This window comes from Muntiacus reevesi, chromosome 9, assembly GCF_963930625.1.
Source record: "Muntiacus reevesi chromosome 9, mMunRee1.1, whole genome shotgun sequence".
In the NCBI taxonomy this organism is placed as follows: domain Eukaryota; kingdom Metazoa; phylum Chordata; class Mammalia; order Artiodactyla; family Cervidae; genus Muntiacus; species Muntiacus reevesi.
The window spans coordinates 12814469-12886557 of NC_089257.1; the positions used below are offsets into that span (position 1 = coordinate 12814469).

The window sequence follows — 72089 nt, forward strand, 5'->3', positions numbered from 1 at the left end:
GGAAATATGCAGTCCACTTATACATATGGACATAGTTATAAGCATAGTTATCTCTAGATACAGATGTAGGTACACGATAGGTAAGAGATAGAGATAGAATAATAGTTCTGTATTAAAGAAGCTGAAACAATGGCTTAGTGGAAGCAAAACATCAGCTTACAATATTATTCATTTTGAATGATCTGGAGGTGTAGATAAAAATCATTTCAATAGTCAGTAATAAAAAATGTACCTTCATATCTCTGATTCCATCTGTTTCAAGTGCAGAAAATGCCCCTCACCAATGGCACTGCACCAAGAGAATTCATTTTCCTGGGGCTCACGGATCGCCCAGGGTTCCAGCCTCTTCCATTTGTGCTGTTTCTGGTCATTTACCTTATCATCCTCCTAGGCAGCCTGGGCATGATGGTGCTAATCAGACTGGACTCTCGCCTTCACACACCCATGTACTTCTTCCTCACAAATCATCCTTTGTAGACTTGTGCTATACCCCTACTGCAGCCCCACCGATGCTGACTAATCTGTTATCACAGAAGAAGACCATCAGCTTTGCTGTCTGCTTTGCAGTTACCTTTTCACAGCACTTCTCCTCACTGAGTTTTACATGCTCTCAGCAATGGTCTATGACCACTACGTGGCCATATGCAACCCTCTGCACTACAGTGTGAAGATGTCCAGGTGTGTCTGCATGCGCTTGGCCACATTCCCTTATGTCTATGGCTTCTCAGACGGTCTCTTCCAGGCCATCCTGACCTTCCACTTGACCTTCTTTAGATCCAACATCATCAACCATTTCTAATGTGCTGACCCGCCACTCATTAAGCTTTCTTTCTCTGATACTTATGTCAAAGAGCATGCCTTGTTGATATCAGCAGGCTTCAACTTCGCCAGCTCCCTCATCATCATCCTGATTTCTTATGCCTGAATTCTCACTGCAATCCTCAGGATCAAATCAGCAGAAGGAAGGTGCAAGGCACTCTCCACCTGTGGTTCCCAGATGATGGCTGGAAACCTGTTTTATGGGACCCTCTTCAGCATGTATGTAAGAGCACCAGCAGACAAGACAGTGGAAGAACCCAAGCTAACAGCTGTTTTCCACACCTTTGTAAGTGCAGTACTTAATCCCTTGATCTACAGTCCGAGGAACAAGGATGTTAAACAAGCACTGAAGAGAGTCCTCAGAAGAAATATAGTCACTGAGATGGCCATGCCTCAATTTCCATTAAACTGTAACTCTTAATCTTTGGCTCAAATGTCTTTACATTAATAAGATCAATTTTCATATTCTTTGTGTCTGTGTTTCAGTTGTTCTTCCCACTGAGAATAAATAAGCTGTACTTAGTCTAGACTGCTGCCCTTTAATATTTACCTGGGTTGGCGGTAATAACATTTCCTTGGATATTGTTAGAAATGAAGCATAAAAAAAAAAAAAAAAAAAGAAAGAAATGAAGCATAGAATTCTGCACCTCAGATCAACTATTTCAAAACTGCTTTTAGAATCAAATTTTAGGCACTTTGAAGTCATTACATTTTGAGGAGCCCCTTCTAAGTGAAAATTCCTACTAGGTGTTCCCTGGAGGGCTGGTATGTTCTTACTGCTTACAGTGGTAAACAGGATACACATGCTCTGAGCTCAGTCCTTCGAATCTATTCTCTTTTTATTACCATCTGTTCTGAGGGGCTAAGAATCTTTAAGAAGACCAACCTTCTGTACTCTTCCCCCAACTTACTAAGTAAAACTGTGAACCATGGGTCACGGTAGTGTTTTTCTGGTTCGTATGAATGCACTTGTTTGATGGTCAGTCTGGAATGAGAAGAGAGAAGAATATAATCATCATTCTTTTCTCAGACGGCTGTTTGTGGATCTCGTTTGAGGCTTCTGATCTGTAGGGACCTACTTTCTCCCTCAGCTCTGCAAGTGTAAATACACATACTCAGGTTTAGGGAAAGAAGAAATGCTTTTTGTGCCATTGATCTGAAAATTTTAGATTCTTTGGGATTAGCTTTTACTTTCTTTTCTAGATTTTTAAACAAAAATTTGAAATATTGATTTGAGTCTTGCTTCTTTTCTGACATAAAATCTTTATATATTTCACATATGTATTGCTTGAGCTGAAAGTCATTCACTTTGCTATATTTTTACCCCTGAGTTTGCAATATATTCTTTTCTTTTTTTCTGTGCCTTTGTTAACTTCTGAACTATTTAGATGACAGTGTTAAATGAACATATATTTGGGATATAAAGAGATATTTCTTTATCATGTATTTTTAATTTATCTCTGTTGCCAGAGATGATATATTTTATGCTTTTAACTTTGAAAATTTATTAGGACTATGTTTGTCCAGCTTTATTGCTTGTATTTGACATAAACTATTGTATAAGCTTAAGAAGTGATATTGTATATATTTTGATATATTGTATTACAAAATGATGATCATAATAATGTTAGTTGTCACATCTATCATCTCACACAAGTACAATTTTTTGTTGTTATTGTTTGGTGGTGAAAACCTTTAACATCTACTCTCTTAGCACTTCTGCATGTACATCATATAGTTAAGTGTTATCACTATGCTGTATATTAGATTCCCAGAATTTGTCTTATAGCTGGAAGTTTGTTCCTTTGGCCAGCTTCTTCCCATTTACCTAACCTCCAGTTCCTGATAATCATAGTTCCATTCTATACTTCTGTGAGTCTGATGTTGTAGATTCCACAAAAAGATCAGAGTAATTAATTCTTTTCATTCTGTTTGTTTGACTTGTTACCCTTAATGTAATATCCTCAAGGATAATTCATGTTGTAGCAAATGGGAGTTACCCTCTTTTATTTTTACTGAATAATATACCATTGTATATGTCTTCATATATATATATATATATATGTATATATATATATATATATTTATGTAATATAACCAATAGTAACAGCTTTGATTTCAATATATCCTTCAGATGATATGTTCTACTGAAAGATTCACCTGTCTCCAAATTTTCCAGTTAGACTAATAACTACTTAAGCACATGGTTTATACCATTTTTATCTTTGTCTTAAATGTCTTGAATGAGATAATAATTGAATACTTGGTAAATTGGAAGAAAATGCAGTCATGCTATCTTCACCTTTATCCTGCATATTTTCTTTTGTAGTCTAATAAATAGCATTGCTAAGTTACATGCTCACCAGGTTTCCATAAAATATTACTTTCCAACACCTGGACCTCACACTTTGCACTGACTTTATTACAACTTATTATGATATCTTGTCCAAGGGATTTTTCTCCCTGTAATTTAATCACTCTTATAATTTAATCACTTTATTCTGGATATGAACGTCTTTTTAACAAGCATTCACTCAGTAGTAGTTTAGGGAAAAGCACTTATAAAAACACCATTCAGACTGAAATGATAACACAGAAACATCATACTGTATGAATTACGTAACCATTTTATATCTTTATTAATTGTTCTGCTGACCCAATTGAAAAAAAGTGGTGATCAATAATGCAAAAATCTCTTGATAATCCAAAGCCATAAGTTCAAAATAACTACAAAATGATGCAATGTCATGGTGAAAATGCCAAGACTCTAATGAGTATAAATCCATATAAATTAAGATTTCTCAGGAGATTTCTCTTGCAATAGCATTGCAATTATTTCTTCAGAGTGTGCTGAAAAATGCTTTAGGGATAAAAGCTCCAAATTATGAGGTGAGTATAAATCATTCTTAGCAAACTCATCACATGGGCTACTAGTATCTCTGAGAGAAGCTTTCCTTGGGTCAGGTAGGAATGAAAATTCTGACTTCTGTACCTACACTTTCACTGTTTCAGCTTTGGATCTTCATCCAGTAGGAGTCAGATGACAATAAAAGCAGTTTTGAAAGCTATCTTAATTTCTTAGCTAGTTAAAATGAGTCACTGTGCATATATTTCTTATTTAGATTGATCTGTGTTTATACTCATCATTTTACAAATAGCACTATTTTTATTCATTCAGTAATTTAACAGACATTGAGTAACCATATTACAATGAGCATCTGACAATCATATAAGCATTTTTAGAATAATAACTGTTGAAAGAATATCCCACCCATCCACCCAAAAAAAAAAAAAAAAAAACTATATGAAGTAATTTAAAAGAAAGACAGATTCAACAGGAATTATACTCATTCTAGCAAAAAATAAAACTCATTTAAAATAATTTAGATAAAGTCTGATATTGAATAGATGAGGAATCTGAAGTCCATGGGAGAAAGTCATCAATGGCAAGATAAAAAGATTATTTTCTAAATGAAGACTCAAGAGAGATTTACTAATATAACATTGGGTAGTCTGAAACCACTATGCGTACTATAATCAGATAATGTACCTTGTCCTTACATTTGTGAGATATTGGACTGGAAAAACAAAGGAGGGAGAAGAGGGGGAGTTTATTATGGCACAGTAGACACGGGCGGCTCTCCTTGGGAAATTTATATTCACTTGAGATGCCTGAGTCCATCAACTACATGACTTATCTGTCTTCTTCATTTACTGTCTTAAAATATCATCACTTTCCAATATATTCTTAGAGACTTATCTATGTCTTTATGACCAGTTGAGATAGTTTCTAGACTGAAACTGAATTTCAATAACTCTTACTTCCATTTTCTGTTGTCCTTTTCTTGGCTTCAGTATACCCTATTCTCCTACTCATTTCATCTTAAAAGACCACAAACTTGTAGCCTTGGGCACTTAAAATTTTTACCAAATGTGACAACAGTTCAAAGTTAGTCTGCTACATTATTTTAAATGTACCCGGAAGGGGGCAAGCTTTACTCCTATAAACATTTCAGTAGTATTCCAGGTAACAGTGTCACTTGAAGAGGTGAACTTTGTACTTTCACTGATTGATTTTTTTTTTGTTGTGGTTTGTTTTTCTTGGTGAGGGAGAAGAGGAAACTTGGAATTCCAAGATACTACCGTATATTTACTATGTTTATCAATTTACCATAAAAGCCACCTCTGGTTTTTGGATCAATAATTCCTGTTAAATTGCAAGTAAAGCTTTTTTCTTACATCTGTACGTAGCAAAGTATAAACACATATGGATATCAATATCCTTGTGAATCAAAATTCATTAGGATAAAAACAAATCTATATTTTCTCTGTTACCAGCTTATTCTGGTTTGTTCCAATCCAGAGGAAAACAGTTTCACATTATTGAACCAGTGAAACCTGATGTGGAATTTTATTTCAGTTATATCTCTCTAGAAAAGAAAAGTAACTTTTCTTTCAAAATATGGTTACTACCTACCTTGACCATTAATGACCCAGAATTTCACACTGGACATTAAAACAAAAAAAATATGGATATCGATGTCCCATGAGAATACCGTTTTTAGAAGGATGTCTAGTTCCTTGCTTTACTGAAATTTGCTTAGTGTCTGTGTGTGATATTTCTCCAACAGAGAGCAAAATATTCATGGTTATTTTAAAACTAGTTCAGCAATGTCTCCAATAATTTCTGTCCAAGCTTTAAACTTTTTGTTTCGTATTGAGGTATAGCTGATTCAATCATTTGATACAAATTACTTAGTATTCCATATCAGAAAAGGAGTTAAAAAAATGAAAGAGTTGTGGAGGATAAATTTAGTTATCACTTTGATAAGTATCAAATAAACAATATTTCTAACCGCAGGAAATACTGGGTGCAGTAAAAATTAAATGGAAAGCTATCAAAGGTCATTTTCATAGGCATTAGACACGAGTCTCTGACATATCTCAAGCTCTATAAGCATTTGCTTATGGAAACAGAACTAATCTTGAACTGAATTTCTATTAAAAGTTCGAATATTTTCAGTGGGTAAAAAAGAAATGGGCTTTAGCTATAAAGCAACAAATGAATTTATCAACACTCTTTAATGCCATTTTTATTTGCAAGATGCAGGTTTAAGTTGTCAAAGAATTTTTAACTGAGATGTTGAGAACTATGTTTTCTAGTTACCACAGGCCGTTAAAGTGTGAGTTAGACAAAAAATGTAATTAGCGCACTCTTGGTAATAGTGTGTGTCATGGATGGGATAATAGAGGTGAAAAAAGGGAGAGGAGGGGAAACTCAGGCAGATATGGTTTTAAAAAGAGCTTAGTATTACTAATTTCCACACAGACAATGTAAAATGTGTGAAAATTATAAATGCTCGAAAGCGCTTAAAACCTTTGCCTTCACAGTCGTTGCCGTGCACAGGCGTGGCCGCCCCGCAGCTCGTGGGGCCGCCCACCAGCGACCGTCTCCAGCCCACCTCGCTGCGTTCACAGGCGGATCCTTTACCACTGAGCCACCCGGGAAGCCCTGCTGAGTAGTTTTGAAAATAGTAATATAAAAGCTCAGGTTAGAGCAAACCATGTTTATCTCTGCCCCATTGTCCTCATTATTAATACATCTTCTTTATCTCAGTTGCAGGATTTTTATAAAGGTAAAATAAAATAGAAAAGCATAATTGCTTTGTAAAATTGAGGCAACCACGTGCATGGAGGAAGTACTACTATCAAAATACAGCTTCCTCCCCCCACCCCCCCAAATTGTGGAGTGCGGCCATTGAACCTATTTAAAGGAAAGAGTGGGAAGTGGTCATATTAAATTCTCTCTTTTATTTTCGATTATATATGTTTTTGTCTTTTGTTGTTCACTTGGTAAGTTCTTGCACAACTCTTTGCAACACCATGAAGTTCAGCATGCCAGTCTTCTCTGTCCATCACTAGCTCAAGTTTGCTCAAACTCATGTCCATTGAGTCAGTGATGCCATTCAGCCGTCTCATCCTCTGTTGCCCCTTTCTCCTCTTGCCTTCAATTTTTCCCAGTATATGGATATTTTCCATTAAGTCAGCTCTTTGCATCAGGTGGCCAAAGTATTGGAGCTTCAGCTTCAGCATCTGTCCTTCCAATGAATGTTCAGGACTGATTTCCTTTAGGATGGACTAATTTCATCTCCTTGCAGTCCAAGGGACTCTCAAGAGTTTCCAGCACAGTAGTTCAAAAGTGTCAATTCTTCCAAGCTCAGCCTTCTTTATGGTCCAACTCATATCCATGCATGATTACTGGAAAACCATAGCTTTGTCTATAGGAACCTTTGCTGTATTTTTATCTTTATTAGTTATTAAATGCAATACAGTGATCAAACAGGTGCTAGTATTTAAGTTATAAGTGTAGAGATTTAAAGATTAGATAAATATCTTTATGCCATTGAAATGGAAGCTTTGTATATTCTAAATGAATACTTTCCAAGTGGACTCGTCATTCTGGTGAGTGAAAGAATTAGTCTTGGTCGTGCCTGACTCTTTGTGCCCCCTTGATTGCGTTGTCCATGGGATTTCCAGGCAAGAATACTGGTGTGGGTTGCCATTTCATACTCCAGGAGATCTTCCCCACCCAGGGACTGAGCCTGGGTCTACCTATATTGCAAGCAGATTCTGTACCAATAAGCCAGAGAAATCCAAGTGCTCTGGAAAGAGTACTCCTGTTATTCACATAAACTCTGATTCTCTAATTATTGTATTTTCCCCCCAAAGACCAAAACTATAGATTTAAACCCTGCAAATTATTTCTTTGACAAATTAACAGAAAATGTTGGATCTAACACATCTCCATAATTTGGGTGTAACACATACATTCCAGAAAAATTCAGATATGCTACCTTGTAGCTTTCCAGGTTTTTCACACTTCTTAGCCTGTTATGGGGACTTTCAGTTTATTTGACTGTTTGCCAATAAAATAAAAGCATTTTATTTAAAATATTTTCTTTTGTACTATAAAAAATTCATCCTTGAAAATATAGGCATGGGTTTATTTGATTTCTCTTGAAAGCCTTTTGTCTCTGCATGGTCACTCTATCTGAAAGTACCCTTTACCCTTGTCCTTGTAGAAAATACTTAGTTTTCCTTCAAGCTCTTGTTAAATGTTATTATTCTTTGATCCATATACTGATTCTAGAACATGATGAATTACTCCATTCAAGTCTTTATTATTGAACTAATCACTTCTAATGTTATTTTTCTCTTCCTTTATCTCCTTTACCGTGAAGACACCAAGCAGAACTTTCAAGGCAAGCACTCTTACCATTCACCTTTATTTCCCTGCAAAGTGACTCGCGTACGTGCAGGGTTGACTGGTGTTTGTGTACAAAGATTGCCTTATTATAGTGACTAACTCATATGCCATCTTGGAAGTATCACAGGATTCAAGTAGCTAATTTCTGAGGGTGCTTCAGTCAACCTCTAGCAATATATTGTAATCTGCATTTCAATAGATCAAGCACACAGATTTCTTTTGTCATGCTCTGGTTAAGAATAGGTTTAAAATTCAGATCATTTGCCAATACTGTATATTGTAAGTTTTATATAGAAAACAATAAATTCTAATATCTTTTTAAATTTGGAAACTCTTAAGATCTTAGCTCGTAAGACGGCCCTGGTGGTTCAGACGGTAAAGCATCTGCCTACAATGTGGGAGACCTGGGTTCCATCCCGGGGTCAGGAAGATCCTCTGGAGAAGGAAATGGCAACCGACTCCAGTACTCTTGCCTGGAAAATCCCATGGATAGAGAAGCATGGTAAGCTACAGTCCATGGGGTCACAAAGATTCAGACATGATTGAGCGACTTCACTTCACTTCAGTTCACTTAAGATCTTAGATGGTTCAGATGATAAATAATCTGTCTGCAGTATGGGAGACTCAGGTTCAATCTCTGAGTCAGAAATACCCCCTGGAGTAGGAAATGGCAACCCACTCCAGTATTCTTGCCCAGAGAATTCCATGGCAGAGGAGGATGGTGGGCTACAGCCCTTGAGGTTGCAAAGAGTGACAAAAATAGAGATTTACACACACACACACACACACACACACACACACACACACACACACACACACACAGGATCTTAGAACACACAACTTGGAGTGACCAGTTAAAATTAGACCATCCTGAGCGGCTGCTGACCATTTATCTTGGGAACCACCACCTAGCTCACTTAAGTTCATTCTTGTAATCACTCTGACGGGCTTCCCAGGTGGCACAAGGGGTAAAGAACCCACCTGCCAATGCAGGAAGTTTAACAGACACGGGTTCCATCCTTGGGTCAGGAAGATCCCCTGGAGGAGGGCGTGGCAACACACTCCAGTATTCTGAACTGGAATATTCCGTGACAGAGGAGCCTGCTGGGCTGGAGTCCAGGGGTTCTGACCACAAAGAGTCAGATATGACTAGAGCGAGTTGGCTCACAGGCACATGCTCACCGTTTTTATCTAAATGGCTCCCACAGGAATTTCAGTTTTTGCTTCTTATCTTATGTAGTATGTAGCTTATAAAAAAAATGACAACATTGAGAATCCACAATCAAAATATATTGAATCTGTAATGAGAAGTCTGGAACAAGAATTCCTCATTTTGTTCTTTCATTATCATCTATATGGTCTGAACTGATAATCTTTTCCTGAAAGTATAATCCTTTCATTATAATTAGTATCATCTAAACTCTGCATTAAGAATGATCCTATCTCTGTTGATTAGGTTTTTTTGTTTGTTTGTTTTTAACTTTTGAACATTGTAAGTCTGTAAAGAAGATAATTGAACTATTTATTATATGAATTGACCTATATTGGACTGATTGAACTATATACTGCTAGGAAGGTTAGGGTCAAATTTCTGTTCCACTGGTAGCACAAAGCTACCAAATTTTGTATGCTATAAACTCCTTATGTGCTATCTTGGGTAAATGAAAAATGAATAAATAAATGGGTAAGCAAACAAAACTATGATCTAAGTTTTTGCCACTTCTCTTTTCCCCTATCCAAGTCTCTCTTGTTTTATTCATATAAGCTCTTCTGAATGACAAACTCTTCCTTTAATTCATACAGGACTTTGTTATTTCCAGATCTGGAGTCTCTGCCTTTGGTCTATTCACATAGGAATGCTGCAACCTCCTGTATTGAAGGGATATGCTAGGAAAATGGGGCATCCCCGGTGGCTGAGACTGTAAAGACTCTGGCTGCAGTGTGGAAGACTCGGGTTTGATTCCTGGGTTTGGAAGACCCCCCGGAGAGGAGAAAGACTACTCAGACTAGTATGCTTGCCTGGAGAATTCCGTGAACAGAGGAGGCTGGCAGACTGTAGTTCATGGGTTAGCAAAGAGTTAGAGATGAGTGATCAGTAAAATGGGCCTCAGTAATTTTTCTTCAGATTCCTATTGTGCGGGACTCTTTAATACTCAGTGGTAAAGAATCCACTGGTCAATGCAGGAGTCACAGTTTCAATCCCTGGGACAGAAATATCCTCTTAAGAAGGAAACGGCAACCCACTCCAGTATTTTAGCCTGGGAAATCCTATGGACAGAGAAGCCTGGTAGGCTATAGCCCATGGGGTCACAGAAGAGTTGAGCATGACTTAGCAGCTAAACAACAGCAACAACAGTACAGTAAGTGGGGATACAATTCTCAAAGTTTGAATTTCTAAGAATGCACATACTAGAAGCTTCCATGGTGGTCCAGTGGTTAAGCCTCTGTGCTTCCACTGCAGGGGCACAGGCCAGGTCCCTGAGCCCTGGTCATGTAACTAAGATCCTGCATGCGGCATGACTAATAAACAAGTAAATACGCACATACTATTAAAGACTGCAAAAGTGTTTCCAAACATGTTCACCATTTTGTCCAGAACCATCCCTGAGACCAATGATGAATCCACAATTTTGTAGCAATCTGTAAGTAACAGTTGGTGATTGAAGCCATTTTAAGGTAAACTTTGGGTCATAATTCCCGCGTTCCGAAATAAGGTGGAGACACAGGAGCCATTCTGTTTGGGAATCATCTGCACATTATATACCCAGCTATTAGGGGTTATGACCTTATTCAAAGTCTTACCTCCTGCAGTCTTAGACTATGTCTGATAATAGCTATGTGTGAGGATGACTGAGGGTAGAAGAAATAGAGAGAAAGGGGATACAAGAAAGAAAGAGGAGAAATGTATGATGGACTTCTCATTCACTTCTTATTTTAATCTATCTAAGGGAACAATGCTGACACCTAAGAAAATGGGCAGAGGAAATTCCACCTTGGTGACTGAATTTGTCCTCTTGGGATTAACAAGGCGTCCAGATCTTCAGCCCGTCCTCTTTGTGCTGTTCCTGGGGATCTATCTGATCACCGTAGGAGGGAACCTTGGGATGTTGCTATTGATCAGGATAGATTCGCGCCTCCACACCCCTATGTACTTCTTTCTTGCCAGTTTGTCCTGCTTGGATTTGTGCTATTCCACTAACGTGACTCCCAAGATGCTGGTGAACTTCTTATCAGAGAAAAAAACCATTTCCTACACTGCTTGTTTAATCCAGTGTTATTTTTTCATTGCCATGGTGATTACTGAATATTACATGCTAGCTGTGATGGCTTATGACAGGTACATGGCCACCTGTAATCCTTTGATTTATAGCAGCAAGATGTCCAAAGGGGTCTGCATTCGCCTGATTGCTGGTTCATATACCTACGGGTTCCTTAGTGGCCTGATGGAAACCATGTGGACATACCGCTTGACCTTCTGTGGCTCCAATGTCATTAATCACTTCTATTGCGCTGACCCACCCCTCATTCGACTCTCTTGCTCTGACACTTACATTAAGGAGACGTCCATGTTTGTGGTGGCCGGATTTAACCTCTCCAACTCTCTTCTCATAATCCTCATCTCCTACATCTTCATTCTCACTGCCATCCTGAGGATGCACTCTGCTGAAGGCAGGCGCAAAGCTTTTTCCACCTGTGGGTCCCATCTGGCGGCAGTGACTGTGTTTTATGGGACCCTATTCTGTATGTATGTTACACCTCCCACAGACCAGTCAGTGGAGCAGTCCAAAATCATTGCTGTTTTCTACACTTTTGTAAGCCCTATGTTGAACCCCATCATTTATAGTTTGAGGAACAAGGATGTGAAACGAGCCTTTCAGAAACTGATCAGAAGAAAGGTACTTTTGAACTAAAATTGCAGTGTCTTTTTCCTTACATATTAAATAAAAGTTATATTTATGGGAACTGGATCCAAGTTTTAGTGCATTCCTGAAATGTCAATTTTAAATCCATGATTAAAAGCTGTAAGCTATGACAGACTAGTTAAAGACTCAGCTTATAATTTCACATTGACACAAGAGTGCATGGTGTGTAAAGTGAGTGAAGTCACTCAGTCATGTCTGACTGTTTGTGACCCATGGACTGTAGCTCCCCAGGCTCCTCCACCCATGGGATTTTTCAGGCAAGAGTACTGGAGCGGGTTGCCATTTCCTTCTCCAGGGGATCTTCCTGACCCAGAGATTGAACCTGGGTCTCCCACATTGCAGGCAGACTCTTGACAGTCTGAGCCACCAGGGAATCGTGTCAAAGGCTGGGCATTATATTTGTAGGTATTTCACTTTTACATTTATATCTGAGTATATATATATGTTAATTTTATATTAAACATTTATACATTCTCATTAAAACGTGTAATATCTAAAAGAATATAAAGTAAAAGATTCCCTTCTCTTTGCCCCACTCTGATCTTCCATTCTCACTTCTTAAATTTACCATTATTAACAATTCCTTATATTTCCAGAATATTTGTCTATATCCACAAATCAATGTATGGCATGGCCATGTATAAAAAACTGCTAATAACACATGCTGACTATGGTGAGCTAAGTTTTAGTAGTTTATAATTTTGTGGTACTTACCATTCAGGTGCTTTGAACACACGGTTGAGAAAATGTGATCACAGCTGCTGATAAGACTTGCTGTTAACTCAGGGGGACAATGCATGATGGCACGCTCTTGTCCATGACTGACATCCATTTATTTTTCGCCACCTGTGACAGTCATTTTCAAAAAGACATTTTCCTCCTTAGGCCATAATGGGAAGTAAAAATTTCCAAACAATTTATTTTTATGTAATAACTCCTGAAACAAAGAATGGTTCATACAAAGATTGAGGGTTTGCCTCTGGAGGAATTGTACCGTCTGTAGAGTTAATCAACGTCATTCCAGCCTCCTATGGTTTTCACGCTTTCTCTCCTCTCTAGTCTATTTTCTCTCCTCTCTAATCGATTTTTTCAGGATGTGGCAGGTATTTTCTGTCGATACCATAGTTCAAGCTTCACCCACAATTGTCCTTTGTCACAATCAATTCTTGTATATCCAATTTGATAATTAATTATGGTGACTTACCTGTAAGTATTTTAATGTTAAAGATGCAAATATTAATACTAGTTGAAGTTCCATGGCCCAGGCAAAGTTGATGAATGTTTAGTGGGTATCTACAATGAGCCAAAACTGCTTCGTGTACCAGTGAAACTGCAAGAAACACTAGTGTTGCACAATTTTATGAAACCATAGAGATACAAGTCAAAAAAATTTTGCTAAGTGCTATAATAAAGAAATAATAAATAAAGAGAATGAAAGGACTGATGCTATAGAGGAAGGAATCGATTTATTCTGAGTAAATTGCAGTGAGTCTTATAATCGCACAAGCAGGAACTTGCTCATCTTCTGCGCACCTGTCAACATGTCCCCATAAGTCCCGGTCCAGTATTATGTCACACCAGGCCGCGTCTGAACAAAGTCAGTGTCGGATGTCGCTTTCAAAGGAAAAGGATGACACAAATTTTATTACCCCCCAACTGACACCTTTTTTTCTCAATTGTATTTCAAAGCATCCTTTTCACTTTAGACCTTATTTTTGCTCAATATTTCTTGCAGAGTAATGTTTTTATAGTCATTAATTCCATGCTATCCTGTACAATTATTTAAATCTTTTCATTACTAGATATTGTTTTGAAATAACTTTAATTTGAAAGTTAGATTGCCTATAAATTCTGTTAAAACATGCATACAAATAAATAATTATTCTTTTAACTTTTAACATTCAATTTCAGTTTATAGCTTGTAGAATTCTACTTAAATATCTAGAGATCTACTGTTTTTAAGCATGCAAACAATTTCAGTTGTGTAAAACTAGTCCCTTTATTATTTCAAGCGTTGTGATTGAAGAATCCATGTCTCTACCTTTACAATCTAGCCAGGCTTGACACTAAATAAAGACTCGGTAATGATTGAAGCATTAAAAAATGCCCATTTTGAAAGTGAACAAAGTGCATGTCTCCATTTTTACATATATAGGAAAGTTTTTGAAAGGACCGAGTGACTCTGAGGAAACATTTTTAAGACAACAGTACTGTTCAGAAATTCAGGTGACCCACATTGCCGTTGATGTTTATAACACTAGCAACATGGTGCTCATATTTATGCCCTCATTCACACAAGTTTAACACAGAAAAGGATTTCACCCACTACTTTCATGAATTGTTGTTCTGCTATCTAATTATCTCATCCTCTGCCACCCTCTTCTCCTTCTGCTGCCCCGTGGACTGCAGCACGCCAGGCTTCCCTGTCCTTTACCGTCTCCCAGAGCTTGCTCAAACTCATGCCACCCGACCATCTCATCCTCTATCGGCCCCTTCTGCTGCCTTCAGTTTTTCCCAGCATCAGGGTCTTTTCCAAAGAGTCTGCTCTTTGCATCAAGTGGCCAAATTTTTGGAGTTTCAGCTTCAGCATCAGTCGTTCCAATGAATATTCAGGACTGATTTCCTTTAGGATGCACTGGTTTGATCTCCTTGCTATCCAAGGAACTCTCAAGAATCTCCTCCAGCACCACAATTCAAAAGCATCAGTTCTTTGACACGCAGCCTTCTCTATGATCCAACTCTCACATCCATACATGACTACTGGAAAAGCCATAGTTTTGACTATATGAACCTTCGTCAGAAAAGTGATGTCCATCTACAGTGATTTTGGATCCCCAAAATATAAAGTCTGTCACTTATTTTCAAATTATATTTGCCATAATTGAGAGGACTGGATGCCGTCATTTTAGTTCTCTGAATGTTGAGTTTCAAGTCAGCTTTTTTTTTTTAAATTTTAATTGGAGGCTAATTACTTCACAATATTGTGGTGGTTTTTGCCATATATTGACATGAATCCTCCATGGGTGTACATGTGTTCCCAATCCTGAACCCCTCCCACCTCCCTCCCCATCCCATCCTTCTGGGTCATCCCAGTGCACCAGCTCTGAGCACCCTGTCTCATGCATCGGACCTGGACAGGTGATCTATTTCACATATGATAATATACATGCTTAAAGGCTATTCTCTCAAATCAAGCGAGCTTTTTCACTCTTCTCTTTCACCCTCATCAAGAGGCTCTTTAGTTCCTCTCCACTTTCTGCCACTAGAGTGGTATTATCTGCATATCTGATTCACTTTCCTAAGGAGCAATGACTATGGTAGCATAGCTATATTTTCCTTCCCACCTATCAGGAAGATCAGTGGCTGTAACTGATAGCTTTCTTTAGTGAAAACCAGTCCTGGTGTATTTAAACAAATAGTTGCATATTCCAGGGAACAATAATGCTATAAGTCGAATATTTTTATTCATACATATTTTCTTCAGAGTAGTGGATATCTGAAGAATATTTAGACTTTCACACTAACACATGTACACATGGAGGAGAGAGAAAGAAATAATCATACTTTTCAAAGATCAGGCACTGTTTCAATATTGGCTTGGCCAAAATGTTCGTTCGAGTTCTTCCATCAGATGTGGCAGAAAACCTGAACGAATCTTTCTGGCCAACTTAATATCTGTTGTTTCACTTAATGTTATCACCGACATATTATTTCAGTATTATAGTCCCTGTTTTAGAGATGAGCGTACAGAGGCGACAGATTACTCATAAAATCGCATAACTTAGAAGAGTATTTCAAATATGTTTCACTTCCAAGTTTATTGCTTTTATTTTTTAATCAACTAAACCATTCTTTTTTCACTATAGTTTCTTGAAGACAAAAACCACGCAATGAATAAAGCTATCATTTTCGGTCTCCCAATAATGTTATTGATCAGGTATTTAACAGTTGCTGGATGCTGAATCATATAGCCTACTATGAGAAGACATTCTATTTATTATCTGTAACAAATTCAACACGTTTAATAAAGTAAGATTGATAATCAGATCCTGACTCCATCATTTGTCAGCTAAATTAACAGTTAAAAGCATGAACTCTGGTATCAGATTCACTGAGCCGGTTCCTCAAACTCTCCCTGCCCCAGTTTTCGCATCTGTGAGATTAATATACAGTGCTTTGTCAGAGGGGAGCTGTGTAGAGGAAATGGAGTAATACCTAAAATATTTAGGACAGTGGTTGTGACATAACTTGCACTCCCTCAATAAAATTAACTCATTTTTTATTATTAAATAGAAAATTGCTCACTTGTTTTAAACCCTTTCTTCTCATAGCTTTCTTTATTTTCCATTATTGCATTTATTACTTTTTAGATATAATACCCTTACAATTTTAGTTATTTAACTAAAACTTATGTTTCCTGTGACACTATAAACTGTTTTTAAAAAAGTGAAAAGTTAACTCCTTCAGTTGTGTCTGACTCTTTGCAACGCCATGGACTGTAAGCTGCCAGGCTCCTCTGTTTATTGGATTTTCCAGGCAAGAATAATAGAGTGGGTTGCCATTTCCTTCTCCAAGGGATCTTCCCAACCCAGGGATCAAACCTGGGTCTCCTGCATTGCAGGCAGACTCCTTACTGTCTGAGCCACCTAGAAACCCTTTTTAAGTAAGTGCCTTAAGGTCAGATATGATGTTCGAAAGCAATTATTTCTCCATTACTTAGTCTGGTACATAGTCAGGGTTTCCTAAAACATAGGTATGTGATAGATAGAAGATAGATAGAAGTATAGAGAACTCTTACAAAGTGGAAACTACAATTTAACTCTTATAATGTGAAAAGAATTAGACATCGTGTTAACATACTGATGGTATCATAAGTGTGTATAATTTATTCATGTGTAATAAATCTGTTTTTATTTTCTTAGAAAATTTCATCTGGAAATGTTCAGAATAAATCAGACAAGAAAGAAGGATTTTAACCTCCTGAAATTGACCGGTTGTTCAATTTTGCAACTTTGCTTCTTCATCTTATTCCTATTTTCCTGTATTCTGTTTCTTGTTGAAAACTTAGACCTCACTTTGAGATTAACACCCTCAACAGCCTGTCACTTTGCCAATCTGCCAATCTCGCACTTTCTGGTTAACATTTTGTTTAAAAAGGTCATTTCTGGAGAGGGTGTGGAGAAAAGGGAACCCTCTTACACTGTTGGTGGGAATGCAAACTAGTACAGCCACTATGGAAAACAGTGTGGAGATTTCTTAAAAAACTGGAAATAGAACTGCCATATGACCCAGCAATACCACTTCTGGGCATACACACTGAGGAATCCAGATCTGAAAGAGACACGTGCACCCCAATGTTCATCGCAGCACTGTTTATAATAGCCAGGACATGGAAGCAACCTAGATGCCCATCAGCAGATGAATGGATAAGGAAGCTGTGGTACATATACACCATGGAATATTACTCAGCCGTTAAAAAGAATTCATTTGAATCAGTTCTAATGAGATGGATGAAACTGGAGCCCATTATACAGAGTGAAGTAAGTCAGAAAGATAAAGAACATTACAGTATACTAACACATATATACGGAATTTAGATAGATGGTGGCGATAACCCTATATGCAAAACAGAAAAAGAGACACAGAAATACAGAACAGACTTTTGAACTCTGGGGGAGAACGTGAGGGTGGGATGTTTTGAAAGAACAGCATGTATATTATCTATGGTGAAACGGACCACCAGCCCAGGTGGGATACATGAGTCAGGTGCTCGGGCCTGGTGCACTGGGAGGACCCTGAGGAGTCGGGTGGGGAGGGAGGTGGGAGGGGGGATCGGGATGGGGAATACATGTAACTATATGGCTGATTCATGTCAATGTATGACAAAACCCACTGAAATGTTGTAAAGTGATTGGCCTCCAACTAATAAAATAATATTTAAAAAAAAAAAAAAAAAAAAGAAAAAAAAAAAAAAAAAAAAAAAAAAGGTCATTTCCTTGCCCAACTTATTTGAAGAGTATAATATGATTACACCCCTGGTAACTCAAGGTTTTGTTCCTACTGCTCTCTGTGACCATTACATCCATATGATTACCTACTTTTCATGTAGTTTCATGTATTTGTCATTAGTTAAGTCCAAAATGCATGCTTATGTGGCTACCTTTGCCTATATATGTGATCTTGCATAGATTTGTGTACAGCATCAGTTGTTTTCTGCAGAGCTGGTGATATGGAGAAACATTATGGTGTCTTGCCACTTTGTAACTACTAAGATGAAATGAAATTTTTAGTTATCATAGATGATATTGGAACTCCAAAATATGAATAAGAATATATGGCAATCTCAAAAATTTACATTTTTTCAAATGAATTTTCCATCTTTTTAATATTTGAAAACCAGAAAAATATCCCTGCTTTTTAATCTTCTTATGAATATGGTACTTCCTGGGAAGAATGAATAGTAAAATTGAACTATTGTCTCTCCTATATGTTTGTGATTCTTCATTTGAACTGCCAAATAAATACAAAGAATATAAAGAATACCAAAGTTTAATTACCGTGTATTTTTCTTTATTCATAAGCATGAAGAATCACTACCTGAAAATTTGAAGGGCTCATATTTAATTATCTTTTTACTATGGGAAATTGTTAACATGATTTTAGTTTGTTTTATTTGAATAATAAAATAAAATATTATAAAATGTTTAAGAATATTCAATCCAGAGTCAAGAGTACTATTTATATCAGTGATTTATTTAAAATCTTTGGATCTGAAGCCTTGATTCCTTACTTTAAGACTCCTCTATCTCACATTCTACAAGTAGATGTTCAAAGGAAATTTAATTGTTGAATAAATTTTCCTGAGTATTAAAGAAATATGACACTCATTATTGAGTTTCAAAAATCAGAATGCATGTAAAAGTAGTCATTGATTTGGAAATTGCATCATAGCCAAAATTATTGTTTCTTTTGATGATCTTGGGTTGAGTAATCTATTACAAAAAATGAATTTTTCCAGAAAAATTCCTCTATTTGATTACCTTAATGGAAGCTTGTTTACCTAGGCAGGACTATTTTGAGAGAAAGTTTCCTCTTATTTCACAGCTCAACTCATTTTTTTTTTCATTTATTTTTATTAGTTGGAGGCTAATTACTTTACAATACTGTAGCGGGTTTTGCCATACATTGACATGAATCAGCCATGGGTTTACGTGTGTTTCCCATTCCAGTCTCCCCTCCCACCTCCCTCCCCACCCCATCCCTCTGGGTCTTCCCAGTGCACCAGCCCTGAGTACTTGTCTCATGCATCCAACCTGGGCAGGCGATCTGTTTCACCCATGATAGTATACTTGTTTCAATGCTATTCTCTCAGAACATCCCACTCCCACCTTCTCCCAGATATTTTTAGAAATTATCTGATAAAATATCTGATAAAAACATATTCACGATCATGTGTTAACTTACTCAACACAAAATTATTAAGGTTTGTCCAAAGGTAGAAACTGTAGGTTTTAAAAATGATTAAATATACACCCACCTCCATGTTTATTTATGAAAAACTTCATATTTATTTGCCATAAGAATTTCTAGGATAAAGGAAACAGTTAATGAATTTTTTAAAACAATTGTTTTATGAAGAGATAGAAAAATTAATTCTGACTAAGAATTTTAGGAAAGAGCTAGGCTTTGGAAACTGAGTAGAATTTCAAAAAAGCTAGTGGATGGTTGCAAAGACATTTTCTAAAGAAAAAGGCAATAACAAGCAATTGATGGAAGGAGAATAGCTTGATCATGCCTGGGGCATTGATAATGGATAGAAAACTAAGAAATAGTACACAGGATCACATGAGGTGGGATGGGATTTTGTTGCTAATATATGTAGGATTAAATTTGTTACTCCTTGGAAGGAAAGTTATGACCAACCTGGACAGTGCATTAAAAGCAGAGACATTACTTTGCCAACAAAGGTCCATCTGGTCAAGACTATGGTTTTTCCAGTGGTCATATATGGGTGTGAGAGTTGGACTATAAAGAAAGCTGAGCACAAAATTGATGCTTTTGAACTGTGGTGGTGAAGAAGACTCTTGAGAGTCCCTTGGACTGCAAGGAGATCCAACCAGTCCATTTTAAAGGATATCAGTCCTTGGTGTTCGCTGGAAGGACTGATGCTGAAGCTGAAACTCCAGTACTTGGGCCACCTCATGTGAAGAGCTGACTCATTTGAAAAGACCCTGATACTGGGAAAGATTGAGGGCAGGAGGAGAAGGGGACGACAGAGGATGACATGGTTGGATGGAACCACCAACTCAAACAACATGGATTTGAGTAAACTCTGGGAGTTGGTGATGTACAGGGAAGCCTGGTGTGCTGCAGTCCATGTGGTTGCAAAGAGTCGGACACAATTGAGCGCCTGAACTGAACTGAACTGAAATCTGTTACAGATCGGAACCTTAAATACTTTCAAACTTGAGTAGTGACAAGAAGGGTGTAAGACTGCCATTATTTGTTCTGAGATAAGAATTCTGTGAATAACAATGAATTCTTTAGCCAAGGTAGAGAGTGACTACAGGAGTAGCCACCAATGTTAATCTGGCAAATGATAGTCCCCTTCCCAGACTACTTTTTTTTTCACTTATTTTTATTAGTTGGAGGCTAATTACTTTAAAATATTGTAGTGGCTTTTGTCATACACTGACATGAATCAGTCATGGACTTACATGTATTCCCCATCCCAATCCCCCCGCCACCTCCCTCTCTACCCGATCCCTCTGGGTCTTCCCAGTGCACCAGGCCCGAGCACTTGTCTCATGCATCCAGCCTGGGCTGGTGATCTGTTTCACCCTAGATAATATACATGTTTCGATGCTGTTCTCTTGAAACATCCCACCCTCGCCTTCTCCCACCCCAGACTACTTTTATTCCTCACAAAGATGTGTAGTTCTTTGCTTTCATCTGGGGATACACTTTACAAAAAATATATGAATTGGTAATTTGCATATGTGCTAAGTCTCTGCAATTGTGTCCAACTCTTTGCTACCCTATGGACTACAGCCAGCCAGGGTCATCTGTCCATGAATTCTCCAGGCAAGAATACTGAAGTGGTTACTGTGCCTTCCTCTGTGATATCTTCCCAACCCAGGGGTTGAACCTGAGTCTCCTTCAGCTCCGGCACTGCAGGTAGAGTTTGTACTGCTGAGCCACCAGGGAAGCCCAATAGGTTATTTATCCTCTGTTTATCTTTGCTGTCACTTTATCTCCCCATTTATTTACAGATTTAGTGTTATGTTGACCAGTTCCTTCTTGTCAAGATCCTAAGATGCATTGCTATGAATCACCTTTGTCTTCCAAATCACTGAACAAAAACTGAGTTCCACTAATCTCTCAGGGGGAAAAAAAAATTAAAAAGCTATTGTTTATGGTATTTTTATCATAACAGTCCAGGCAAACTAAGACAATAATCCACACAATAGTCAGGCATCTAGAGTGCACTAGAAGACAATACATGGAAGAATATATACTGCTTGATTCCAGTTATGTGAAATTCAGAAACCGACACAAGGGCTCTACAGTGACACAAATGATCACATCATCATCACATCATGTAGTTGCTCAGTCCTGTCCGACTCTGCCACCCCATGGTCTGCCAGGCTTCTCTGCCCATGGGATTCTCCAGGCAAGAATGCTGGAGTGGGTTGTCAGTTCCTTCTCCAGGGGATCTTCCTGACCCAGGGACTGAACCCAGGTCTCCCACATTGCAGACAGGTTCTTCACCATCTGAGCGACCAGGGAAGCCCATTAAAAGTGAAGATGCAGCTAACGTGAGGAAGGAGGTGAGACGTGGTCTGAAGTAGTGTTCATCTTCTCCTTGCCCTCGAAGCAGGTCTTGTAAGTTTGCTTACTGTTACACTTTAACAATTCATTTGACTACAAGTTTGTGCTGTGTACATTTTGCATGTGTGGATTAAACTTCACTATAAAGATTAAACATATATAAAAAATGATCCTAGTCTTCAAAGAAGAAAAACTTCATTCCAATATCAAAGCACTCTGTTTGTAGAACACACAGCAGATCGATTTGCTAGGACTGCCATAACTAGGTACCACACGCTGGGAGGCTTAAACCAGAGAGATGGATTTTCTCCTAGTTTGGAGGCTATAGATTCAAGATCAAGGTGTCAGTAAGGTTGGTTTCATTCTGAAACCTCTGTCTGACTTGCTGATGCCTGTCATTCCCCTGTGTCTCCTCTATCCTCTGTGAGTTTCTATGTACTAATCTCCTTTTTTTTTTCAAAAAATAATAAAGACAGCAGTCATCTTGGGTTGGGACCCACTCATATGAACTCATGACACTTTAGCTTCCTCTTTAAAGGCACTATCTCCAAACTCAGACGTATTCTGAAGTACTGACAGTAGAGATTTTGATATGTGGATTATAAAGGAACACAATTCAACCCATAAGACTGTATAAGGAGGTAACACATTGTGACGCACAGTTATGATAATGGTGTGGAAGAAATTGCATTAAGCTAATATTATGGCAAATGTAATGTAGCATGAGCATCCATGGCAGACATCAATATCATGGTGTGGATTTCCCAATGTAAGAAGAAAAATACTGAGACTGAAGGTTGGGTCCCATGGTAAATCTGCATTGGGCCCAGTTGCTATTTCTCCAGAGAACTCATGTATTGAGAATAATTATCTTAAAAAGTAATTATTTCACCCTCATGTGTTTGTACAATCTCTTAGGGAAACAGTGTCAACCTACAAATGATATAAATTCTGCCTTTTCATTCCTCAAAAAAGCCATTGATATTCTTTCTGAAGACAGTTCTTCCCCCATTGGTAGGTAGATTTCCTTATTCTATGTGTATTTATAACCATCAAAAGCCTACTTATTTGTTCAATCATGTATGATACCAACATTAGACTTATGATTTATAAATAACTAAATGGAAAAAAAAATAAATGCCAATGACCAGAAAAGTGCAGACTTTTAGTGAATATAGATGAAGTCTACATAGAGAAGCACACACTAATATTTTAGTTATTGTTAGTATGAGTTTTTCTTTTCTTTTCTTTTATTTCTTGCCAAAACAGAAGTCAACTCTAGCTTCCTCGAGCAAAAAACAAACTGTTTTGGAAACACATGGCCTTGGAGATCAATATGTAGCCAGAATACCAGGAATAAAGAAAACACCCAAGGAGTCTGGAGATCAGTCAGCTCAGACTTCATAGAGTCAGTCTTCTTTTGCAGGTTTAGTCTGGCCTTTAAGTCACACTGCAATCAATTTAATGCAAAAATAGTTTTCATTCAAGTGACCACCTTAAGTCACTAACTGACTTATGTAAGATATCTGCAGGCCAGCACTTGATTTCTGCATATTCCTCTTTGAACCAATAATCTTGGCCCTCAGATTTCACAGTGAAACCAGAACTGAGACCAGGAAGAGAGAATTGTCATCACTGCCAACTCCAAGCAGTGGGAAACTCTCTATAAAATATCCTAATGGGATGCTAATGGCTGGAGAATTTAAAAGCTGGCCAACTGTCAGAATATAATTATGTATGAATTTTTGAACAAAGTGAAGGAAAATTCCAGCTATTCACCTGGAAAGTTCTTATTCTACTGAGTCTGAAAAAGTTGGAAAGCATAAAACTTGCTCAACTTAATTATTTTGTATTCTCCAGTGAGCAATTGATTATGTGAACATTATCCAAAAAGAATTAGGTCTTTTGGGAAAGCATTGTCCTTTGATACCATACTCTTTTCTCTTTTTAAACTCTTTCTCACCTGTTTATATAATTAGATATAAACAAACCTGACTGTGATATCTGAGGATGGCTATGCACATAAAACATATTCTTCAAACAGAAAGACCAGGGCAGAGAAAGAGAAGGAGAAAGTGGATAAAGAAACAAGTGAGAGAAGCACGATTGAAAGGGAAATGAAGAATAGGGAAATAAAACATAATGGAGGGCCATGTCAGAAATGGAAGAGATTTGATCCCTGGGCTGGGAAGATCCCTGGAGAAGGGCATGGCACACCCCTCCAGTGTTCTTGCCTGGAGAATTTCTTGGATAGAGGAGCCTGGCGAGCTACAGTCCATGGGGTCTCAAAGAGCTGGACGTGACCGAGTGACTGACACTATAACGCCAGCAGCCGTCAGTCCGCAGCCGCCACAGATGGTGATCCCTGAGGACACTCAGGGTTTGAAAACGCATGATACTGGCCCCAAATAGCTGAGAAGGATGTCAAAGGAATGGTTTCAGTGAGCCCAGATTCTTGCACATCCCCATACAAAGAAGAGTGATAAATTCTGAAACTTTTCTTAACTGTAAGCTCTTATTCCTACTACTTGCCCTTCATTGCAAAAGATTCTATCTACCCTAGATCATCCGCTATCCTCCTCTGAGCAATTTTCTCAAGGTAACTTGGGAGGCTGCCTCCTGGGTTTGGAATCCTAAATATTTCCGCCCAATAAAACATAAATCTCAACTTTTAGGTTGTGCATATATAGATTCAAACATTCGCTTTCTGTATCATGTTCTTAGTGAATATAGATGAACTCTATATAGAAAAGCAAACACTCATCTTTTAGTCGTTATTATTAATATGAGCTTTTGTTATTTTATTTCTTGCAACAACGGAAGTCACCTGTAGGTATCTTAAGCACAAGCAAACTGTTCTGGAAAGGCATGTCGTATTCCAACTCAATGTGCTGCCACAATACCAGGCTTCGAGAACAACCCAGGCAGTTTGGAGGCTAGGCAGCTCAGACTTCATAGAGTCAGTCTTCTTTTGCTGAATCAATCTGATCATTAAAGATCACTGCAGTCAATGAAATGCAAAAACATTTAGTGCGCCTTGCCCCACTAATTTACTCAGTAAGATATATAGGAGCAAGCATCTGATTTCAGCCTAGTCCTCTATGAACCAGGACTCTTGGCCCTCAGATGTCGCAGTGCAGAAGTGAGAGACCAGGAGGACGGGATTTCCGTCAGTGCCGACTCTACGCAGTGGGAAATTCTCTGCAAAAGAATCCTAGCAGGGATCTACTGGTAGGAGAATCTAAAAGCTGGCCAACAGCGGAAATGCAATTATGGGTATGTTGTTGAAAAATGAAGACAAAAGTTCCAGTTCCTCACCTAGAAGGTCCCTATGCTATTGAGTCTGAAAAGGTTGGAAAGCATCAAACTTGTCCAATTTAATTATTTTGGATTCTCCAGTAAGGAACTGGTTAGGTAAACTTATTTACAATGTATAAGGTCATTTGGGAAATTATTTCCTTTGATCCTCCATCTTTTTTATTCCTTTCAAACTCTCATATCTTTATATAATTGGAGATAAAAATGAGTAAACCTGAGGGTGGTATCTGGGATCAAGCATGCACACGAAGTATGTTTTGCAAATAAAAGACCAGGGCCAAGAAAGACAAGGAGAAGTTGGAGAAAGAAAACAGTGAATAAATCCTAATTAGATAGGAAATGAAAAATAAGGAAATAGAAAGTAGAAGGCTATGTCTAAAAAAGAAAGTGCTGCCTTGAATACCACTAGATTCCAGTCCCAGGCTGAGATTATGTTTACTTAGAATGAACACCAGCTGAAACAGAGTGAAAAAAATGCTGAGAAGGAAAAGAAATTAGTAAGAAGGTCATGAGTGACATAGTAATATTTATTTTTCATTTTCCTGTTATCCAAACACACAGATCTCTCATCTCATGGAGCAAATTATGAGAAGAAACATCACTTCAGTGACTGAGTTCATTCTCCTTGGACTGACCAATTGCCTGGAATTGCAGATTCTCTTCTTTGTGCTGTTTCTGGCCATTTACATAGCCACGGTGGCAGGGAATTTGGGCATGATTGTCCTCATCCAGATTAATGCCCGCCTCCACACCCCCATGTACTTTTTCCTGAGACATTTATCCTTTGTAGATCTGTGCTTCTCGTCCAATGTGACTCCCAACATGCTAGCAATTTTCTTATCAGAGAAGAAAACCATTACTTACTCTGCTTGTCTGGTACAGTGTTACTTGTTTATTGCCTTGGTCCACGTGGAGATCTATATCCTGGCTGTCATGGCCTTTGACCGTTACATGGCCATCTGCAATCCCCTGCTTTATGGCAGCAGAATGTCCCAGAGTGTGTGCGCATCCCTCATCACGGTGCCTTATCCATATGGAGCGCTCACGGGGCTGATGGAGACCATGTGGGCCTCCAACCTAGCCTTCTGTGGCCCTAATGAAATTAATCACTTCTACTGTGCTGACCCACCGCTGATTAAGCTGGCGTGTTCCGACACCTACAACAAAGAACTGTCCATGTTTGTTGTGGCTGGATGTAACCTGTCCTTTTCTCTTCTCATCATGCTGATTTCTTACCTTTATATTTTTCCTGCTATCCTGAGGATTCGTTCCACAGAAGGCAGGCACAAAGCTTTCTCTACCTGTGGCTCCCATCTGACAGCTGTCACCATCTTCTACACAACTCTTTTCTTCATGTATCTTAGACCCCCTTCAGAGGAGTCTGTGCAGCAGGGGAAAACGGTGGCTGTGTTTTACACCACAGTGATCCCCATGTTGAACCCCGTGATCTACAGTCTGAGGAACAAGGATGTGAAAGAAGCTTTGATGAAAGAACTGTTCTGCGGGAAACTGCTTTCTAAGTAAACAGAGTGCTAATTTTATTATTTTTACTTTCTATATCCAATGACTTTTCTTAGTCCAGTAATAATTTGTCCAAATGTATATCTTTTTCTTGGGGGACATTTCCACGGAGAAAGTTGGACTAAAAAGAAATCTGAGAACCCATGTCATTGGACAGGGATTTTGAATCCTTCAACAAAGCTTTGCTTACCCCAATCCAAATGTAAAGATCTTTCTGTGGCTAGTTATGTCCGGCTCTGCAACCCCAAGGACAGCAACCTGCCAGACTCCTCTGCCCATTGGATTTTCCAGGCAAGGATACTGGAGTGGGTTGCCATTTCTTTCTGCCAAAGACCTGTATAGAGAAGGATAAATATCAGTGGAAAATCCAGTTTACACCTTGGAGAATAAAGCCATTAACACTTCCTTTTTTGGAAGAACTGAGTCACATAGCTTTAGACTGTCTCTTATTGGGGAAAAATTGCTTTATTTTTTTTTTCTTCCACTTTTATTGAGATATAATTGACATACAGAACTGTATAAGTTTAAGGTGAACAGCATAATTTGATTTACATATTTCATGAAATCATCACAATAAGTTTAGTGAAAATCCATCATCTCATACAGATGGATTAAACAGAAGATGAAGACATATTTAAAAAGAAAAAATTGAATAGAAAAAGATTTGTTTTCTTGTGATGAGAACTCTTAGGATTTCCTCTCTTAATAACTTTTGCATATAACATACAGCAATGTTGATTATATTTATCATGTTGTACATTGCACCCTTAGTAATTGTTAATATTTATCTTGTAACTGAAAGTTTGTTCCTTTTGACTACCTTCATCCAACTTCCCCTCTCTCCACCTCTCACCTCTGGCAACCATAAGTCTGATCTCTTTCTATTAATTGGTTTTATTTAACCTTAAAATTCACCTTACCTATTTTGAAAAATAAATCAGTACTAAACTTCCAGTCACCTCTCTTGACTCATAAAAATTTACATAAAGTATGTTTTAAATTATTTTATTTCTTTATATCAATTGTCTGTAGATGACAAGATGCTTCTCAGAAAACTGTAGTTGAATGTATATTTAGAAAACCCTAAAGTTCATCGCAGCACTGTTTATAATTGCCATGACATGGAAGCAACCTAGATGCCCATCAGCAAACGAATGGATAAGGAATTTATGGTACATATACACAATGGAATATTACTCAGTCATTAAGAAGAATTCATTTGAATCAGTTCTAATGAGATGGATGAAACTGGAGCCCATTATACAGAGTGAAGTAAGCTGGAAACATAAAGATCAGTACAGTATACTAACACATATATATGGAATTTAAAAAGATGGTAATGATAACCCAATATGAAAAACAGAAAAAGAGACACAGATGTACAGGACAGAATTTTGGACTCTGTGGGAGAAGGCGAGGGTGGGATGTTCTGAGAGAACAGCATCGAAACATGTATATTATCAAGGGTGAAACAGATCTTCAGCCCAGATTGGATGCATGAGACAAGTGCTCGGGCCTGGTGCACTGGGAAGACCCAGAGGGATGGGGAGGGGAGAGAGGTGGGAGGGGGGATCGGGATGGGGAACACATGTAAATCCATGGCTGATTCATGTCAGTGTATGGCAAAAACCACTACAATATTGAAAAATTGCTTTAATTATGTAATTAGTGCATTGTAAAAAACTTATTTCAACTCATTAAGTATGCCTCCCTTAGCCCTGAAAGCCAGCACTTGAACTGTCAGAGAGGGGAAAATTTCCCCCAATTTCCCTTGATTTTTTTCTTTTTTTTCTGGTCACATAAGTAAACTGACACAAGACAGAGGGAAAAAATTAATTCATACGCACTGAGGTCTAAAGAAATGAGACGCCCAGAGTAACCAAAGCAAACTGTTTCTATATCAGTTTTAGACAGAGACCTAATTCTTTGTGGAAATTTAGCAAAACAAAGGGACTTTTGCTCAGGGTAATGAACTAATCAAAAATAATAGTTTCTAAATGCAGCTTTCTTACTCTTGAATTCTCTACCCCTGTTGATAAGGACACTTTCTCTCCTCATGGTCTAAGGAGGATATTTTCACACGGGATATTTCCTTCCTATTTTTGAGGAGAAAAGGAGGTTCAGACTTTTTTTAACATATATTTTTTCATTACCTATTTTGCCAGTAACCTTGATTCAAGATAATCAATATATCCTGTGATATATCTTGGGATGAGCTTCCCTAAGCCCATAAATCTCATCCCTTTTTACTTACCTGTCAACTTTGTTCTTTTGTCGATTTGCAGGTCTAGGTTTACAATGGTTTCATGAGCTGTCAAATTACAAGCCAAAAAGTGAATTTAAAGGGATCCTAGTTTAGAAGAAGCTTCATGGGACTGAAACAAACAAACACAAATGCAGGACAGAACGATCAACTATCAATCAGTTCAGTTCAGTCGCTCAGTTGTGTCCGACTCTTTGCAACCCCATGAATCGCAGCACGCCAGGCCTCCCTCTCCATCACCAACTCCCAGAGTTTACTCAAACTCATGCCCATCGAATCAGTGATGCCATCCAACCATCTTGTCCTCTGTTGTCCCCTTCTCCTCCTGCCCCCAATCCCTCCCAGCATCAGGGTCTTTTCCAATGAGTCAACTCTTCGCATGAGGTGCCAAAGTATTGGAGTTTTAGTTTCAGCATCAGTCCTTCAATGAACATCCAGGTCTGATCTCCTTTAGGATGAATTGGTTGGATCTCCTTGCAGTCCAAGGGACTCTCAAGAGTCTTCTCCAACACCACAGTTCAAAAGCATCAATTTTTTGGCACTCAGCTTTCTTCACAGTCCAGCTCTCACATCCATGCATGACCACTGGAAAAACCATAGCCTTGACCAGACGGACCTTTGTTTGCAAAGTAATGTCTCTGCTTTTTAATATGCTATCTAGGTTGGTCATAACCTTCCTTCCAAGGAGTAAGTGTCTTTTAATTTCATGGCTGCAGTTACCATCTGCAGTGATTTTGGAACCAAGAAAAATAAAGTCTGACACTGCTTCCATTGTTTCCCCATCTATTTCCCATGAAGTCAACTATCAAACTTAAAAGAACTTCCACAGATAAAGTCCTTGTTCATGCAGATTTGCAAGAAAATACAGGTGAATACTCTCAACATCACATATTAGAGTTTCATGATGCAAATTATAAAAAAAAAAAAAACAAGCACTTAACTGTTAAAAGAAATAAAGGTTAGTATTGAAACTGCAGGCCTATAAAGATGAAAAGGAATGAGTAGAACTTGCAAGGAAACTATCTAGAAGAGTACAAGGAAAATAAGCTTCCGTGAATGAGAACAAACTTGTGACTAAACATGCATAAAATCAGACTATATAGAGCAAAAGTATATAACTTGTGGGTTCAAAAGATAGAATTGACTTATTGCTAAACAAATTATAAAGAGGGAGGAAGAAATGATAGCTAAAAGGATTTTTAATCAGCAATTTTAAGGCAAAAAAAAAAAAAAAACACACATTGGGTAAAAAGGTTAATTAAATTTAGTGCAGTTGTTAAAATACCAATGTTATTAGTAAATCACCAAACATAGAGTCTATTTTGCAAGTAATTAGAAGATTAATAAATAAAAAATATATAGTATTAACTATTTATCAAATAATAATCAACAGATATTTTACATTTTTTCCAGATATTTATAGATATGCTGTCAATAGTCATTGGAACAGCTGAGACAGGTGATGTTATTGTTTCAGGTTTTTACTTCGGAAAACCTGAAACAGTGCCAGTAAGTGACTTGCCTGATTACAAAGGAAGTGAGTGGTAGAACTGGGAAACGTGTTACTTGACTCTAATTCATTACAATGCATTAGACTATTCCTCAATTAATCCACAACTGCATGAAAAAAATGAATGACAGGTTATGAACAGCTAGGTTTTGAACAAAAATTTTCAAAGAATGAAGTAACATGTCACATGTGTTCAACTTCAGGAGTGATTAGGAAAATGCAAATTATTAAGTTAGTTGTATCTATACATATAACCCAGAATAGAAAAATTGTAATAACACACCTTATAAGATTAAATACTGGTGAGACTATGAAACAACAGAAGTCACATGGGCTTGCCTTTAGCCTCTTGAAATGGATCTGTGCTCCTCCAGTAGATCTAGGAGAACCAGCTTGCCTTCTATCACGTGAGGACACTGCAAAAAGACTGCCACCTATGATCCAGGAAGCAGGCTCTCATCAGAACCCAACTTGAACGTAGACATCCTGCTTCCAGTCAATGAGGAATAAATTTCATTTGTTTACGAGACACTTTCTAATGGTATTGTTTTTAATTAAACCATCCAAACAAACTAAAGCAATCACCTGTGTAATGTCCAGATATCAACATAGTGTTCCACAACATATTTTGCATAGAAGCCAATGTATTCTTTGATTCCAGTTATGTGAAATTCAGAAACAGACACATTAGTTATAGCATTAAAAGTGAGAATATAGTTACCTTGAAGGATAGTGAGTGCAAAAAGAGGTGAGGAGCATGTCTCATGTAGGGTTAATCTCTTTGATTCAGATGTTTGATCTTACAGGTATATTTATTTTGTAAAAAATCCACTAACCTGTACAGCTATGTTTTGTGTACATTTTCTATGTGTGTATTAAACTTTGTTATAAAAGTTACTTAAAAACAATTAAAAATAAAGCTAGAATCCTAAGAAGGAAAGCTTCATCCCAATATCAAAACATTCTATTTGTCTATAGAACACAGGGTATATTAATTTGCTAGTGCTGCCATTAACAAAGCATGACAGACTAGATGCCGAGACAAGAGAGATTGATTTCCTTCCAGTTTTGAGGCTGAAAATTCAAGGTCAAAGTGTTAGCAAGGATAGTTATTTCAAAAACTTCTGTCTGTGTGAAGTAATTGGCCTCCAACTAATAAAATATAATTTAAAAAAAATAAAAAAATAAAACTTCTGTCTGGCTTGTAGATGGCTGTCATTCCTCTGGCTCAGTATTCAGTTTTTCCTCTGAACATTTCCATGACCTGATCTCCTGTCATCTTGAGTTGGGACCCACTCGTATGAACTCATGACACTTTAATTTCCTCTTTGAAGACTCTATCTCCAAGTTCACTCCTATGCTGAGGTACTTGGGATCAAGACTTCAATATATGGGTTTTAAAGAGATATGATACATCCCACAACACAAAGTGAGGTGGCAATAAACTGTGACACAAAGCCATGTGAATGGTGTGGAGGAAATTCAGCCAATATATAGAAAACAGAAGGTATGACCATCCATGGATAGACATCAATGTCATGGTGTGGACTTCCCAATGACTAAAGAAAAATATTGAGACTGACCATAAGGAAGAAAAATGCTAGAGAGTGGTGTGAGACCTTTTGATGGTATTTCAAGGGGCTCTGAGGAGCTCCAGTCCTATATGCCTCAACACAGAACAAATTCAATTAGAGGCAAAATGATAGATAAGATGTGATTTATTGGAATAAGACATGTGAGACTTAAAAACAGGCAGATGATATGGCTCTGTGTCCTGAGAACTTCGTGGATTGCAGTTTTATAATGCAAAGAAAAGGGGGGATGGGGAAAAGGCCACTTTCTTACTCATTCTTAAGTGGATATTATGTTTCCAACTTCAGTTCCTCTTCCAATTTGGGCAGGGATATTTTCTTGTCCCTACTTGGCCAAGCTGGAACAGTCATGGCACTAAGGAAAATGTATGTTAGGTCTCAGTACAATGAGGGCATTTCACTTTGAAATGCAACTTTTCCATGAATTGCTATTTTTTAGTGTGTGTGCAGAGCATGTCCTAGGTGTCATTAACTTACTGAGCTCCCTGGGTAGAATGTGGTCTCATGCCATCATTGTTTGATTATTTGGAGGCATATCTCATGATTATGCTGAACAATTTGTTGCTAAGCAAGTCTGCTTGGTTTTATGGTTAAGAAAACCTGTTTTCAAGTTTAATTAGATCCTATTTATTTATATTTGCTTTTATTTCCAATATTCTGGGAGGTGGGTCATAGAAGATCCTGCTATGATTTATGTTAGAGAATGTTTTGCCTATGTTTTCCTCTAAGAGTTTTATAGTTTCTGGTCTTACATTTAGATCTTTAATCCATTTTGAGCTTATCTTTGTGTATGGTGTTAGAAAGTGTTCTAGTTTCATTCTTTTAAAATTGGTTGACCAGTTTTCCCAGCACCACTTGTTAAAGAGATTATATTTTCTCCATTATATATTTTTGCCTCCTTTGTCAAAGATAAGGTGCCCATAGGTGCATAGATTTATCTCTGGTCTTTCTATTTTGTTCCATTGATCTATATGTCTGTCTGTGTGCCAGTACCAACTGTCTTGATGACTGTAGCTTTGTAGTATAGCCTGACGTCAGGCATGTTGATTCTTCCAGTTCCATTCTTCTTTCTCAAGATTGCTTTGGCTATCAGAATGGGAGAAAATAATAGCAAATGAAGCAACTGACCAAGAATTAATCTCAAAAATATAAAAGCAGCTCCTGCAATTCGATTCCAGAAAAATAAACGACCCAATCAAAAAAATGGGCCAAATGTGTGTTTGTACATGTGTGTGCATGTGTATGTTTCAGAGTATTCAACTTGATCAATACTTTCTAGGAGTTTTGTTTAGGAATTTACCTCAGGGTCAAACTAGTTTTCACATAAAATAATCAACATTAATAACATACAATATTGTATGCTATTTTTCTCTTATTTATGTGTGTAACTCTAAACTGCCTAACTTATCAACAGCAGAACTAATTTCTCTATTTAGCTGTATTCTTGCCCTAGATTATAAAACTTAATCAATTTGAAAGCCAGAAAATTTCAGAGGTTATTATGCAACTAGTGCAATTTTAACTACTATGAAAAACTGTATAATCAGTCACACAAAAGTTATTGCATTACACACATATTTAAAATATTTATAATTAATTTATATAGTTTGCAATTTAGTTTTTCCATGCAGTCTGAAGCGAGATACCAACACTAATTCTCATGATATCCCATTAGTAAATTAATAATCTCTCTATCCTTAATCATATTAAAATGCCAATAATAATATACATAAACTTGTTTATAATTATTTTGGCCTACTTCTCAGCATTTTAACTTTAAGTTGAATTAATTAATTCACTCATTTGTCCAACAAATGTTAGCTGAGTGCCTGTTATGTTTGAGTCTCTGTTTTAGTTATTTGCTATCAATGAACAAAACAGCAAAAGAAATCCTTGATCTCATGAGACTTATATTCCATTTGTGTGAAACAAGCATAAACCATCAGGAAAATATGTAAATACATTGTAGAGTATATTAGTGATGTTATGGAAAAATCTGGATAAAAATCATCTTGTAAGATAAAGGAGCAAAGGGGTACCTCTGGCTCAGATATGAGAATGAAGGTTGATTTCATTGAGAAGATGATAATTGAACAAAAATCTCATGAAAGTGGTTTAGAGATGAGCCATGGAGGTACTTATGGAGCAGCGTTTTAGACAGATGGAGTAACTAAGGAAAAGGCAGATGCAAGCATTCAAGGAAAGTTTTAAGAACAAATGGAAGCCAGTGTGGCTGCAGCCTAGGGCAGTGAGAAAATTAATGGAATATGAGATCATAGGCAGATAAGGGACTAGAGGCCAAGATCCTGTGAGCCACTGGAAGACTTTTACCCTGAGAAAAACGAGAAGCTCTGAAAAGTTTCCAAGTTAAGAAACAATTTGAAATGACTTGCTTTTAAAGACCCACTTTGGTTTTCAGTTTAGTATGGAGTGTAGTTCACAGTCTGTGATTTAGGCGAGAGAGATGATTCCTAGAATATAGGAGTAAAGGTCATGAAAGGCTCGCAGATTCTGGAAATACTTTTCCTGGCTTACTATGTAAATAAAAATATGTTATTAGATCCCAGGATACTTTCAAAATAACTTGAATTTGGGGGAAAAAATTTTTACAAATCGATTACAAAACAAAAACTCAGCGATCAACTTTTCCTCTAGAGATATACTTTCCCCAGGGTTATTTCTAGAAGAAGATTCTTAATTGCTTTTTTTTTTTTAAATAAGGCATTCATTTAAGGGAAACTTCTCTTGTGGATTTCCAGTGTCTTTTCTGCCTGGCATCGTCTCATCTCTTACACAACATTCACTTTCCCATTCTGCATCCTTCCTGGGAATATTTGCTCTATTTAGAGGTTGGTATACAAACACATCTATCTGGAGCTGGAAGATGAGGCTTTCATCATATATTTCGTTTTCTTGTATTCTTCATTAATTAACATTAATTGTTCCATTTATATTATCCAGGTATGGAGGTGTATTTGTCAGAGAGAGACAGAAATTTTTATATTGAGGTTTGAATATTTGATTATTAAAAGCTATTAATGAAGCTACAGTTTCCACAAGTGCATTCAGTAATAATTGCATCTTCTTATTTATTACTGGAGCAGGAAATGGCAACTCACTCCAGTATTCTTGCCTGGAGAATCCCATGGGGAGGAGTCTGGTGGGCTACCATCCAGGGGTTGCAAGAGAGTTGAATATGTCTTTTCATACTCTCAAGCAATGAAGCTAATACTGTTAATTAATACTTATTACATCATATTAAGACATAGAGAAATGAAAAACAAAACAAGCTAAGAAGAAAGCCTGCCTAAGTTCATAAATAAGTCATGGAGCCAGAATTCAAAAACACTTTTACAATAGAAACAGAATTCTCTAACTGGAATACTTAATGTTTTCTCTTTTCTGGCCCTGGGGGGAAAATAATCTACAATTACTGGTAACTTGATTTGAAAGACAGAGTGATACAATATGGGGAGCTTGTGTGTATATTTTTGCCTGAAGAAGATGGTGAGTAAAACCGTCTGTCTCCAAATCCTTCTCTTTTTTCCAGTCTCCATAATTCCTAGGATCAGACCTGACTATTCCATTTTCCTCGTTAGTTCGTCAGATCTCTCAATTACCTGTTATACCACCACGCAGGTTTTCATGTATTTTTCTTTGTGAAGTATTAACAACACTGGTCTTTCATACCATCCCTCTGGATCGTCCTTGGTACAGTTAGATGCAGTGAGATCTGACTTTCCAGATAAAAATTCTTCTTCTGCTAATATTTTAAAAATAAGGAGACAATACTGGCACACTCTGTTAACTCAATATCAATATGTTCTATTAACATATTTTTAATGTGTTTCCATGTTCAGAATCTCTTCTTCATCCTTATATTTTCTCTATCTTTTATGATGATGTCTAAAACATATCTTTCAGTAATTTCCCAATCTTTATAAATCCATCTTTTTTTTTGTTGTTTAGGACATTCATCTTTTTCAAAAACTACCATATTATTTTTAAAACTTTTTATTAAGTTGTATTGTCTGGGTGCTTTACAAGTAGTTCTGTGTTTCATTTTTCCTGTTGTAGTTCCCTTGGACTGAGCAGGTCCACAAGCAGCTCAAAATGATACTGTGGCACATTTAGGACAAATACGGCTCTCCTTTGTAACTCAGAAGGATTGCTTCTAGAACACCACCCTCCACCCCATCCCCCCAGGGTCCCCAAATCTGCAGAAACTCAAGTCCCTTGTATACAATTTTGTAATGATTGCATAAAACCTATGCACATCCTTTCATACACTTAAAGTCATCTCTATCGCTCTCTCATTTCTCTCATTTACAGCTAAGTAAATGCTAGCTAGGCTAAATGTATTAGAATTCTTTCCCAAACAATTTTGCATAGTTTATGAGGTAAGTTGCATAATTGTAAGAATTTGGATAAGACACAAACATTTCTCATTATTTGATGAATAAACATTTATGGATTTTCCTCCATTATACTTATTAACAGAATTCAAGGCACTAGTATTTTTTCAGGAAAATATTTTGTGAAGTACTGTACTGGAAAGGTTCATATGATACAATCTCTATTTGAAAATAAATTTGTAACTATCCAAGAAGCTTTCCTAGACTCCACTGGATCTCCAAAGAAGAGTCAGTCATTCCCTGCTTTCTCCTCCGAGTATGAAACTGTAGGAATACATCATGATTTTACAAGGTTTGATTACATTACTACCACTCTCACTAGTGACACTGATCTCCTGGTCTTATATTTGAATCTGAGGAACATAACAGTGGAGGGTATCTAGCAGATTATAATTGCATGCTAGGTTTGTCAGAGTCCTTATCCAGGGAACACACACAGCATATCAAAGTGTGTAAGTGATTCAACCCTTCATTTCAAAGATTGCTGTGAGCAGTTTGTCCTTCTTTAAATGAGTCCAAGTATGAGGTTAGATTAAAAATAAACTTTATCTGATATTTAGGGCTGACAATTTATTGGATTAAATGGTTTTGCTCTAGTAATCCTGGAAGTGAAAGTGAAGTCGCTCAGTCGTGTCTGACTCTTTGCAACCTCATGGACTGTAGCCCACCAGGCTCCTTCATCCATGGGATTTTCCAGGCAAGAGTACTGGAGTGGGTTGCCATTTCCTTCTCCAGGGGTTCTTCCTGACCCAGGGATTGAACCCAGATCTCCCGCATTGCAGGCAGACACTTTAGCATCTGAGCCACCAGGGAAGCCCATAATCCTAGAGAACATGCTTATATTAAAAAGGAGGAAAAGTATTATTTTTGAGTTACATTAAAAAGAGAAATCTAACCCTCTATAAATATCTTAAAATGAATATTTACCAAAATGCCAGTTGGAAGCAAGGGATATTTAAGAAATAGTCTTGGGCTTCCCTGGTGGCTAAGTGGTAGAGAATCCACCTGCTGATGCAGGAGACTCCAGTTCAGCCCCGGGTTGTGAAGCTCCCCTTGAGGAGGAAATGGCAAGCTACTCCAGTATTTTTGGTTGGAAAATCCCATGAACAGAAGAGTCTGGGGGGCTATAGGCCCTGGAGTCATAGAGTCGGACACAACTGAATACACACACACACACACACACATTTGGACAATTATAATTTTTAGGAATAGCATGTTTCAATCACATTTTGTACAACTCTTATGTAAGTGGGTTAGTATATTATATCTATCAATGTAAATACCTCCAGGGAGCTTATTAAACAGCAGATACTCAGAAACAAATGGCTGAAAAAGAGTGTCAAAATGAAGTCATAGATATTTAGATAAAAAAAAAAAAAGGAACATGAATAAAATATACATTGATAATGATCAGCATTTGATTTTAAATTTATTTACTCTAGTTAGCAGAGAAGTTTGTATGGGATATTGACTTAGAGCAGAGAAAATGCTCAGCTTGACGGATGTGACAGAGTTTATTCTTTTGGGACTGACCAGTCGTCGGGAATGGCAAGCTCTCTTCTTTGTCATTTTCCTGCTGGTCTACATGGTCACCGTGGTGGGTGATATCGGCACGATCCTGCTAATTAAGGTCAGTCCACAACTCAGCAGCCCCATGTACTTTTTTCCGAGTCATTTGTCATTTGTTGATGTGTGGTTTTCCTCCAATGTCACTCCTAAAATGCTGGAAAACCTGTTATCCGAGACAAAAATGATTTCTTACGCTGGCTGTCTGGTACAGTGTTTCTTCTTTATTGCTCTCGTCCATGTAGAGATATTTATTCTTGCTGCGATGGCCTTTGACAGGTGCATGGCCATCGGGAGCCCTTTGCTGTATGGCAGCAGAATGTCAAGGATTGTCTGCATCCGACTGATTTCCTTCCCTTACGTGTATGGTTTTCTGACTAGTCTGGCAGCAACGCTATGGACCTATGGCTTGTCCTTCTGTGGGAAGATTGAGATCAACCGCTTCTACTGTGCAGACCCGCCTCTCATCAAAATGGCCTGTGCTGGAACCTTTGTAAAAGAATATACAATGCTCACACTCGCCGGCATTAACTTCGTATATTCTCTGACTGTGGTTATCTTATCTTACCTCTTCATCCTCATTGCCGTTCTCCGGATGAACTCGGCGGAAGGGAGGCGCAAGGCCTTTTCCACCTGTGGGTCCCATCTGACCGCCGTCGTCATATTCTACGGAACCCTCATTTTCCTGTATCTCAGACGTCCCCCGGAGGAGTCTGTGGGGCAGGGGAAGGTGGGGGCCGTGGTTTACACCACGGTGATCCCCATGCTGAACCCCGTGATCTACAGTCTGAGGAACAAGGATGTGAAAGGGACCTTGAACAAAGTGATCAGCAAAACATTTTTAATAAAGTAAAGTTGTGTTACTTTTGTTCTCTGCATGTCATCCATATTCGTTTGTCAAAGATTATTGCTTAGTACACAGCTTTAGAGAATTCACAAAAAGTAAGAACTATACCCCTTACGAAAAGCAAGAAAAAATTAAAATTCAGAGGGAAAAAGTGAATTTTCTCTCTTATTGACACAAGTAGTCAAGCTTAGCTAAAATTAATAGAGATTAATTTCTACATTAATTATCTACATTAATAGAGAAGATTATTTCAGCCCAAGTTCACAGGTATATGTGTTGATGTTTCTTACATCCTTTGTTAGAATAAAAGGATTTGTTTTTCTTATTAAAAAATGTAGTGATGAATTTAGGAAATACTTATCTATTTGTTTATTTAGATTATAATCTGAGGTAGAAGAAATAACAACATATTTCATTCAGTTCTCTAATGTAACTTCATAGAGATAGTGGTCTTGCTAATGGTTTTTATTCTCCTGAGGGGAAAGGAGAAGCACATGTGAACTCATTTCTGCTCACTTGCACGTGCATTATGGGCAACATTTCAAAGCTCTTTGCACAGAAATAAACTGGGAATTTTGTTCAAATTGTAATAACATCACTGGGTAGTTGAGAAACTTAAGCCTGATATTTAATGTCTTTTTTCAATGTGAAAGGTGGATCTGTTCAGAGACCTTTGTTTTGAAAATAAAAAGACTATGATATGTAATTCTTTTCCAGTATTTTTGTATTTAAGAAATACAACAGCGTGTCTCTCTTCTACTGATTCTAATAGCTGCTGTGTTTCAACTCCAAGGTCAACAGGATCCAACTGTGCACGGGTCATGTACCCCCGCCCAAGTTCCGTCTTTCTAACTGAGAAGTAGATAGAATTAGTGAATGTGTCATTTTGCAAGTACAAAGCTTCAGATTTCTCCCCACAGATTAAATTAATATTCATGTAGATTATTGTGCACATTTTTGACCTAAGCATGATATTAAATATTAATTTCTTTTTACTTGAAAGAGGGACTATTTGGGTGGTCTATTTTTTGTTAGTAAAGACACATCCTGGCTTAATAGTGTAAACATAATTTGGCTTCTCTCTTATAGCTCATTTCATCTAGTACAATGATGAGGCAACAGCTTTACAACTTGGATATCTGTAATGTTTCTATGTCTTCTGATATAAGCAAAGAAATAAACAAACAAATAATCTGATATCTTGACACAGAAACATATAGCCACTGAAATGTCACTCACACATTTAAATCATCACAAAATGCATAATTTATCTATATAGATGTAGATGTAAAAGGAGGATGATGTATAGAGAACAAACATTTCTCTTTGTCCAGTATTATTTTTATTATATTTATATATTTATTGCTGAATGTGCTGGATCTTCATTGCTGTGAGGCTTTGCTCTAGCTGTGGACAGTGGAGGGAATTTCTATTTGCGAAGGCTGACCTCTAGTTGCGGTTCATGGGCTTTTCATTGCGGTGGCTTCTCTTGTAGCCCAGCGCAGATTCTAGGGTGTGTGGACTTCAGAGGTTTCAGCATATGGGCTCACGAGTTGCGGCCCCCAGCCTCTAGAGCACAGGCTCAATAGTTGTAGCGTCTGGGCTTAACTGCTCCGTGGCTGCTGGGATGCCTTAAAAGCTTTAAATTACATTTAAAAATTGATTAGTAATCAGCAACTAATTTGGAATACCAAGAGTTTTCCAATAAATGGTGAAATGGTCTTAGAGACAAAAAAAATTACTTTTAGCTCACCCAAATAGAAACATTAAGTAAGAGCTTAAATTCTTTAGAGAGGTTAAGTTTTGCATTACAGACACAATGATATTATTATAATTTAATCAAAATCCCAATTTGTTTACATGCAAATAGCTTTGAAATGCTGCCCATGATGTGTGTATGAATGAATGGAAATGAGTTTGCGTGTGCTTCTGCTTTCCCCTGAGGAAGACTCACGCTGGACAAAGGACTTCCCTGGCGGTTCATTGTGGAGAAGGCCAGCGCAGGAAACGTGTGCTGATCCCTGATCCAGGAAGATCCCAGCAGCCACGGAGCAGTTAAGCCCAAATGCTACGGGATCAACCCGTGTTTGTGCATGCTTACTGGGAATACTTCATTCTGAGGATGGTATACAAATCCATCTATCTGGAAATGGAAGATAGAGGTTGCATCTTAGATTTTATTTTCTTTTCTTCTTTATTAAGTAATATTAACTCCATATATGTTACCCATGTATAGGTATGTATGAGCAGGAGTAACAGAGAGAGAGAGAGAGAAAGAGAGTGAGATTTTCTTTAGAGATTTGATTATTGCAAACTATTAATGGAAGCAAAACTTTCCAGGAATGTATTTAATAATAATTGTGCTTAGTATATTTGTTATGTAATAATGTGCAATATCTATTTTCATACAAATATACCATGAATTTAATACTATAACTTTTGCAATATCATATTAAGATAAATAAATGAAAAGCAAAAGAAAATAATAATAAAATTTGTCCAAGTCCACAAAATAAGTCATGAAGCCAGAATTCAAACAAAGTCTGACAATGAAACCAGAATTCTATAACTGCAATACTTAGGATTTTCTCTTTCGTGATCTTGAGGGAAAAAGAATGTAGCTATTGGTAACTGAATTTAAAATGCATAGGGATACAATATGGGAAGTGTGTGTATATATTTTGGCCTGGAAATGGTGAGGAAAGTCCTACAAGTGCTTCTAATATCCCCAAACCGTTCAATTTTTTGAGACACCATGCCCTGTATGATTGGACCTGACCACTTCACCTCTTCTATAAGTTCGTAATTGCTATCTATTTCCTGGCTAAGCACCACTCAGGTTTTCATATATTTAGCTTTTGCAAATACTTACCTGCCTCCTGACAAACCTGTATGCAGGACAAGAGGCAACATTTAGAAATGGACATGGAACAATGGACTTGTTCAAAATTGGGAAAGGAGTAGGTCAAGGCTGTATATTGTCACTCTGCTTATTAAACTTTCATGCACAGTACATCATGAGAAATTCCAGGGTGGATGAATCACAAGCTGGGATCAAGGTTGCGAAGAGAAATATGAACAACCTCAGATATGCAGAAGAAGCTATTATGATGGCAGAAGGTGAAGAGGAAGTAAAGAGCTTTTTAATGAGGGTGAAAGAGGAGAGTGAAAAAGCTGGTTTAAAATTCAACATTCAAAATACATCCAGGCCCATCACCTCATGGCAAGTAGATGGGGAAAATGTGGAAGAAGTGACAGATTTAATTTTCTTGGGCTCCAAAATCACTGTGGATGGTGACTGCAGCCACACAATTAAAAGATGCATGCTCCTTGGAAGAAAATCTCTGACAAACATAACAGCATATTCAAAAGCAGGGACATCACTTGGTCAGAAAATATCCGTATAGTCAAAGCTATATTTTTTCCAGTAGTCATGTATGGACGTGACAGTCGGACCATAAAGAAGGTTGAGGGTCAAAGAATTGATGCTTTTGAACTGTGGTGCTGGAGAAGACTCTTGAGAGTCCCTCGGACTGCAAGGAGATCAAACCAGCCAGTCCTAAAGGAGATCAGTCCTGACTCTTCACTGGAAGGACTAATGCTGAAACTGAAACTCCAATACTTAGTCCACCTGATCCAAAGCGCTGAGTCATTTGAAAAGGCCCAGGTAGTGGAAAAGATTGAGGGTAAGAGGACAAGGGGGCAACAGAGGGTGAGATGGTTGGATGGCATCACTGACTCAATGGCCGTGAGTTTGAACAAACTCCAGGAGATGGTGAAGGACAGTGAAGCTCAGCGTGCTGCAGTTTGTGGAGTCTCAAAGAGTCAGACATGACTTAGCAACTCAACAACAACAAGCTTTTGCAAAGTATTAACACTACCATTTTTTCATATCTTTTTTTTTCCCCTGGCTTAATCTTGGTCCCACGGAATTAGATAACATCTTTCCAAATAAAAATTCTTCTACCATTAATCTTGAAAAGTGTGGAAGGGTGAAAATCACAAGCAGTCAGAGGCGCATTCTGTTGAATCAATGTCAGCATGCTCTGCTGACATGTTCATAATGTTTCTCAGGAATCTCATTTTCTTCTTTGTATTTCCTCTATCATTTATGATGTTATCTAAGACTTATTTTCTTTCAATAATTTCTCTTTGAATACTAAGCTGGCAAACTTTAAAAATACACTTTTTTTCTCGTTATGGAATCATCTTTTTCAAAACTTAACATGTTACAGGGAAGAAAAAAATCTGACTACCTGTTGGATTTATTTTACCTTAACCTTTGCTACCTATGGCTTGTGTTCACTAAAAAGACAGTGTCTGCATATAATGGGCTTCCCTGGTGGCTCAGACTGTAAAGAACCCACCTGCAAATGCAGGCCATGCAGGAGACCCAGGTTCAGTCCCTGAGTTGGGAAGAGCCCCTGGGGAAGGGAACGGCAACCCACTCCAGTATCCATGCCTGGAGAATGCCTTAGGCAGAGGAGCCTGGTGGCCTTCAGTCCATGGGATTGCAAAGAGCTGGACACGCCTGAGAAACCAGCCAGCACAAATAGCACATAATGGGCTGCCTCGGGGAACACTCCCCCATGCCTGAGTGCTAAATCAAAGTGCTTCTGTGCAGGGACGCCTTCTGGCCCTGTCCCCCTGAGCCAGAAATAGGAAATTAACGCATGCCCTCCCTGAGGCCGGCCATTCCAGGAGACATTTGGAAGATCAATCTTTGTACTTTACTTCCTTACCTCCTCCCCCTTTGTTGCTGTTGTTCAGTCACTAACTCATGTCCAATTCTTTGCCACCCCATGGACAGCAACACGCCAGGCTTCCCTGTCCTTCATTATCTCCCTGAGTTTGCGCAAACTACTCTTCAGAAGTAACTGGCATCCAGACCCTGATAATATGGTTACTTTCGGTTATTAGTCTGCCATCTTCTTGCTCTGCCAGTTGTCCAAATAAAGCCGTTATTCCCTGCGTTAGCACCTGGTCTGTGTCCAGTTTATTGCCTGTCGTGTGGCAAGTAGGGCTTCCCATACGGCACTAGTGCTAAAGAACCTGCCTGCCTGTGCGGGGGACATAAGGAACCCGGGTTCAGTTTTTGGGTTAGAAAGATCCCCTGGAGGAGGGCATGGCCCCTGTCCCTAAATTCACAAAGATTTAGACACTACTGAAGTGACTTAGTGCATAGGCAGGTGGTGAGTAGGGCAAGTTTGGACTCTGCAACACACTCTTTTTGTTTGTTTGTTTGTTTTGTTTTAATAAAATAGCATTGTTTGGGCAATTTACAGTTAGATCTGTAAGCTACTTTTCTCGATGCTGTTTCCATGGACTGAGGATGTCCACAGGAAGTTCAAAATGATCCCGCAGCATATTTGGGACAGATATAATCATCCCTAAGTATCTCAAGGGAGATTGGTTCCAGGATGGCCCTTCCCACCACTCCCCAGGATGCTGAAATCCACATGCTCAAGTCGCCCCTACAAAATGGAATCTTATACTATTATACAGACCCCACAGACTGCAGCCTGCTAGGCTCCTCTGTCCATGGAATTCTTCAAGCAAGAATATTGTAGTGGGTAGTCATTCCCTTCTCCAGGGGATCTTCCCAACCCAGGGATGGAACCCTGGTCTCCTACTTTGCAGGCAGATTCTTCACTGCCTGAGACTCCAGGGAAGCCCATTATTACAATCTATGCACATCCCAATATATATTTTGTCATCTCTAGGTTACATGTATCCTTATAATATTTAGCTACCTCATTACCACTCTAAATAGTGACATTAATCTCCTTGTTTACATTGCTCTTCTTGTTTACTGTGCAGAATATAACAGTGAAAGATACATAGTAGGTTTAAATTGCTTGTTAGGTATGGACAAGAGTCTTTATCCAGGAAATATATGTAATATATGAAGGTGTTTGTGTGGTTTACCACTTTATTTTGAAGTCTACTGTGATCAGGTTGTCCCTCTTTAAATGAGTACAAGTATGAGATTAGATTAAAAATAATTTTTGATCCAACATTTAGGGATGATAGATTATTTGATTAAATGGTTTCCATCTCTAACCATGGGGAATATGATTATAATAAAAAGAGATAATAGGATATTTTGAGGATATATTTTGAGGATATAATATTTTATTATATTAAAAAGAATATTAACTGTCCATAAATATTTTAAAAATAGGTGACTACAAAATATACCAGTATTGGAAAAAAGGGATATTTAAGAAGTATTTTTGGACTTCCTGGTGGCTCAGATGGTAAAGAATTCGCCTGAAATGCAGAAGACCCAGGTTTGAATCTGGATTGGGAAAATCCTTGGGAGAAGGGAATGGCTACCCACTCCAGTATTCTTGCCTGGAGAATCCCATGGACAGAGGAGGCTGTGGGCTACAGTACACGGGGTCACAGAGAGTGGCGCAAAACTGAGAGACTAACATTTTCACTGTTTTCTCTTTCAGTCTTAGATAAATGGCCATTTATCCAATTTATCCATTTAAAATTTAAACGATTTTTAGTATAAGCTTTGTTCAATCACTTTTTGTAAAAACCATGACAACGGCAATGGGGTCTGTGTATTTTTCCATTTAGGTAACCTTCAGAGAGTTTGTTAAATAGAAAATGCTCAGAAATGATTTTCTGAAAGGAGTGTCAAAATACAGCCATAGATCAGTTCAGTTCAACTGCTCAGTCATGTCCGACTCCTGACACCATGGACTACAACATGACAGGCTTACTGGTTCAACAACAACTCCTGGAGATTGCTCAAACTCAAGTCCATCAAGTCAGTGATAGCATCCATCCATCTCATCTGCTGTCATCCACTTCTCCTCCTCCCTTCAATATTTCCCAGCATCGGGGTCTTTTCCAGTGAGTCAGTTCTTCACATTAGGTTGCCAAAGTATTGGAGTTTCAGCTTCAGCATCAGTCTTTGCAATGGATATTCAGGACTGATCTCCTTTAGGATGGACTGGTTGGATCTCCTTGCAGTCCAAGAGATTCTCAAGAGTCTTCTCCATCACCACAGTTCAAAAGCATCATTTCTTCTGCACTCAGGTTTCTTTATGGTCCAACTCTCACATCCATACATGACTACTGGAAAAACCATACCTTTGAGAAGACAGACCTTTGTTGGCAAACTAATATCTGCTTTTTAATATGCTGTCTAAGTTGGTCAAAGCTTTTCTTCCAAGGAATACTCATAATTATTAGTAATCAAAATAAAGTGTCCATAAATAAAAAGCATAAATTAATAAACAATCAATACTTGTATTTAAAATTTGCTTCCTTTTTATTATCCCAGAAGTTTGTATCTAATAATGACCAAGAACAGAGAAAATGCTCAATTTCATGGATGTGACAGTTTATTCTTTTGGGAATAAGCAGTCATCAGGAATGGCAAGTTCTCCTCATCATTTTCCTGCTGGTCTACATGATCACCATGTGGGTAGTATTGCCATGATCCTGTTAATTAAGTTTGGTCCCCAACTCAGCAGCCCCATGTACTTTTTTATGAGTCATTGGTGTTTTGTTGACATGTGGTTTTCTTCCAATGTCACCCCTAAGATGCTGGAAAATCTGTTATCCGAGACAAAAACAATTTCCTATGCTGATTGTTTGGTAAAGTTTTTCTTCTCCATTGCTCTTGTCCATGTAGAAAATTTTATTCTTGTAGTGATGGCCTTTGACAGATATATATAGCCATTGGGAAATCTTTGCTCCATGGAAGCAAAATGTCAAGGATTGTCTGTATCTGACAGATTATTTTCCCTTATGTATATGGTTTTCTGACTAGGCTGGCAGCAATATTATGGACCTATGGCTTGTACTTCTGTGGGAAGATTGAAATCAACCACTTCTACTGTGCAGACCCATCCCTCATCAAAAAGGCCTGTGCTGGAACCTTTGTTATATACATATATATAGAAATATTATATGTATATAACATTTATTATATACAATAGTTTGAATATAAAATGATTATTTGTGCCTGCATTAATCTCACCTATTCTCTGGCTATAGTAGTCATATCTTATCCATTCATCCTCACTGCCATTCTACAGATACATTTAGCAGAAGGGAGGCACAAGGTCTGTCTACTCAAGGCTATGGTTTTTCCAATAGCCATGTATGGATGTGAGAGTTGGACTATAAAGAAAGCTGAGCATTGAAGAATTGATGCTTTTTGACTGTGGTGTTGGAGAAGACTCTTGAGATTCCCTTGGACTACAAGGAGATCCAATCAGTCCATCCTAAAGGAGATCAGTCCTGAATAGTCATTGGAAGGACTGATGGTGAAGCTGAAATTCCAATACTTCGGCCACCTGAAGCGAAGAGCTGACTCGTTGGAAAAGATCCTGATGCTGGGAAATATTGAGGACAGGAGGAGAAGGCGATGACAGAGGATGAGATGGTTGGATGGCACCACCGACTCAATGGACATGGGTTTGGGCGGACTCCAGGTGTTGGTGATGGACAGGGAGGCCTGCCGTGCTTTAATTCATGGGGTAGCAAAGAGTCAGACACGACTGAGAGACTGAACTGAACTGACTGAAAAAGAGTGAATGAAAAATATACAAATGAGGCAATTTAGGGGATGGAGTGAGAGAAAACCGGAGCATGCTGATAAACACAGAAATAAGAAGAGGCGGGATGCGCTCAGAAGGGTCAAAGATCTCTCTGAGGATGTGACTTTTCAGTTACGGGCAAGTAGCCAGCTATGCAAAACATTGAGGACAAAGAGAATGAAAATACAAAACTTACAAGAGGAACTATTTTAAAAAGTGTATAAACTCTGTGATTGTATCATGGCTCCCTCCAACTAGTAGCAACTCACAATTTGGAAGTTGATTAATCACTGTGAACTATTTTCCTACCCCTGAAATTATTCATATGGGAATCAAATACACCATAGAGAAAATGATTTGGGCACATAACCTAGGCACTGATATTTCGGTTCTGGTCTGGGTTCACCTGTACCGTATATTTTCATGATCGTAGATCATCATTCTCTGATGACTCTCAGTCTAGCTTTACTTTTATTAGAACTCTATGAGGTTAACATCAGTGTAATAATTTAGCAAAAATAAGTGTCTAATACTTGTAGTATATGAATGCAATTGTCTGTTTTCGAGTTAAGAAACTAATAAATATTGCAATACTTACCTATAAGGGCTATTAAAGAAAATAAATGTGATTATATAGTCTTACGTTAGACTTTGTGCAAAGTCTACATTGATTTTTATATTGTTTGAACTAGAATATTGATAAACATGACTCAAAATTTTCAAGAATAAAATAAATCCATTCATTTCTTTTAATTTTTCCATAGGCAATGCAGACTGGGTCTAAGTGAAGGCAATGCCAAATTTCACAGATGTGACAGAGTTTATTCTTCTGTGGTTGAGCAGCCATCAGGAGCTCCATTTCTCTTTTTTGTGGTGTTTCTAGTAGTTTACATGATCACTCTGATGGGGAACATCGGTATGATTATTTTGATCAGCAGCAGCCCCAGCTTCAGAGCCCCATGTACTTTTTCTTGAGCCATCTGTCTTTTGTGGCTGTGTGGTTCTCTTTCAGTGTCACTCCAAGGATGCTGGAAAACTTGCTATCAGAGACAAACCCACTTCCTATGTGGGGTGTCTGGTGCAGGGTCACTTCTTCAGAGCCCTTGTCCAGGCGGGAGCATGTATCTTGGCTGTGATGGCCTTTGATCACTACACGGCATCTGCAACCCTCCGCTTTACGGCAGCACAGTGTCCAGGGCCGTCTGCGCTGGTCCCATCTCTGCGCCCTGCGTCTGTGGCTTCTGCGAGCCTGATCTGCACTCTGGACACGTGGCCTGCGCTTCTGCGGAAACTTTGACATCAGCCACGTCTCCTGTGCTGGCGCTTCTCTTATCTGAGGAGGCGCCCACACTGAAGAGCACACCGTGACTGTGGTTGCTGGGATTGAGTTCTCACGTTCCCTCTCCGTGTTCTCACTCCCTAGCCCGCATCGCAGCGGTCATGCCGCGCGCGCGCCCTGCCGATGACAGGAGGAAGGCGCTCTCCCCTGCGGGTCCCGCTGACCGATGCTACCAGGATGCGCGGACTCCCGTCTTCACCCGTCTCGGGAGGCCCGCTGAGGGGTCTGTGGAGCCCCACAGTGACTCCCGTGCCGAATCCCGTGGTCCACAGTTTGAGGAGCAAAGATGAGAAAGAGGCGGCCAACAAGGCAATCGTCAAGGCAGACTCGAGGCAGCGCACCCGCAGGACACAGCTCCGTGTGTGCCGCTTCCTGTTACAAATGTCCAGGCGTGTAAACTCCCTGTTTAAAGTAGGCTGTGCATAGGCAACCCTTACAGATACGAAGAGGGCCAGCCTAGCACAGCGACGGTTTACCCCGTGAGTGCACGCTCAGGACTAAGCCTCCTTTATCCACATGTGCGAACATACCAACACCGACCTATTGCTGTTACCTATTCATTGTTAGTCACAGGGAATGCAAATTTGTGCCAAGTGTAGTCATCATAACTGATAAAGACATGTGGATAAGCACATGTTAACTTGGAGGTATCTTTGTAAGAGCTGAACATGATTTCTTAGGATATTTTCTATATATAATTGCCTTTCACTTGTTTTATAAGTAATATATAATTGCATGACAAAAAAATAAGACTTCATCACTTTTCTATGAATATAAAAATTGATGGATTCTCATTTACCAAAAATAGCTTTCGATAACATTCATACATCCATGGACTTTTGAAAACAAAAATGTATTCAGAATCTTCAACTTGTGATATGAATCAATCAGAAGGTTAATTCTCAGTATGTATTGCTCTATAATTAACACTATTTGTGTTTCAAACAATCTGTTGATTCACAGTAATTCTACTCTTTGGTTTGAATTTTGGCTAGTTATTTTTCTCTTTATTAATTTAAATATGTGAAATATTTATGACTAAAGCCTATCCTGTCCTTCTCATAGTTTAAAAAGATGAAGCAATACAGATTTTTGTCATTTAAAATCTGACTTTTGATCAGAAGAATGTCATGGTAAACCTTTGATTGCTATGATAAAGCTATTGTTTGATTCCAAATTCTTGTCACTAACATTACACTCTTAAGTCTGTGTTTAGCTGCTTAAGTCAAGTTTTAATAACTAGAGTGGGTCAACCAGATAAGAATCTCTGTAAAACTGAATGCCATTGCACTAGACATGTGTTAAAATGTGATCAGCACAGCTCAAACTTGTATCCATTGGGATCTGATTACAAGTTTACTATTCAATTTATGTTGATTGGTGTCCACATAATCTACTTCATTCCTATTATAAGTAGAATACATTTTTTGTCCTTGTTGACTCTTGCTAATAATACCACCATAAAAGCAAATCAGAAGCAGAAGTTATTTCTCATGAATGAGTTTATTCTTTTTTAAGGGCTAATCCAATTAAAAGGGGTGCACAATTGAACATGTGTAGAAAGACTCTGAGAAGTAGCATTTACTTGTGGTAATATCACTGGAAAGATGCATTCATTTAAGCACAGAAAGTATTGTTGCTCAGGCTAATTTACTAATTGCCCACAAGCCACATTCCCTATTGGTTCTGAGAAAAGGCAGATGGTGGGAGGAGAGTTCTTTTTCATAACTTTAGGTTCTGAGAAAGAAGAAAGAGTACTGTTTGATTAGTATTGGAAACTACATTAACAAAGTTTTTGTTTGTTTGTTTGTATGTTTATGTTTGCAAATCACCCAAGTTTGCTTCTAACAAGTTGGTGTCAAGTATGAAATGATAGGCTGCTCAAGAAGCAATCATATTGACAGAGATCATTATAACTTGACCCTTTAAGATCACATTTTCTGTGATCCTTATGGCGGACATATTCCTCAGTGTCCACTACTTTATATTTTATTTTATAAGTAAAACATTTGCCATCCAGCTGTTAACCACCGTTCCCATTGTCCCTTGTCAGTGAGATACATAATGTTGTCCAGTCTTGGCAACGAGCCATCAGTAGAAAGTGATGCCTAAAACCTAAAGATCATCTTCTGTATGTTAAAGTGGACTTTTTTCTCTTCCTTCCCACTTGAAAATGTTGCCACTGAAATGACCACTTTTTAGACAAAGATAGAAACCACATATTGAGGGTCTAATTGCCTTTCCCAAACCCCTTAACTCATACTGCTGCCTGAATAAAGGAATAAATTATTAAGTCACTGAATCTTGGGAGTTCACTTAGCTATAATGCTATACTTGCTCTTATAATACTTTCCATAAACACATCTTTGGCACGTCACCTCTGCATCTTACCACTCACTAGGATGACTTTTACCTGAGAATGATCAAGTCTCTTCAGAAACTATTCTGGTACTGAGAGAAGGGCGTCTTGTCTTCTGTCTTAATCAGAAGGAGAAAAGCTCAACCTTCAGATCTATCTCAGATATTAGGTTATATATCCCTTTGTCCTAACTACGTGATGAATCCTTGGGCTTGTTATGACCTTTAAGACTCCAGTTGTCACATTAACTGGTTTTGGACCCCTTTTGACCCATCATCTAGGCCATTTCACTAGCCATTTTAAGGTACTTACAGGTTTCTTTCTTAAAGTTAGGAAACCTCAGCTATTTTTTTTTTTCTGCCCTGTGCTTACAAGTGTAGATAAGATGTGTTTACACCAGACATTTGAGCCAGCACATCTTTAACTGTTCTTACTTATTAGTGGGGCTTCCCCAATGGCTCAGCAGCAAAGAATCATCTGCAATGCAAGAGTCATGGTTTCAGTCCCTGGGGGAACATACCCTGGAGAAGGAAATGGCAACCCACTCCAGTATTCTTGCCTGGAAAATCCCATGGACAGAGGTGCCTGGTGGGTTACAGTCCATGGGGTCACACAAAGTCTAACACAACTGAGCATGCACACACTTACATGCACTTATAATGAGTGAAATTGTTCCCCCAAAAGATGTGTTAAGTTCCTAACCTGAAGAACCTCAGAGTTTGGTTATAGGGTCATTGAGTTATAGGGTTGTTGAAGATACAATTGTTAATATGAAGTCATACTGAAGTAAGGTGGACCGTTAATCCAGTGTGGGTGACGTCCTTACAAGAATGAAGAAATGTGGACGCAGATGTAGAGGAAAGAAGACCATGTGAAGACAGCAGAGACTGGAGTGATGTTTACAAGCCAAGGAATGCCTGGGGCCACGAGTGACTGGAACAAGCAAGGATGGAACATCCCCTAGAGCTTCACAGAGAGCGTGGTTCTGCCAGTACCCTGACTTCAGACTTGTAGGCTCCAGAAATGCAAGAATATAATGTTTGTTGTTCTAAGTCAACGAGTGTGTGGTATCTGTTAACGCAGACTGATGAAACTAATATGTTTCTTCACTGTGTTGTCTCAGTGTTAGAACTTTGGTTTTACTTTAGTCTTTTTTAGCCTCCCAGCCTATCATCTTTCTGCTCTGGGAGCTCTTCAGTTATATCTGACTGTCTTTGGTAAACATGTGGTTTTGCAGCAACCTCCCCTGAATCCAGTGTGCTACCCAGAAGGGGCACCAGCTCCCTTTTGAAAGTTTCACTAACCTTTAAACCCTTCTCACACTGCCAGTCTCAGTTTCAGCCCTTACTCTGCAGTTTGCTATATAAACTCGATGCTGTGCTTTTAACTATTTAAATTATACTTTGGGAATTATTTAAAAAGTTAGCAATGACTAAGATATTCTCTTTTCTTGAGTTTTATCTTTGGCAATTGACAGTCATGATTTCCAAGATTGATTTTTCTGCAACTGGGCTCCCTGATTCTGAAAGAAGTTGAATTAAGAGTTTGAAAATCAGGATTGTAACTCATTGCTTCTCTTCAGAATTTGTACAATGTACAGCCATTTAGAACACCTTGTTGCTGCTTTAGTAATGGCATATATTAAAAGCATATATTAAAATAGAGGCATATTTAAAATAAAGTTTAATATAAATAACTTAGCATAGCAATTTTGACGTCTTCACATAAATCTGAAATCTAATTTAACAATGAAACATGTACTAAGATAACTTGGATAAAATAAGCTAAAATGTTTCTGAATAACTTATACAATCATTGTTTATTTGCCAGTATTTTCCAAAATAGCAGACTGTTCAGCATATTCAGGAGTGTTTTTGATTTTGCCCTACAAGAATAGCTCACAATATCACCCACATGGTAGACACCAAACATTTGAATCTGAATTTAGAAAAAAAGTACATTCCAGTTGACGGTTTAAGTGGGTCTTAGATTGCATCACTTTTCAACCATCCCAACATAAAACTATACTCCGGACATCTGACAGCAATCACATTTATAACTTGGTTTTAAACTACTGCTTTCTGTCCCCTCAACCCTTGGTAATTTCTTCAAATTCCTAAAAGATAAAAGGATCTTGAGCTTTGCTGAGGGAATATAGGGTTATGTCTTCATTTTTGTTTTGATACAGAAAAAGAGAGTATGACTTTCCAAAGGCTGACCCTGATTCCCAGATCTGCGTGGTGAAAAATTATATCTTTTTGAACAAAATGAGGTCCATGGAATTACAGAGAGTGAACAACAGTGAATCTAGTGGGAGTCAGATGCAGAGAAGAATGATTTTTAGCAGACAGGATGCAGTTGAGGAATGGCTACTGCAGGAATGACGAGGGGATGGATGAGAAATTTACTTTACCACTTCCCTTTTTCTGTCTCCACAATGTATAAAATAGAAACATCTTTGAAAGCAGTGGCTAAATCTGATTATCAGTTAAATAGAAACTCTCCAGGTCAAAACTGTCAAGTGTCACATATGTAAATAGTAACAATTTGTTAAAACTGTGCATTATAATCTTTTAAACCTTTCATCTTACTTATAAATTATGTGAAAAATAGAACACATGTGCAAAGTCATTTTGCTCATATAAAAATGGTGAAAATAAAATTAACTTATCAAAGATAATAAAAACAAAATATCTGCATGTGGTGCAGTTCCAAGACAGTCAATGTTGCGAGTTACATTCTAATGTTTATTAGAGACAGGAAATAACATTTTTCAAAGGCTTTCCTCAAGGCATTTTTTACCTCTTGATTCCTCAGACTGTAGATCATGGGATTCAACATAGGAATGACTATTGTGTAGAAGACAGAGGCCATTTTGTCTGTGTCAAGGGAATGGTTTGATTTGGGCTGCAGATACATGAAGATCAGAGTCCCATAGAATATAGTGACTGCAGTCAGATGAGAACCACAGGTTGAGAATGCTTTGTGCCTCCCTTCTGCAGATTGGATTCTTAGGATGGCAGCCACAATGTATAGGTAAGAAATAAGGACCGTGGTCAAAGAGCTGATCATGTTGAACCCAGCAAAGATAAAAATCAAGATCTCTTTGAGGCTGGTGTCTGAGCAGGCAAGGGCCATCAAAGGGACATCATCACAATAGAAGTGATTAATAACATTGGGGCCACAGTAGATCAATCGAAAAGTCACAACAGTGTGGAGGAAAGCAACAGAAAAGCTGTATAAGTAAGGGCCAGCTACCAGTTGCACGCACACCTTTTGGGACATGATCACCGTGTAGAGAAGAGGATTGCAGATGGCCACATAGCGGTCATAAGCCATCACTGCAAGAAGGAACATCTCCAAAATCAAGAAGCTCAGGAAAAAGTCCAGCTGTGCAGCACACGCATAGAAAGATATGGACCTGTGCTTGGTCAGGAGGGTCTCCAGGAACTTTGGGGCTATTGACAAGGAGTAACAAAAGTCTACAAAGGCCAGATTACTGAGAAAAACGTACATGGGCGTGTGAAGGTGAGGATCCAACCAGTTTAAGGAAATCATGCCAATGTTTCCCACCAGAGTTAGAGCATATACCACTAAAATGAGAAGAAAGAGAAGGATCTCAACCTCTCTCTGGACTGAAAAGCCCAAAAGAATGAATTCCATCACCCTGGTAATATTCTCTTCAATCATTTGTTCTAGTCTCTGAACTGCTGAAAAGAGACAAGTTAAAGACAGATAAGTTATCAGGAGTAAGGAATTGTCATCAGATCCCAAAAAATGCGTGTTTTAACTTGAAGTAGAATAGCAGAACAAATAAATATATCCCATCTCAAACTCTTCCTGTTTGGCATTTATAATTTTTTGAAGCCAAAAACTGAGGTTTAATAAAAATAATGTTTATAAAGATATATAATATTTCAGGTTTAGATTATTTAAGCTATATTTAATAGTAGAGAGAATAGAGATATTTTTAAATATCCTGCTGCCATATTTACTTCTCAATGGAGTAAAACTTTAATATGTAACACTTTATCTGTTTTAATAGACATTTATTTTAACAAATGTACATTATGCTAAATATAATACAAAGCTAAGCAAGATATTCAATGGATAGAAATATTTCTATTTGTTAATTAAGCAAATTTTGGATTCCGATGTAATTTATTCATTTTCAAATACTACTTTCTAAAAGTGAAAAATTACACTTGTATTTAGAGTAAGAATACACATATGTTTAAAAGTACAGTTCTTTATAATCATTTATTCAATGGACATGAGTTTGAGCAAACTCCAGGGGATGATGAAGGACAGGGAAGGCTGGCATGCTGCAGCCCATGGGATCACAAAGAGCCAGACACGACTGAGTGAGTGAACAACAAATAGTTTTACATTAATTGTTATCAACACTTATAATCAGTAATGCTTTCTAAATTATCTGGTAAATTTTTAGTGTAACAATAGCAAACACTCTTACTTTTAAAAGGTAGCCATCTCTTTGACAAGAGAAGTAACAATTACATGGAAATGGTACTCCTATCATGATGTTCAACTTGCATAATATGGTTTTTGAGAGTTCTATGTTTCTTTCCACTCCTGAGGCTAAGAAAGATAACTAGCTAATTTCAATTTCAGGAGGAAAGTTTAAAGAAAAAAAGAAAAAAAAAACTCACCATATCAAATTAAAATGAAGTGTGCAAAATAGAAAGAGTAACCCCTTACTTTTCCCCTAAATATTTTACTCAAAGGGAAGATTTGCTTCTTCTTGTTGCTGTTTTTTAACAAGTTACTGTGAGTAGTTAGAAAACGTGTCCTTTTAGTTTTTTCTCCTCTTTCTACTGACTCAGCTTAATGCGATGACTTGTAACTACTGTGTTTTCCAGAAAAAAGAAAAAAATACACACGCACCTATGTACACATACGTGTGTGTGGGTTAGGTCACTCCAGTTGTGTCCGACTCCATGCGACACTATGGGTTGCAGTCTGCAAGGGTCCGCTGGTCACAGGAGTTTCCAGGCAAGAAGACTTCAGTGGGTTGCTGTGCCCTCCTCCAGGGAATCTTCCCAACCCAGGAATCGAACCTGCATCTCCTTTGGCTTCCATGTTGCAGGCAGATTCTTTACCGCTGAGCCACTGGAGAAGCCCATATATACATACGTACATACATCTATGGTAAGTTATCTGCCTGCAATGCAGGAGACCCAGGTTTGATTCCTGTGTTGGGAAGATCCCCTGGAGAAGGAAATGCCAACCCACTCCAGTGTTCTTGCCTGGAGAATCCCATGGACAGAGGAGCCTGGCGGGCTAGAGTCCATGGGATTGCAAGAGTCGGACACAACTTGGTGACTAAACTACACCACATATATATACACATACATCTGCGTATATACAAACACACACACTCACACATAAGCACATACATAAGATGTGACGTGAAAACTGTTTTCCCCATCCATCTGTTTTTCTCCTGCTGGAGGCAAAACCCAGCTTCTGAAAGGTGTGTTTCAACTAACTTACCTTCCTAAGCAGACAGCTTAACAGAGCTACTGGACTACAGCTCACCAATCTGGCAGAAGAATGGAAAATATAAAATATTGGTCTGAACATCATTTGCCCGTTTCCATGATGGTAATATAATAACTCCAGTCTCACTTTGGTCTTCCATAACTATCACTTTGGATATTTTAGAGGTAATTAGCAGAAATTTTGATACTGAGTTACTTTTATTTGAGTATACATTGAAATCAGGCTTATTTTCTTATATTTCTTCTTTGTAATAGAAGGCAAAAATGCAAAACCCACACAGCCTCATCAATTCTGAAAAAGGGGGAAAAAAAAACCACCTCCCTATTTTGTGAATTACTTTCAGCCACAAATGTCTCTTTTTTACCTTTTGCTTTTAAACCATCAAAAGTTTCCCCTAAGAGAAAGGCAACACTCACACATACAAATGCTCTTCTGCCTTAGGAATTGGCTTCCAAATTTCATCAATAGTGTTTTCTCCTAAAGGAAACCCAAGTCTTGGGCAGAAGTCAAAGAGGATACTTCATTTGAGGTGGGCTAAGAAAGGTATTTCATTATTGTGTATACATGTCAGCTTCATCCAGTTGGAGCAGGGTCATCTACTTTCCTTTAAATGGCGAAAAATATAGAGGCTTGGAAAAGGAGGGTTATGAAAATGACCGACAGTGCCTCTTAACCCATCAGGTTGTAGAAGAAATCTTCCCCTGAAAGTTGAAATACCCAGGGTACCTGAATGTGTAGCGTAGGCCTTTATAAAGTACAGTCTCTATTCCTTGGGGAGTTAAATTCCTACTATTCCCCAGAGATGACTGCACCAGTTTCATTGACCCTCCAGGGTTCAACTGTGATTAGAAAACTTCAATTAGAAAAAACATTAGCCTATAAAGACAAAGGTAACAATAGGTCTTATTTTAAACTAGAATGATGTCATCATGAAATGGCTAATCCTTGATTCAGTTCAGTTCAGCCATTCAGTCATGTCCAACTCTTTGCAGCCCCACGGACTGCAGCATGCCAGGCTTCCCTGTCCATCACCAACTCCCAGAGCTTGCTCAAACTCATGTCCATCAAGTCAGTAATGCCATCCAACCATCTGATACTCTGTCGGCCCCTTCTCCTCTCGCCTTCAATTTTTGCCAGCCTCAGGGTCTTTTCTAGTGAGTGAGGTCTGATACTAAGAGCATCAGGTGGCCAATGTATTGGCATTTCAGCTTCAACATCAGTCCTTCCAATGAATATTCAGGATTGATTTACTTTAGGATAGACTGGTTGGATCCACTTGCTGTCCAAGGAACTCTCAAGAGTCTTCTCCAACACCACAGTTCAAAAGCATCAGTTCTTCAGCACCCAGCTTTCTTTATAGTCCAACTCTCACATCCATACGTGACTACTGGAAAAACCATAGCCTTGACTAGATGGACCTTTGTTGGCAACGTAGTGTCTCTGCTTTTTAATAGGCTGTCTAGGTTGATGATAGCTTCTCTTCCAAGGAGCAAAGATCTTCTAATTTCATGGCTGCAATCACCATCCACAGTGATTCTGGAGACCCCCCCAAAAAGTCTCTCACTCTCTCCATTGTTTCCCCATCTATTTGCATGAAATGATTGAACCGGATGCCATGACACTTGTTTGGTGAAAGTTGAGTTTTAAGCCATCATTTTCACTCTCCTCTTTCACTTTCATCAAGAGGCTGTTTAGCTCTTCTTCACTTTCTGCCTTAAGGGTGGTAAAATCTGCATACCTGAGGTTATTGATATTACTCCCGACAATCTTGATTCCAGCTTGAGTTTCATCCAGCCTGGCATTTCTCCTGATGTAGTCTGCATATAAGTTAAATACACAGGATGTCAACATGCAGCCTTGAAGTACTCCTTTCCTGATTTGGAACCAGTGTGTTGTTCCATGTCCAGCTCTAACTGATGCTTCTGGACCTGCATACAGATTTCTCAGGATTCAGGTAAGGTAGTCTGGTACTCCCATCTCTTTAAGAATTTTCCACAATTTGTCATGATCCACACATTCAAAGGCATTGGCTTAGTCACTAAAGCAGAAGTAGATGTATTTCTGGAACTTTCTTGCTTTTTCTATGATCCAATGGATGTTGCACATTTGATCTGTATTTCCTCTACCTTTTCTAAATCCAGTTTGAACATCTGGAAGTTCACAGTTCACGAACAGTTGAAGCCTGGTTTGGATAATTTTGAGCATTACTTTACTAGCATGTGAGATGAATGCAATTGTGTGGTAGTTTGAGCATTCTTTGGCATTGCCTTTCTTAGGGATTGGAATGAAAATTGACCTTTTCCAGCCCTGTGGCCACTGCTGAGTTTTCCAAATTTGCTGGCATATTGAGTGCAGCACTTTCACAGCATCATCTTTCAGGATTTGATATACCTCAACTGGAATTCCATCACATCCACTAGCTTTGTCTGTAGTAATGCTTCTTAAGGTCCACTTGGCTTCACACTCCAGGATGTCTGGCTCTAGGTGAGTGATCATGCCATCATGGTTATCTGGGTCTTGAAGATCTATTTTGTACGGTTCTTCTGTGTATTCTTGTCACCTCTTCTTAAAATCTTCTTCTGTTAGGTCCATACCATTTCTGTCATTTATTGATCCCATCTTTGCATGAAATGTTTCTTTGGTATCTCTAATTTTCTTGAAGAGATCGCTAGGCTTTCCCATTCTTTTGCTTTCCTGTGTTTATTTGCACTGATCATTGAGGAAGTCTTTCTTATCTCTCCTTGCTATTCTTTGGAAATGTGCATTCAAAGTGATATGTCTTTCCTTTTCTCCTTTGCCTTTAGCTTCTCTTCTTTTCTCAGCTATTTGTAAGGTGTCCCCAGATAACCATTTTGCATTTTTGCATTTCCTTTTCTTGAGGATGGTCTTGTTCACTGCCTACTGTACAATGTCATGAACCTCCACCCACAGTTCTTTAGGCACTCTATCAGATATAATCCCTTGAATCTATTTGTCACTTCTACTGTATAATTGTAAGGGATTTGATTTAGGTTATACCTGAATGGCCTGGTGGTTTGCCCTACTTTCTTCAATATAAGTCTGAATTTGGCAATAAGGAGTTTACCTGAGCCACAGTCAGCTCCCAGTCTTGTTTTTGCTGACTGTATAGAGTTTCTCCATCTTCGGCTACAAACAATACAATCAATCTGATTTCAGCATTGACCATCTGGTGATATCCAAGTGTAGAGTCTTCTCTTGTGTTGTTGGAAGAGGGTGTTTGCTATGACCAGTGCATTCTCTTGGCAATACTCTGTTAGCCTTTGCCCTGCTTCACTTTGTACTCCAAGGCCAAATTTGCCTGTTACTCCAGGTATATCTTAACTTCCTACTTTTACATTCCACCCCCTTGAAAAGGACCTCTTTTTTGGGTGTTAGTTCTAGAAGATCTTGTTGGTCTTCATAGAACCATTCAACTTCAGCTTCTTCAGCATTACTGGTCGAGGCATAGACTTAGTTTTCTTTGATTGTGATATTGAATGGTTTTCCTTGGAAACAAACATAGATCATTCTGTTATTTTTTGAGAGTGCATCAAATACTCTTGTGGAGTATGGTAGCTACTCTATTTCATCTAAGGGATTCTTGCCCATAGTAGTAGATATAATGTCATCTGAATTAAATTCACCCATTCCAGTCCATTTTAATTCACTGATTCCTAAAATGTCAATGTTCACTCTTGCCATCTCCTGTTTGACTACTTCCAATTTACCTTGATTCATGGACATAACATTCCAGGTTCCTATGCAATATTGCTCATTACAGAGCAACTGGTGATTCCATCACCAGTCACATCCACAACTGGGTGGTGTTTTTGCTTTGGCTCCGTCTCTTCATTCTTTCTGGAGATATTTTGCCACCAATCTCCAGTAGCATATTGAGCACCTACCAACCTGGGGAGTTCATCTTTCAATGTCCTATTCATTTGCCACTTCATACAGTTTATGGGGTTCTCAAGGCAAGAATGCTGACGTGGTTATCCTTGATTGTGCATGTCCAGTTCAGTTGCTTCAAACAAAACACACACACACACACACACACACACAAAGTGGTAGACTATTTAAATATCCCAACTATTTCTGATGTATCATCATTATTTGTTTACATCTGTCTCTTCCACTCCCTGTGATCGTCCTAGTTGAAGGGATTCTGATTCAAACTCTCTGCTTTATATCTACTAACTGGATTTTTCACCTAGATGTTATACATCCTAAGCCATTTTCTTTATTCTTTGCTACGTGTACACCTAAGAACAATAAATACCCTTTGTCTACATCATATGTCATTAACATTCAACTTTTATAATTACACAGCATTAATTTGTTTTGTGACTTGAGGCAAGAATCTAAGCTATTGTTTTTCCATACAGCAAATTAATTTCCCTAATATTATTAATTAAATAATCCATCTCTTTCTTACCAATTTATAATTAACAAGACTTTAAAAATATCACCTCATTTACTAAAATAACTCAATAAAATCCATGAGCTCAGAGTTTTAGAAAACTTGATAGGTATGGGGCATTTTTATATATGCATTACTTTATGAAAAGAAAATGTTTTTTTCAGAACATAAATAAAGTATATTTGACACCTGAACAACATGGGTTTGAGCTGCATGGATCCAGTCATATGCCATTTTCTTTTCAATAGGTACTACTATAGTCCAACTCTATCCAAAGTTATTTGACTCTTCAGATAAAGAACTGCGTATCTCCTGCAAAGTTAAGGCAAATTCTCCAACCAGTAGGGTCCACGTCCCTAATCCTACATTGTGCATGGGTCAAATGTATATGTATGCATCATAATAATATTTGATATACAGAAAAATATGAAAAATAAACTGTATAAATCATCCAGTACATGTAACTACTCTTTAAGTTTGAATACAACTTATTTTTCCTTCATGTTTTATGTACTTTATTAAAATATGCTCATAGAGTATATGATGATTTACTACTTTTAATGCCCCCCCCCCTTTTTTTGTGCAGCAAGTTAGTTGTTCATCAATACCTGGGGGGGAATGGTTGCAGGACACCTCTCCTCTCTCCCCACCAAATGCAGGGGTGATCAAGTCCCTTATACAAAATGGCATAGCACAGCACAGTTGTCCCTCCAATTCAGAAATTTTGCATCAGTGGATTCATCATGGTTCCAGGATGAATTGCCAAATTCAGGAGCCACAAATATAAAAGTCTGATGATAGCAGGATTCTGGGCTTCCTTGGTGGTTCAGATGGTAAAGAATCTGCCTGTAGTGGAGAAGACCTGAGTTCATTCCCTGGGTTGGGAAGATCCCATGGAGACGAGAATAGCAACCAATTCCAGTATTCTTGCTTGCAGAATCCCATGGACAGAGTAACCTGGCAAACTATAGTTCTTAGGGTTGCAAACCGTTGGACACCAGTGACTAACACTACTATTACTACAATAGCAGGAGTTTATATACCATGTAAGAGTCTTTCCAAAATATGTTTCTAGTAGACTGCAATATAGCCAATTTTAATATTTTATTATTTTTTCTAATTAGTAAAATGCTTCCCTGGTGGCTCAGTGGTAAAGAATCCACCTGCCAACACAGGAGACACGGGTTCTGTCCCTGGGATCGATTCCACGGAGAAGGAAATGGCAGGGAGGTCCACTGGGGAAGGCAATGGCAACCCACTCCAGTATTCTTGCCTGGAAAATTCCATGGACAGAAGCTGCTAGCTGATTACAGTCCATGGACAGGACTTGTGACCAAAAGAGTCGGACATGACGTAGTGACTAAACAACAGCAAGCTAGAAACTAATAGTTCTATAAAAAATTCTCTTTGAGTATAACAAACAAATAATATATAACAATAGTAAAAATAAAATAATAATACATATTAATTTATTATATTTTTATATGCACACTATACTATATTATATTATTATATACATTATTATTGATGCATGCAATATATTATTATAATATATTTAATTATGACTATAAACTATTATATTTGCATTATGTTGTAATATTTTATAATTATATTATATATTATAAATATATAATATATTTCATAATATAATTATATTTAATACATTGACAGATAATGAAATATTATGCATCATTATATGTTATATTATAATATTTAATATATAATATTGTATAATATATATAATATATAGCATATAATATATATATTATATGTAATATAATATATATTTAATATATAGCATATAATGATACATATATCATTATCTGTCAGTATATTAAATATATATATAATATATATTATACTATATGATATAATATATATAGTACAATTTATAAATTTATATAGTATATATATATATCTTATATAGTATATATATAGCATATAGTATATATTATAATATATAACATATAATGATACATAAAATACTATTATATGTTAATATATTAAATGTCATAATTATATTATAAAATATATCATATATTTTATAATGCATATCATATATTCTTATATATGATATGCATTATAAAATATATAATTATATATGATATATTGTTCATATGTTTATATATGTTTATATAGTTTATATGTTTATATATATGTTTATATAGTTTATATGTTTATATATATGTTTATATAATATATATATTTATATAGTATACAATATAATATATTTATATTTCATTATAATGTATACTTATATATTCATAACTATAAATTTTAGATTATATTTATTTAAATTTAACTTATAAATATATAATATAATATAATACAAATATGTTATATATAAGATATAATAATATATAATGTAATACATAATATTTAATAATATAATTATTATGTAATATATGATATATAAATATAAATTGCTATATTTGAAATATTATTAATATATAATAAGAGATTATATCATTGTATATCATATGCTATTTTATATTTAATCATATATAATTTTTATATTATAATATAGTTAATTATAATATATAATAAATATATAATTACATATATTATATAACTATATATTATTATATTTTGTATATATATTATATATATGTATGTATATACATATATATATTATATTTATATTGTATATATAATATACATTATAATACATAATATATTGTAATGTATATTATAATATATAATATATAATAGTATATAGTATAGTGTATAGTATAATTATATCTATATACTATTATAACATATATAAATGTATATAATTATATTTATAATGAATTTATAAACATAAATTATATCTACATTTATATATTCATTTATAAATTTATAGTAAATATTTGTAAATAACATATAAATTATATATTATACATTTATTTAATAATATATATTTATTAATAATATATTATATATTTTATTTATAACATATGTTTATAGTATAATTTATGGATTTATAAATTTATTATCTTGTAGTAATTTTGTTATTAATGATAACAGAAATAATAACAATTAATATAACAAATTCTCTGAGTATGCAATTTGAGTGTAAGAAATTACTCAAGATTGGTTTAGAATGATCAAACATTTTTAGATTAAACTGAATAATAGAAATGCTGAGTAAGACAGTAAGTCTACTTTCAAACTTTTTGCTGCTGTTCAGTCACTAAGCCCTGTTCAACTTTTGACCCCGTGGACAGTAGCAGGCCGGTCTTCCCTGTTCTCCGCTATCTCCAAGAGTTTGCTCAAACTCATGTCCACTGCGTCAGTGATGCCGTCCAGCCATCTCATCTTCTGTCGCCTCCTCCTTCTGCCCTCAAACTTTATCAGCATCACGGTCTCTTGGCTCTTCACATCAGGTGGCCAAAGTACTGGAACTTCAGATTCAGCATCAGTTCTTCCAATGAATATTCAGGCTTTATTTCCTTTAGGATTAACTGGTTTGATCTCCTTGCAGTCCAAGGACCCTCAAGAATCTTCCCCAGCATTACAATTTGAAAGAAGACATTATTTGGCCCTCAGTTTTCTTTATAGTCCAAACCCCTCGTCTGTACATGACTACTGGCAAAAAGAATTAGCCTTGTACTTACTTTACTACAAAATCATCTTTTTTGCACCACTGTTCTTTGTAAAGTTGTTTATGTTTGTATGCTGCCTCTGTGTATGTCCTCCCACCTCTCATGAAATCATTCCAATCAGCCTTTTATTCCCGTTATTCTATATAAAGTCCACTTAACAAGATATGAAGAACTGCCTCATTGGAAAAGACCCTGATGCTGGGAAAGGTTGAGGGCAGGAAGAGAAAGGGGCGACAGAGGATGGGATGGTTGGATGGCATTACTGACTCAATGGACCTGAGTTTGAGCAAACGCCTAGAGATGCTGAAAGAGAGGGAAGCCTGGCATGCTGCAGTCCGTGGGTCTGAAAAGAGTCGGACACGCTTAGGGGCTGATCGACTCCTTCTCCTCCTGTGTCCACAGGCCCTTCTCTATGCCTGAGTCCCTGTTCCTGCCCTGCAGGCAGGTTCCTCAGCACCAGTTTTCTAGATTCCATATTTATGCAGTAATGCATGATATTTATCTTTCTTTTTCTGACCTGCTTCACTGTATCGCAGGCTCTAAGTTCATCGACATCACTTTGGAACTTTTACAGGGGTCCACAGAACTGGGAATAATTAGGTTGTTTATGGCTTTCTGACTACATTTATCTTAATTCTTCCCCCTCCCCCCATTCCATTCTTTCTATCCATATATATATATAATTGTTATTTTTTTTAATATTTTGGGGCATGCCAGCTTGTGTGTGTGTATGTTCTAGGCTCCTCTGTCCATTGGATAATCCAGGCTAGGATATGGAGTGCGTTGTCATGCCCTCTCTCAGGTGGATCTTCCCAACCCAGGGATCAAACCCATGTCTCATAACTCCCGCACTGGCAGACTTGCTCTTTCCCACTAGACTCACCTGGGAGACCCCATGGTTGCATTTGTTCCCTCTGCCTAGGATACCTTTCTTCGACACCTCAATCTTTCACCCCCTGGACACTTCCACAGTGTGAAATGTGAGAACACTAAAGTTAGATTATCTAGGCCCAAATTCTGGCTTTGTTGGTGTGCCATGACAATACTTATTCACATAACACCCTGTGTTTTGTTTCAACATCTTTGAAACAAAAATAAAGTAACTACTTCTGGTGCGGCTTTGAGGATTAAATTTGTGTGTAAATTATGTAAATATAAAAGATGTAAATTGTGTAAAAGATCTAGAATCATGTCTATATTAGCATAAATGTCACATCAGCATTAATTACCAGTACACTACTTCTCTTCTTTAACTTACTTTTTTTCCCCAATATCATTCATCATTATACCAAACTTTTACTTGGTTTATTTCTTTGTCCTCTCTGTTATTTATCACGTGGGAAGAAGTTTTGGTCTCTTATCAGTCTCTTTGTATGTATTTGTTGACACAGACTGGAGGCTCAATAAGATTCCCAACAGAACTAAGAGTTTACATTTTTCTGCGCTTGTATTAATAACTATATATATAGCTGTCACTTGCCAAGCTCATTCTTTAGAAATGATATTTTTCTTTGATACCTACTGCTTTTATGCCATGGCTGTGGTTTAGTTGCTTTGTCATTTCCAACTCTTTTGCAACCCCAAGGACTGTAACCCACTAGGCTCCTGTGTTCATGAGATTTTCCAGATAAGAATCTGGAGTGGGTTGCCATTTCCTTCCCCAGAAGGTTTTCCTGACCCAGGGATTGAACTCGTGTCCCCTTTATTGGCAGGCAGGTTCTTCATCACTGAGCCACCAGGAAAGCATTAAATCTTTAGTAAATTCTATGTTAATCATTAGCAAAATTTAAGTTTTACTAATAGTTAAGCAAACATAAAAGAGGAAACATACTATGAAAATAATGAGATTGGTATTGTTGGGAGTCAAATTGCCAAAACTTTTTGAGAAATTCATTTATTGCTCAACAATAATTTTTAAGTCCCCAGTTGCGTCAGGAACTATAAATAAAGTGGCTCAAAAATGACTCCATTTAGTTATGTTTTCTTTTTTTTTTTTTTAATTCCTAAATCAAGTTACATAAGGCTTTTTATTTTCTTTACCCAGTTTTTGGTACTTAATTTCTAGTATACCTAGTTTCAGTCTTTCTTATTTAGCTACAAAGGAGGATACGGCTATTCAGGAATAATTCTCTATGTATACCTTCATTTGTATTCTTTTAGCTTTTATTTGGGCTTCCCTGGTAGCTCAGATGGTAAAGAATCTGCCTGCAATGTAGCAGACCCTGGTTTTAAACATACACACATACACAATTATTTCTCTGATATTTTTAAGCTGAAAATTTGACTTATTCCTTGAAGCAAGTGTTTTACTTGTTTTCACAGAGTAAGTTGGTTTGACGACTTCCCAAGTAATGATAAAGAATCTACCTGCCAGTGCCAGAGACACAAGATGCAGGTTCAATCCCTGAGCTGGGAAGATTCCCTGGATTAGGAAATGATAACCTGCTCCGGTAATCTTACTTGGAAAACTCCATGGACAGTGGAGCTCGGCAGGTTACAATTCACGCAGTAACGAAGAGCTGGACATGGGTGGACGCTGGGCAGTGGCGCTGACTGGACTTCACTTGATACCCTCATATCTTGTTTCCATCGTGATGAGATCTTTGTGCCCTGTCTAATTTCTAGAATATGATCAAACCATAAATATGAGCATTTTAATCATATATTGCTTCATAATTTCTATTCTAGAGTTATGAATAAACCAAAACTTTGTCTAATTACTGCAGCTCACACGCTATTACCTAATCCAAACTATGCAAGCATGGTATATGGCATCTCACATTGGTAGTGCATAGATTTTACATTTGCTATTTCAATCCTATCTCCATCTGAGTTAGCTTTTACCTAGCTGACTCTTCAGGATTTTTTTTTTTAATTCAGGGAAGTATTAAACCCATTTGTATCCTTTAATGCATTCTAGCAGGACCTTCCCTTATATGTTAAAAATCTGAATTATGAAAAAAAAAATTGTAGCAGCATTGAATTTGAAAAAAAAAATAATCAGTGATTCTATTACCAAATTATTTGGCATTAATGAATATGAAGTATTTTTCCACAAAATTTGAAAGTTCCCAAGTGCCTATTGCTTGCCCATAATATATGAAAGAAATTAGGTTAATATTTCCATTTCTAGTCAGGTTGCAAAAATTCAGAATATGTGGGAAAACTAAGAAAAATACTTTTTTTTGTAGCTACCATTCTTTACTTGTCTATTTTAATTGAATAATTGCTGATCATTAAGTAAAAAGAAACTGAAGTCAGAGTGTGCTTAAGTGTCAGTGATGAAACTGTCTCTCTGGGTCTTATTACAAAACTCTTCCCTGCAAACAGAATTCCCTACTGTAATTGATAAAAGATTTACCTTTTAATCAGTTTCAAGGAGACTTATTAAAATGATGTTTCCCAGCTTTTTCTTGGGTATGTATTAACAGAAACCAATTTCAACAAACAAAGTTTCAGCTCAGGATTAATGAATATGGGGTGCAGTTTGAGTGTGTTGAAGTAATCATCTGATTCCTCAGGGATGACTCTGTCCTCAGCCTTGGAGCATCTTCCTTTGGGAGATCAAACTGCAGGCTGCACTGGGAAGCTTAGAGGTTTTGGAGCAGGATGTAGGTTTGACTCAGGCTCATCAATCATCTCCCCACACACACTTGGGAAAGTCATAAACTCTGAGTCCCAATTAAGAAAGAAATATACTGCTTATAACACCAGGCACTTTTGATGAGTAAACCTTTAATGGACAGTAAATGAATTCGCAAACTGCAAATTGATGCTGCTGTAATAATTGCAAGTAGAATAATAGTAATGATGATAACTGTGACTAAGATTTATTGGGTCCTAATTATGTGCCAAGCAAGGTACTAAAAAGATCTACATACATTATATTGTTATTCCTTACAAAACATGATGATGCAGGAAAAATATTCCCGTATTTTAGATAAGAGAAACTCAGATAATTTAAATAATCTGTCTCAAGTCACAGCTGATTAAATCATTAGCTAGTATCAGGAATCAAGGTTGAACTGCAGAATGGCTATATATTTCAAAATTAATGCAATCTAAAATTCTCAAGAATGTACTATTATGTGTCCCTTTCAGAATGTCTAACAAAATTCTTGGATGCTTCTGTCATCTGCAGTAGTAGTATAGATAGATGATAGATAGACAAATACATACATACATATATACATGTGTATATCATTAAATTGTTTTAAATATCTCAACCACAGAAATCATTTTTCTTTCTTCAAGTTAGAATCCCACTATAGAACCCCTCATCATACCAACATACATTAGAGAGCAATAAGCTATGAAGGTACATCTCTAAACTCTCTTGTTTTTGAAGTACACACACATCATCTATAATATGTATTTTTTTCATTTTGAATTCCATTTTTTCTATCACGTTCAGAGGTAACAACTGTAAAGGACAGTTTGAAGGTATATATATACTTATATTTCTTTTCATGTGTGAAGATTTGCTGACCTGTATGATAATAGTTTTAATAAAGATCTATTAGAATTTCAAACCACAAGCTGAAACAGCTACTTACAGACTTTCAATAATTTTTATCTTTTTACTAAAAAAAACTAATTATCATATAATCAGATTTTTTACTGTGGAAATGTTCAAACCTATACAAAATTGCAAGATTAGATACAATAATTTCCTCCATAAAAACTGTCAGCTTTAACATGTCTGTTCATCGTCACATATGTTCCATCCATACCTCTTGTCGTTCAGTGGCTCGGTTCACCTGTAGGTCCATTCATGTTGCTGCAAATGGCATTATTTCATTTTTTTTTTATGGCTCAGTAGTAGTATTCCATTGCATATATTTTAATTGTAAGGACATATGGGATGGATAAACAACAAGGTCCCACTGTATAGCAGAGGGAACTATATTCAATATTCTGTGATAAACCATAATAGAAATGAACATGAAAAAAAAAAATATATATGCATATATACATATGCAATGTACATAATGTATGCCCAGTCACTCAGTCATGTCCACCTCATTGCGACCCCATGAACCATAGCCTTCTGGGCATTATATATATATATATATATACATACACATATATATACATATATATATACACACACACACAGATATGAATCACTGCTCTGCAGAAGAAATTAATGTCAACTACCCTTTAATAAAAAAAATTAAAAAAAAAAGAAAATGTGGCATATACATACGTAGCAATATCAGCCTTAAAAAGAAATATGTGACAACATGAAGGAGCCTGGAGGATATTATAAGTAAAATAAGCCAGTTAGAGTAGGATAAACTGCTCATTATTTCACTTATATGATGTATCTAAAATAGTCCTTCAAAGAAGTGGTAGAATAGCGGTTGCCAGGACCTGGGAGGAGGGACAATGAGAGTTGTTTAGGAAGGAAAAGTATCAGTCATAGAGATGAATAGCTCTAGCCGTCTCAGTACAGCAGTTTGTCTATAGTTAATATCTTACTGTGTACTTAAAATTAAAGTGGGTAGCTCTTATGTTAGGTGCCCTTACTACCGGTAAAAACAAGCAGCAAAGGAAGAAAGAAACAGCCCTTCCTCGGGGGCCCAGCGGCTAGGCGCGCGCCTGCCGACGCAGGGCACGCGGGCTCTGCCCCGGTTGGGGACCCGCCTGCTGCGGAGAAGCCCCGCCTGCGCCGCGAGCTCAGACTCCCGCAGCCGCTTCCTCGAGCCCAGGCTCCGTAACGACACGGCCGCTGGAACGGGAACCACACACCGTGATGAGGGCCGAGAGGACTGAATTAAAAACAACGTAAAAAAGAAACAGATGCAGGAAGTCACGGTATCGTAAATGACAAGCAGTGAGACAGTGTACATTCGCAGATCGCAGAGGGATCCAACGAAGGCTGGACGAAAGCTTGCTGCGTGCATCGATCATATGATAACCATGCAAGCTAGGGAGGCCTGGGGCCAGCGCCGTGGGAAAAGCTGGTGGGGGGGACCACGGTCAGCAGAAACCGGAGCAGCAGATAACTCTTTCAGGAAGTGGGTCTACTGCTGGGAGTGCCGTTTTCACGCACATAGTTGGAAATTGGTTTAAAGTTGATTTTCTGCTTTGAAATTTGTGAAAAAAAATCTGGATTTCACCATTAATGATAACGTTTTCTTTCCTGTGCAGAGTCACCGAGATAGAGTCTGACACTGTTGAAATTGTTCTGTTTTTCAGGTAGTTTTTTGGAGTAAGTATGATTATTTTATTTTTTTAATGTTCTGATTTAGTTCCCTTTTTAAAGCAAATATCTTTTGAGTATTCACTATTTATCATAGAGTTTACTGAGTCTTTACATACATTAATACTTTCAATATTCATTAAAACATAAAACATGTTTTACTTGATTTTACAATTGAGGAAGTTGAGATCTAAAAAGAATACGGACATTACCCACATTCCCATAATTTACTCAGAATTTAAATGCTGGTCTTATCCTTTCACAAAACTTGAGTTTCGATTTAAATGAATGAAAGTGTATGGTCTTTTTACATTGCTGTCTTTAATACAGCCTACTTTTGCTTCTGTGGAAATTGTCTGATAGGTAAACTTGAAGTATAGCTCCTTCAGGAATACAGATAATTATATTTTTTTCAAATCCCCGGTATACTTTGTTCAGCTCATCATACTTTGAGAGAAACAGATAAGGAGATATTACATCATTCAGATATCTCTTGAGGTTCAAATCTAGACTCAGAGGAATCTAGGAACTATTAAATCTCTCAGACAACTTCGGAATGAGTACATTTGGAGCCAGAATCATGGCTAAGCAGGTGAGTCACATGAAGTTTGTAGAGTGAATAGTCAACTGTCCACCTGGAACTTCACTTTCCACTAGAAACCTTCCTGCTTTATGAGCTGCAGTATTAAATGGAATCATAATGCCTCTAACACTTTATCTGCATTTCTTACTTTCATACTCTGTATTTCAGTCCTTTCTATAGGATATCTACTTGTATTTCAAATACTCTTAGAAAACTTTTAGAAGTTTGATCTCCTGAAATTTGGCTCAACTACAGTTTTCACGTTTGACCTCTCTAATCATTAGGTTCACACCAGAGCAAAATGGACACATCTGTCAATATGTTACACATTGGGCCGCATGGCTTGATGGATTAGGAGTATGGGCTCTGCAGTCAAACAACCCAGTTACACCCACACTGGACCATCTGCTCTCTGCGTTGCTGTTGCTGTTTAGTTGCTAACTCATTTCCAACCCTTTGCAACCACAGGGACTGTAGCCCACCAAGCCCCTCTATCCATGGGATTTCCCAGGCAAGAATACGGGAGTGGGTTTCTATTTCCTCTTCTAGGGGATCTTCCCAACATGGGGATTGAATCTGCCTCTCCTGCACTTGCAGGCATAGTCTTCACTGCTGAGCCACCAGGGAAGTC

The 72089-nt window shown here is 37.6% G+C and overlaps 4 protein-coding genes and 1 pseudogene across 4 annotated transcripts; 4 read left to right on the forward strand and 1 right to left on the reverse strand.

Annotated features, from left to right (window-relative positions):
- Positions 1-270: 270 nt before the first annotated feature.
- On the forward strand, positions 271-6342 carry LOC136175668 (olfactory receptor 5M11-like; annotated as a pseudogene).
- A 4698-nt stretch (positions 6343-11040) lies between these two features.
- Positions 11041-11997, forward strand: LOC136175669 (olfactory receptor 5M5). Its single transcript, XM_065945918.1, has one exon. It carries the CDS (start codon positions 11041-11043, stop codon positions 11995-11997), a length of 957 nt encoding a protein of 318 aa, XP_065801990.1.
- A 13746-nt stretch (positions 11998-25743) lies between these two features.
- LOC136174773 (olfactory receptor 5M8-like) lies at positions 25744-26682 on the forward strand. The gene has a single exon (XM_065944981.1). The coding sequence runs from the start codon at positions 25744-25746 to the stop codon at positions 26680-26682; it is 939 nt and encodes a 312-aa protein (XP_065801053.1).
- Positions 26683-37945: 11263 nt separating this feature from the next.
- LOC136175058 (olfactory receptor 5M3-like) lies at positions 37946-38878 on the forward strand. The gene has a single exon (XM_065945374.1). It carries the CDS (start codon positions 37946-37948, stop codon positions 38876-38878), a length of 933 nt encoding a protein of 310 aa, XP_065801446.1.
- A 9980-nt stretch (positions 38879-48858) lies between these two features.
- On the reverse strand, positions 48859-54827 carry LOC136175670 (olfactory receptor 8U3-like). The gene is made up of 2 exons (XM_065945920.1): positions 53875-54827; positions 48859-49150 (listed from the first exon to the last, which is right to left on the reverse strand). The coding sequence occupies exons 1-2, from the start codon at positions 54825-54827 to the stop codon at positions 48859-48861; spliced, it is 1245 nt and encodes a 414-aa protein (XP_065801992.1).
- Positions 54828-72089: the final 17262 nt, after the last annotated feature.

What these genes read in the sequence shown, in the direction of transcription:
- LOC136174773 (XM_065944981.1), top strand. Translation starts at nt 25,744, where the DNA reads ATGAGAAGAAACATCACTTCAGTGACTGAGTTCATTCTCCTTGGACTG.
- LOC136175058 (XM_065945374.1), top strand. Translation starts at nt 37,946, where the DNA reads ATGCTCAGCTTGACGGATGTGACAGAGTTTATTCTTTTGGGACTGACC.
- LOC136175670 (XM_065945920.1), bottom strand. Translation starts at nt 54,827, where the DNA reads ATGATTGAAGAGAATATTACCAGGGTGATGGAATTCATTCTTTTGGGC. An exon ending in TCTCTAATAAACATTAGAAT is followed by an intron (nt 49,151 to 53,874) that starts GTAACTCGCAAC and finishes CATTTGTAACAG; the next exon opens with GAAGCGGCACACACGGAGCT.
- LOC136175669 (XM_065945918.1), top strand. Translation starts at nt 11,041, where the DNA reads ATGCTGACACCTAAGAAAATGGGCAGAGGAAATTCCACCTTGGTGACT.